The sequence below is a fragment of the Ixodes scapularis genome, unplaced genomic scaffold (genome assembly GCF_016920785.2).
Source record: "Ixodes scapularis isolate PalLabHiFi unplaced genomic scaffold, ASM1692078v2 PGA_scaffold7__128_contigs__length_106722199, whole genome shotgun sequence".
NCBI classification, from domain to species: Eukaryota; Metazoa; Arthropoda; class Arachnida; order Ixodida; family Ixodidae; genus Ixodes; species Ixodes scapularis.
In genome coordinates this window covers 59,352,705-59,423,735 of record NW_024609882.1, presented here as the reverse complement: position 1 = coordinate 59,423,735, position 71,031 = coordinate 59,352,705, and the positions used below count along the sequence as shown (strand labels likewise).

Here is a 71,031-nt window from a genome sequence, read left to right as displayed (position 1 = left end):
AGATGGCTGCAATGATGGCGAGGACCAGCTGAGCATGATCAGTGCAATATAAATGTGATGAAGTTGTCTTCATGTATATTTGTTGTCAATATTCCTTTCTATAAGCCCCCCCCCCCCCCCCCCCCCCCCCCTTCCCGTTTAGAAATTCTCCCGGATTTGGTTTCTCCGAACTTGGCAGGTATGCCTATCTATTCTTATCACAAATGGTAATAAGGAATATGCTCGAGGATCAAACACGAACCCCTGATCACTATGATATATGAACTTTTAGAGATGTTATCACTTTTTTTATTCTCAAGTGATTTGCTAACAGATGTTGGCATCTGCTCCAGAAGGATCAGTGGCTGCTCAAAGCCAATATTTTGCCATGCTACAGATCATTTCATTCATTCATTTATTGATACTGTCAGCCCATTGGGCTATTACAGGAGTGGGTATACAAAAATAAAAGATGAAAGTAACCACTGTACAAAGAGTAATTAAACAAGACAATGGATTGCACATGACCGCTTCATACACTTAAACGCGCACAAAAAAGTTACAAAACTGAAAGCAGCACAGGTATTAACATTTCACAAGAAAGCAGAAACTTGTTCCGTATTTGTACGATTACGGCTTTTCACGACTGTCACATTCGACAATATTACGTATACTTTCTAAAAAGGCATTAAGGGATGTTGACGAGACAGCAGAATCGGGCAGCATATTCCACTCTTTGATGGTTCTAGGGAAAAAACTGAATTTAAAATAATAATTTCGTGCAGATGGATTACGAATGAACATGCTATGGCGATGCCTTGAGGATTCGTTAGTGCTGATTTCGAAGTAATCCGATTTGTTGATCTTTATAAAGTTATGTATAATTTGGAAAAGGAATTTCAATCTTTCGTACTTGGTCCTCGATTCCAAAGTTGGGAGATTTGCGAGTTCACATAGTTTTGTAGGAGAAAATGCTTGGCCGAATTTGTTAGAGATGAACCTGGAAGCAAATCGCTGAATTTTTTTCCAATTAGGGCAATTTGTTACAGTATGTGGATCCCACACAATTTTCACGTACTCAATAATCGGTCTTACCAGAGCTGTATAAGTCAGGCTTCTTAATTATTTCCGGAGTTGCACTAGTAAGGTTTCGCCTGAGGCACCATAGTGCTTTGCTGGCCTTAAGAAAGACTTTATCAATGTTTGTATTCCAACGTAGGTCTGGTGTAAATACTAAACCTAGGTACTTATGTTCTTTTACTCTTTTAAGTCCGACGCCGTCAATGTGATAGTTGTATGCTAAGATATTTTTTTCTAGATACTGACATGAAGACCGATTTTTCAAGATTTAACACCATCTGCCAATTATCACACCATTGTTGAATTTTTTGTAGATTACGATTTAGTTCGTCCTGGTCATCTGGAGTTTCTATTTTATGGTATATCACACTGTCATCTGCAAATTGTCTGATTGGAACGGTTATGTCTTTATGCAGATCATTTATGAATATTAAAAACAAAAGGGGACCCAAAACACTCCCCTGGGGAACCCCTGAAGATACAGGTAAAAGGCTAGACTTATGTCCCTTAACTTCTACAAACTGTTCTCTAGAAGAAAGATACGATGAAAACCACTGTGTGACGGCTGAATTTTTAAAAATGACGTCAATTTTCAGTAATAGCTTAGAGTGCGACACTTTATCAAACGCTTTCGCGAAGTCCAAAAACATTACGTCAGTTTGACCCTGACAATTAATCGTATAAGAAAGGTCATGTACAGTTTTGATAAGTTGGGTTGTGGTGGAAAGTCCCTTCCGAAAGTCATGCTGGGATCGGAACAATAATTCATAATCTTCGAGATAATCGCATTAAATGTTTAGATACGATATGTTCAAGCGGCTTCGAACATGTACAAACAAGCGAAATGGGCCGATATATGTGCTTACGTCAGACACACTGCCACCTTTGTGGATAGGAACCACTTTCGCGCGTTTCCAAGCACTAGGAAAAGAACAATTATTGATGGATGACTGGAAAATCATGGATAGATATTTGGACACCCAAACTGCGTACCTTTTCAAAAACTCATTTGGAATTCCGTCGGGCCCGGGGCTCTTTTTTGTATTGATATTAAGTAAAAGGTTCAAAACTCCTTCCTCGTTTATCTCTATATCTTTAATAGGATGGCTATCTGAAAAGTCAACAAATCTAGGCAAGTTTCCATCGTCATCAATAAAAAAAGACGAAAAGAAAGTGTTTAATTGTTCCGTGCGCTCTTGATCATTGGTTTCATCGCTAGTGCGACGCGATTTGACCGAAGGATTAACGTACCGCCAAAACTTGTGTGGTGCCTCCCTGAGAAATTCTTTAAGTGTTACATTGTAAGATTTCTCTTTAGATTTCTTAGTACTAGCCGTTTTAATTCCTGACTCATGCGGTGAATGCATGATTTATAATTAGAATGCAATTAAATGCAAAGGTGCAAGCGAGCTGCACAAGAATGATGAAAAGAATCCCTGGAGAAGGGGCACAAGAGGAACAAAGGACAAACACAAATCTCCAAACACAGCTAGGTGACTGGTGAGCTCACCAGTCACCTAGCTGTGTTTGGAGATTTATGTTTGTCCTTTGTCCCTCTTGTTACCCTTCTCCAGGGATTACTTTCGTCGTCGGCATGATTTATCTTTGATATTCGAACCATGTAAACGCGTTCGCTTCCGTTTTAGTTTTTTTTTTTTTGCATGTATTATTTCCCTATTAATCCAGGGGTTTTGGTTCCTAATTTTTTTATTATGCTTTGGAATAAACCGCTCAAGGCATTGCTTAGTCATGTTCGTAAAGAAGTTCCATAGCGTTTCAGTACTGGCATTGGATTGGAGAAGAAACGTGAAGTCATCCAATGACGCTTCAAGATAATCGAGCACGCTGACATCATTGTTTCGTTCCCGACGAAACAATAAGATTGTTTCGTAGGGAACGATTTTCTAATGGTGAATTCCGCTCGTAGATCTGGAGCGCTTTCCAAAATCCGCGAGGGAGGCAAAATTCCGCTCCGTTCGACCCGCTCCGAATCGACGAGGGGAAGATAAACTTGCATTTTTGGAGCGACCTCCCCCACACCCCTTCCCACCCCTTCTCCCTCCGCCGTACAAAATGGCCGCTGCTCGAACTTGACCAGCCCACCAACGCCTCAGCCGGCTGATCTTTCCGACGACCAGTGACGACCGTCACTGCTTAGCTGCAGAAGTAACACGCAACACAGGTCGGGCGAAATGATACGTACTGCGGCGCCCATGTCACAAATAACAAAGAAGTCCGCGTTCGGCACCGTCACATACCTTTCGGCCGCCTCGAAGCGGCGGGGCACGGACAGCGATTGCCAGCGTTCTGGTACGACTTTAATAAACACAGAGGTAACAAACCATCACTTGCGCGGTGGTTGCCTAACCACTTCTTGCTTTATTTCACGGGAAAACGCCGCCGGAATGCAGTGCAAAAAAGATAAACAATCACTGGCTGCAGAATGAATAGGCCTAACCTTGCGTCTGCCTCCGGCTTTTCTGTCGTTCCTTTTCTCGTTCTTCCTCTCGCGATCACAGATGTCAGCGCTTACGATTTGCCACGCTCCACATTCCCGGCTTTTTATCTCTGATCTACGCGAAGTAGAAGCATTCGAGCCGTCACAATCCAGAGTAAACAACCGACGCACCCGAACAGATCCAACTCCACGACCCGACCGGCCCGCCGAATTCTCCAACCTCGCCGCGCATGCGCACCGCCGATTTAGACGGAAATCACGTGGGCCGCTCTGTCAACTTCCGGACAGATCCGTGAAAACCCGCAGAGCAAGTTCGGCGGAGTTTGGGGCGCTCCGTGGAGCGGGCGCTGCCAGAGATCTACGAGCGGAAGATGACCAACTTGAGCCAGATCTGCGAGGGGAATATGCGCGCTCCAAATGGAGCGCTTTTGGAGCGCTCGAGATCTGCGAGCGGAATTCACCATAACTCATCAGTTTGCCTGGCGAGTGTTTCAATTTCGGCGTCGCAACCGCCGACAGAGTGTTCGAGCTTTTCAAGTCTAGTCTCAGTTTCATCAACCCTTTGTAGCTTCTTTTTCTACTATCCTGCTACAAAAGGTCAAATTATAATGCAATTAAATGCAAAGGTGCAAGCGAGCTGGACAAGAATGACGAAAGTAATCCCTGGAGAAGGGGAACAAGAGGGACAAAGGACAAACATAAATCTCCAAACACAGCTAGGTGACTGGTGAGCGACCGAAAAAATCCGCCTGGTCCGGGTATCGAACCCGGGACCTCTCCATTTCCAGTGGAGCGCTCTACCAACTGAGCTAACCAGGGGTTAGACGTCAGTAGAATGCCGCTTCCATCGCTGGAAAATGAATCCATAGCTTTTGGTCAATCACGAATCGCGACCACAGCGACGTTTTTATTCGCGCACGTTACTAAGAGACCCTAACAACCCGTGCATTTCGCGTTGCTAACGTTTAACCAATTACCAATTAAAAAAAAAAAAAAAAATTGCGATGTGACGCGCAGGGCGTGAACACGTGCACGTCAGCGTCACACGACACAGTTTATTTTTGGCGCCGGCACCAGTTTTTTTTCGCGCTATGCTGTCAAGGTTACAGCTGTATGCCTGCACGAGGCTTCGTCTAGCACTCGCGTGCACTCCCGGAAGTCGCTTTTTTTTTTCTTTTTTTTCTGCGGAAATTACGTTAGCCGTTTGGCAATTCACGTGCCGCCGAGCGTCATTGCAGTGATTCGCTCCCTGTCTGTCCGAGCGCTGTGCTGGAAAGTGCGTACGGGGGACGCAAAAAGGAGCGCGGTAAGCAGCTTGTGGCAGGCGCCATCTTCGGAGTTTGTGCACGCGGTGCGGGGTGACTTTTCCCGAGCGACGAACGCGTGCGTGCTTTGGCCGTGGATTGGAAAAGAGAGTTGTATGGGTACCGGACATTTCATCGAACGCAGTTTCATCGAACGCAGTTTCATCCAAGGCGGGCGCTCAAAATTTTTTTCAGCGTGGCAGAAGATTTCCCCTCTTTTCTTTTTTTCCTCCTCCCCTTTCCTCCTCCATTTTCCTCTTCGCTTTTTACGGCCTTCTCGCACGAGCGCTAATGGCTTACCGGCCCCCCCGACAAAATCTCTGTAACCCTTCAAGGTTCTCTGCTTCAATCCCAAAAACCAGGGATTAGTTAGGCAGGCTGGAAGGGTTCGGGCTGGCTCGCTTTTCTCCTTTTTTTTTTTTTTTTACCCTTTTTCTGCAGCTCTAAAACATACTCAGATAGTCGAAGCCAAAGCTAGAAGCGTGAGACCAGCGCTTTTTGCGTTTCTCCCCCGCTCGCGCGCTCGAGCAAAGCCTGAACGCACGGAGCTTTCGTGCTCGCGCTTCCTTCGCTCGCACATAAGGTGAAACGAAGTATAGGCCAACAAGTTCTTTTACATTCAGATACTTCCGCATGCGGCCACATACGCTACAACACCGCATATTTATCTCGAGTGAACGGAACTTGAACATCACAGCAGAAGGAAAAAAAATGGGTATTTTTATCCGAACTTTGAGCTCTACCCAGAGAGTTGAAAATTTGTCGTTTTAACAACGGCACACTGAAGAGTGATTGTATCACTATTGTGTTTTTGTTTTTTTTATTTTTTTTTGTACAAACTAATAATCATGAGTAATTACTAGTCAAAGATATTGCAGTCGGAGAGACACAGTCTGACCATTTCTGGGGCATAATATATAGGTTCGTACTACAGGTGTTTTCTAGAGTGACGGCCGCCTCGTTGAAGCTACTAAGAAGAGTAAAAACAAACTTACATTAAAACTGAAACGGTTTATGGTATATTTCATCTATCTTCAGCCTTTGAAAAAAAATTCTTCGTGGCCAAACGAGTGTTTAGTTTCTGTCAACAAATGTAACTGAAAACTTGGCACCCGACAAATATCTTGCGTATCAGCAAAGAGAACGGGAAACACGGAGATTGAACCGCAAAATCACAATTTTCGTCGCGTAAAATAGTGCAACTAGCAATAGTAGCATATTATGCCATTTATTAAAAGACAGCAGGTATTACGAAGTTTTCATTCTCTTCTGTTCGCATTTGTTCGCTGATGAAGAAATGGAATGCCCAGATAGCCTCTGCAGCCCTGACATAATTGTTTGGGGCTTTGTCACGGTGGGCGAAGGCCATCTCCAAAAAAAACCCAGGAGTTCGGAAGGTGTGCTACCGCAAGTTTTGGGGCTGCTTCGCTAATTTAGGCGTCTGGCGTTCCCCGATAATTACAAAAGAAGCGGAATAGCGGTCAGCTCAACGTCGTCACCAAGCAGGAAATCATACCGAAATGTGTCCTTGAACACGTGCGAGATCTTTACCCGAACCCAGCCCGGACTCGCCACAATTCATCTACGAAAAAAACTATAAAAAGGGGTAGGCTTAAACGATTTGGCAGTTTTTGAATATAGTCATGCGGACTAACTGTCCACAAGTACGGAAAGAAATGCAGTAGAAATGCAGAGCTCTATTGTGTTCTTTATGTCCATACTTGTCTTTCGCGCTGTACGCCAATTAAAATGAATTCTGCAATATCTGTAGATTATGCCTGGTTATGTTGTCTTTAAAAGAAAAGTAATCAAGCAAGTTCGGTATCGTGCCACAATTTGTGCATATACAATTTTATGTGGAATTCAAAGTCAAAACAGTACTTCCGCGGGAAGTAATGCATCCGTCGTTCTTCGTCTTCCTGAAGCTATGAACTACCGATCTCGGCTACAGGACTTTTTGGTCCACAAAATATCACGCTCAGTATAAAATTCGCCTTTTCTACCAAAAGTACTGGAAATTATTTATTTTTCAAACAGGTCGGGTGGTGATGCGTGTTTGAGTGTAGGACCGTTGACTGGGCACTGGTTTGCGCCAAGAGTGCAGTGCTTTTATTCATTATACTATTCGATGAGGGAACAACTTGCCGAGGAGGCCGCGCTGTCCGCGTACGCGGCTTGACAGATAAGGTCGCGAATGCTTTTCACGAATCTTTAAAGACGAAGCCACTTTACGCCAATGAAACCAACTTTATGTTTTGGGCAGACGTCTTGCGAGAGTGGCAGTATTTCAATTATGCCTAAGAAATTAAATGTTTAGGACTAAGTACCAAACTTTTTTAGATGTATTAAGAACCAAAATGTCAAATGGAAAGTTCTAGAGCTGCTTGAGAAACACCCGATTAGCTGTTTGCAACGCGATAAGGCTCGCGTGGCTTCCTTCTGACTAGTAATAAAGCTTATGAAACATGACAAAATACCCCGTGATAAAGCGCCCGCCCCATCATAAACTCAATTTCGAATGTCCCGAAATTTGTTTTCATAGGCCGGAAAAAAAAAAAAAAAAGAGATGCATGCAAGACGCGTGCCCCACGCTTTATTTATATCAGAAAAGAACTGCCCTTTGTTTTATATACAACGTTTATGTTGTTTTTTTTTTTTTTTTCACCTACTGGATATTAGAAAAAACGTGGAAATTAACGTTTTGTGGATGCAGGCGAAGATTGGGTTCAAGAAAGAACGCAACAAAAACCGACTGATTACCTAACATTTGTTAATGGACTTTTTGATTATAAAAAACAACGGGTTAGCTGATTTATACAGTTGTTGGGCGTAATCGAAAGCCACGAAATTGTCCAGTGAAAATTAGCGCCATTGCGGTTTGTGTAGGTGAGCTATACGGCCAGGCGAGGATCAGGTTCAATAACGAACGCAACTGAAAAACGACCGATTGCCTAAAATTCGCTAATTAACCTTTTAATTAGAAAAGAAAACGGCATCTTGTATTTAGAAAGTTGTTGGCCATAATCGCAAGCCACCAAACCGTCCATTCTTAAAAAGATGTAACGCGCGTACACTATTATACGGCGTCCTCCTAATTTGGGCGCGAAAATATAGTTCTGGTTTTATGTGGGCTCCATCTCCGCGTGGCACAGCCTAACGCCATGAAGCCAAAGCGACAAATCATGCGCATCGCTGCGACAACGCCACCGTAGAAGGGGCGAGGAGTGCGGTGGCCGAAAAGATTCCGGTAACACGATTCGCGTCCAAATTAGGCTTTTTAGGACGCCGTGAGCCACTTCACGTCCACTACATCTCTTTAAAAATGAATGATTTTGTGTTTTTGATGAGTACAGATAAGGCACAAACCGCGATTGCGTAACTCTGACGTCCTTTTTAGAAAAATGTCTAGTCGTTAAAAAAAAAAAAAAAAATCGCCCTGTATAAGCACGATTGTAAGGCAGTTCTTTACGTCCGGCGACATCATTACGGCATGGAAGGAGACGTTGACCACAGATCATACTCTGTGTATGATCTGTGGTCACTGTTTTGTTTTTTTTCGTACCACAATGAGCAAACATTTGATACCAAATAAAATAGATTGAGCATTCACCAAATTCGGCTTATTTACTTGATTCAAATCGATATTTGATTTGATTACACTTATTTTGTACCCGCACACGCCTACTTTATTCCCTAATAAGTTACAAGTGACAATGACATTTTTTTTTTTTTTTGTCGTGCGAGGTCATTGCAATTTATTATTAACAATCGGAGCTCTGCGATTACGCGGAGGAGGCGCATTTGAAGATATTCAAAATTGTTCTGAATAGACAAACAACTTCAAACGACTTGCTGTTTGGGTCGTTTCCTACACGCGGGACCAATAATAAAGCCAAAACCTTATAGAGGAGACAATCTATCAACTCAACGCACAAACACGATGTGAAGCGTGTCTGCGTACGTTGGAAAAGAGATACCGGCGAGCAAACCATAGCGTCGAATGTCCATGCATCAAAATGTCCGTGCACCGAAGTATCCGCACACCGAAAAGTCCCACACCGAAAAGTCTTTGCAGCAAAACGTCCGTACACTGAAATGTCTGTGCACCAAAAAGTCCGCACTGAAATGCCCTACAGCAAAACCCTCTACACCCAAATGTACTAGACCCACTACGGTTGGGATCCTCCGTCACCTCTGCCGGTTTACGAACGTTTATGATGAATCAGAACTGGTCTATGGAGCACCATCCCTGATATACAGAAAACGCCGCTCGTACTTCCCGTTGTCGCCATGAACACGCCTAAACAACAAACGATGCCAAATCAGATATTTATATTAAAATTGATACTTCAGTGACTACTTTTTTGAGCAGAACAAGGCATTTGTGCTCTCACAACAGCAAAGAATCGTCTTCCGAACCAATGCTAAAAAAGAGCCAATGCAACTCGTCGGGAAGAGCAAGTGCCAAGCTCGCTCAAAACAGCTACTCGGTTGGTTCAGCCCCTTGTGTGCCGGCTGGCTTCTGGATAATCTTTTCAAATCCTTGCAGCTTTCACTTCCTCCACCCCAAACTTGTCAAAAAAAAAAAAAAAAAAAAAAAAAAAGGCAGCTGGCAAAAAAAGAAAATAATCGGAAAACGGCGAGGAGGAAACGAGAGGCGTTTTCCTCCTTTCACAGTGGCGAGAAGGAAAGTGAGGGTCGGGTTCCTTCTCTCTGTTTGCGGGCCGGCCTTTAAAATCATTGTTGCCATGTGTCGCAGGCTTCATCCTAAATCCCGAAGCGGTTTTCCGTCCTCTAAAGCCTAAGGAGTCGGGTTTTCAATCGCCCAAATGGCGGTGCCCGCTACAAGATCGGGAAACGGAGTGGCGATAGCTCTTACTGGCTGGCTCTATCCTGCTGTTCCGACATTGAAGAATGGCGACGTGCACGACCAAAAGAGTCGTCGTGGTCGACTTTCCACGCTCGGGGATTATTAATTCTGCTTTCATCGACGGAAACAAGAGCGGGCTGAGACGGTGAACTTCGACGGTGTAGGTTTGAATCGTCATGACCCCGAGCTTGCACCGTGCTTTTGATTTGCACCATATCTGGTTCGCAACTGGATGGGGAGCGTCTATACAACGTCGCAGTTTTGTCGTGGCGCCTATTGGTATCCACTGCGCTACGAGCGTTTGTTTTTGTTGTGTTGGTTTTGTTTCGCCCAAGTGAGCGCCTAGCTGACAGCACTGGGAGTATTTTAAATTCCGCGCCGGTGTTTTGGTGGCGCGGTACGTGTAATGCTTCTCGCTTTACGTCCACATGTATCGCAAATGTGGCTGAGAGTGTGTCTGTGATGTCGCCGGAAGAGGGAGAAGCATTTTTGCCACCCTCGCATGCGCTCTAACGGTGAAACGAGCGAGTGGATCCACTCAAAAGCGCAACCACGAGTCAAGATTCGTTCTCCGTCGACAGCAGTGTGTTTTTGGCAATTCGCGAAGTTGTGTTTCGCTCCGTTCTCTACAACTGCGATGCGATCGTACGACGAAGAGCCGGGACGTTCACGCTCTGTGGTGTGGCACCGGGAGACAGAAACCCGCGTCGAAATGCATGTAGTGCGCCTTGGTTGGTGAGGTTTCAGCCGTTCATTCCCATCGTCTTCAGCTGACGGTTCCTCGACTGCGATGACCTGTTTAAAGTAAATCGCTCCCCTTTCATTCGATTCGGAATATGGAAGATCGCCGACGTCTAATGGGAGTAGAAATCACGGTGTAAGGACTCCTGCCCATTTTATGCCGCCGCTTTTTTTTAATTTCATTAGATAAACGCTTGGGTATGCAGATTATTTTCCTGAAAGATGGAAACACCGCATTTGGCCACTATGTTTGTTTTGTTTGTTTATTTGTGTCGCAGTGACCGCTGTTTTCAATAAAGGGCCCTCGCAGCTATTTATGTTGTTTTTTTTACGCGTCGGTACTTGGTTGTGATGAAACTCTTAGTGGAATTTTAGAAGTGTTGTACGATTCTGTATGATTTGAGTAGAAATATGCCGCATTCATTTTGTTATCTCCAACCTTAGCATTCTTGACCCCTCACTGGCACTGCCCCAACAATCAAGTTGCATATCTTGTCGATATAATACACCATCCACGAAGGTTGAAGTCAAGCGTCGTCTCCATGTTTTTTAATTCTTTCACCCCGGCTGGAATGAAGAAACGTTGGATGCTTTCAGATAATTATGGCACTTGCTGCGTTCTAATGCCTCCTTTATATCCGTCATTCGGTTTGCTTTTCTTTGATCTTGGGTCTTTAGTGTGGACCCCTAAAGCGTCACCTTTGAGTGAAAGTATGTAGACATGGAGGTGGTTAGATCATGAATTTTGTCTAAACAATTGCTGCAGACACACCAAGCCAAAACGAGTATGGAAGCAAGCAGACTGAGAACAGACATTGTAACCCGAGGCTGTGGGGAGGGACAGCAAACACAAATATTTGAGCAGTCTTCTTCCTGTTAATATGTTCGTGCTGGCTCCCCACTCTCCATGCCATACAATGTCAGTCCATGAGATGAATAATAAGACGCGTAATAATTTCACGTTAATTCATCCAGTGGCTTTGCATCATGTTACTGTCACAATACCTTTGATAGCCAGTAATTGCAGAGAAGACATCTCTGATGGCAAGCTTCGGAATTAGTAAAAAAACAAGGCTCCGGGAGTCACTGGCAGCGGCAGCGGTGGCGGCGCACAGACCTACCGTGTGACCAGTGGTGGCTCCCGCGCGCGCCAACGACAAATTAGTTTCGCGCCTTATTAGTAGTTTGCGCAAATCCCACTTAGAACGGATCCCTGACGTTAATGACCCGTAAAACACGCGTTCGTTTTTCACCCCACGCAATCGAAGTCCCAGAAAAAAATTAAAGAAAAACGAGCAGCGTTCACCCCCTCAACTCGCAGCCGCAACAAGCGGCCACGTGATCTGAAGCCGACTATGTTGGCAAGGCACAGGACACGCGCTGAGTTCCAGACATTGTTATGGATCGGCTATTGTCATTGCAGCGATTGGACACGGGCCACCAGTGATTTCCCTCCCCCCCCCCCCCTCCCCCCTGTTTTTCTGAAGGCGTCCCGTTTCTCTAATTCGCAGCGACTCCTCTATTCTCAATGTACCCCCCCCCCCCCCCCCCCCCCTAATTTCAATTCCTGGGGAGACCCCTGCGGGCCGCTACCCGAATGCTCCTAAGCTGTCGATTATCACGAGCCCAAATCGAGCGCCCACGCAATGCTCGGGTTCAATCTATGAGCCGCATACAAAAATCGTCACTGGGCGGTCCCGGTACCGCCCAGTGACGATTTTTGAATGCGGCTCATCAAGTCATCAAGTTTTGCGAATGAGAGATTGAATGAAAACGCTCGCTTTTGTCCTTGAAATGACACCGCGACAAAGGAGTTTCTTGGCCAGTGGCGTTGCGTGCGAATGTCCTTGAGCCCCGCTAGTGCCAGTAGGCTCTTGTGAGGTATGAAAAACGTTCTAATTGAATATCATTGCACCTCCCCTTTAGATAGAGCTCTAAATTTTTGTTTTCGTTGTAGATTCATTGTGTGGCATCCTTTTGCCGTCCAAACTGTTAAAACATATTTTTTTCTTTTTATATGTCTCTTAAAGGGAAGCTCATTCGGTTTTGTATTTGTAGAAAAACACACCTGAATCGTCTTTATTTGACCTTCAAAATCCCATGCGGTTTTGTATTTGTGGAAACACACCTGAATCGTCTTTATTTGACCTTCAAAATCTCGAATATCGAAATTACGTTCTTAATTTGTTGGATGTATACTGCAGAAAATAGTTTTCAAGGTACCGCCGAAGGCCCTCCTTCCCAGATCGCCACAGAAGGAGTTTTCGGAATCCCCTCTGTCGCGCGTCTTCAGCGCCTATCAAAGCAATGTACTCTTGCTATTTATTGAAAGTCAAGAAAAAGACGTCACGTCTGGTACCAGCAAGCGCTTGGCGGCCAAAAGACCGTCTATGACATAACGAGTGGTCGTAGGTTTTTCATGTTTTCTCGCATTTATAGTTATATTTTCGGGGAAAACGATCGTGATATTCAGATTCACATGGAGAAAACTACGCCAGAATCAACCTCTATTTATCTAATTAAAACAAAAGTGTTTCAGCATGTTTTGTTGAACGCTGCTTGCATGCACAAGTGCCTTTCCTATGGCACTTCTCTTTTCCTTCATATCCATAATAATACAGTGCCCGGCAGAACCCACATCTTCAGGGAAACTGGAATCCTTGATCTCGCTCTTGTAACTTCTGCGACGCTCGCAGTTTTTTTTTTTTTTTTTTTTCTTGCTTTTATTTGTTTGTTTTTTTCGACGAATAACGCTTCTTCGAGCATGCATGTCTCGCCGGCGACGTTCGTCCCTTCGCGAGTGTTGGCGGCTTGTTACGTTCTTGCTGGGAAACCTTGGCGTCGGACCGAGTCAAGCGTGAACTTGTCCCACTCGGGCCGTTTCACGCTACTTTCATGAGCCGGTGCATTGTTCGCCGGGGACACAAAGACCTCTGCATATGCGGGCACCTCTGATGTCTGCGACCTTGAAATTGAGTTTGCCGTAAACACGAGGCCAAATTAAATTTACGTCGCTTTTTGTTGTTGGGGCGCTGTTGCGTGGGACCCCCGCCGCTGCTTATCCTTGGAGGCTTAAAGGGATACTGAACTGTGAAATCGGGTCGACGTTTTTGGTCTTAATCGCAAGAATGGCACGTCATTTAATTTTTACTGGCGCTGGTAAAGCGAAAATACCACGTAAATTTTAATAAACCGGAAAATAAGCATTTTAAGGTGCCCCTGGTGAGCGTCTCCGGAACCTCGCTTCGTGACGTCAAAGACCTCAGAGACCTCGCGCAGCTGCCTCAGGAGACGCGAAAAATCACAACTTTGTTGGTCTGCTGTCACCTGTGACCTGCCGCGTTTACCTCGAGCTCGGTGGCGTGGTCGCGTGGTTATGGCGACACGTGCGTGCGCCAAGAGCGGCAGCAGCAGCAGCAGTAGCTGCAGCGGGAGCGACGCAGTACCGTCGGATGAGGAGCGCGAGCACCTGCCAGCGAAGAGGCGTAAGGTGCTGCCTTACGCCTGCGACCCGTCCGCGACGTCGGACAGTAATGAAACTTCAACGGAGCCAGCAGCGGAGTCCTCGCCAGACGCTCTGCCGCGAAGTGACAGGCGGCGGCTACTCAACACACGCTGGTAAGAACACGCGCACATGGCGCAGCGTATGTCTTGCATAGGCCCGGGAGAGCGATTGTTTTGGGGTTGCGCGAAGTTGACTTGCAGCCTCGAAGAACCGATTGTTTTGGGGTTGCGCGAAGTTGACTTGTAGCCTCGAAGAACCGATGATAAATGGGGTTTTATATATTATGTTATCAGGTGTACTAGTGACTGACATGCTCTTGGTATCGCCGAGCGGCGGCGAGTAAGCTCCAACCTGAACTTATCGGCTCCATCGTTTGGGCTACAGAAAGATGCGCCTCCTTTTGCTAGAAACTGTCAGTGCTAAGGCAGGGGCTACCTGTGCACCTGTCCCGCGAAGGCGCGTTAGAAATTGAAGATGCATCAGCTGCGTGCGGGCTTGAACCTGCACGTAGTGCCGATACACCGTCGAAGTACTCACGTGCGCGCTGTACGTTTTTTTTTTTTTTTTTTTTTTTTTTATTTATTTATTATGCACGTGTTTGCGCAATGCTGGGCCCCAGGTTGGGCACTCAGGCCTTTGTGGCATGGGCAGCACTGCTTTTTTGCGGCCCTCTATGCCTGGGTCAAAGATTCCGGAATATGAATAAAGTATTACTATATTATTATACGCAAAAATGTAGCTGCTGTATAGTGACTGCATCGTGGTTGTGGATACTCCCAAAAGGCATCTGAGGCTTGAGCAGTGTTTGGGTGACACAATTGGATTGAGAAAAGAGGCAAAGTGTGTAGCCACACCAGTGCCCACACAGCATTACAGAAATGTTGACATATGCACTAATTCATGTTTCTACCTTTGGGAAACAGGTGCTGCTGCGAATCCCGGTGTGGCACCATGTCCACACCAGTGGAAAGTGTGTGCTGCAAGGAGCAGTGCAAGGTCAAAGAGAAGGCTGGGAGCCTTCCCTGCATCACGGCACACAGGCTCTTCGAGCTGTACTGCCTGGACAGGGATATCCTGGACCTAGAGTACAGGAAGCTGAGAGTCTGCCGGCCTCTCAGCACAAGAAACATAAAGGAGATAAATGCGTACGTACAGTGAAACTAAATTACTATACTTTTTTACTATCATGTGCACCGCTTTGTAAATAAAGGGAGGATGCAAAGCGAGATTTGCATTAGATAAACCAGAAAAGGCAGTGCCTCAATGTTGGCAATTGAAGTTTCCGACACAGGCAGGTTTTTATTGGTGGCCTGAAAAACATACCCAAAATTTAGAAGCAAACCATTCATTACATGCTTGCTCGCTCGAATATGCATGTTTTAATGAAACTACAGCTTGTGGCGTCTTGCTGCTGGCCATCGAACTAAAAACAATGAATGCCTTCTAGTTCCAAGTGGATACCTGGCAGTGTAACTAAATAACTTTATTATGTTATCATTGCAGTAAGTACAGGTACACGGCATACTGCCAATTTGTTTGGTGGATACACGGAAGGCTCGGAAAGGAGAACCGGGTCACCTTGCCCAGCTGCGTGGTGACCAGGGTCCGCAAAGAGTTCCCCGCCCCGAACCCTGCAGACTACACGGGCTTCAAGCAGTCAAAGTGCTGAGTAAGTTTGCATGCTATCTACCTTCAAACCTCCTAATTATGTATCTTTTCCTACCAAGCACTTGGGAGCAACAGCTTGCACGAGCAGTACATAATTAATGTTAGAATGAAGAGATCAATATTTGACATATAAGAAACTCACTGTTTATTGCAAACTAACCAATTTTTTACTTTACAAACAATGTGTAACAACGATCACAGACTGGAGACGAGGAAATGGGCCAGAGACGTTTTGAAAAGGAGCTCATGGCAAGGAGCTAGTGGCCTGGGAGCGCATGGCCCAGGGCTTGTGCTCGGAACACATGAGATTGACACGTCAGATCGAACTGCTTTGTTGCTTGTGCATAGTGTAAATAAATGTTTGCATCAACGTAACCAACAATGACCACCAGAAGTTCATGCATTTTGTGCGGAAACCCGCTACGTAACGATTCGACGAAGGGAATCTGGTAGACCAAAGCAATACCTATCGAACGACAGAAGCAACGTTCCATCGAGACAAGACTGAAAGATCATGGACATCCTCAAGAAGAAACGGAAGACTCTGAAACACAAGTAACTAAACTCCTCAGCGAGGCAAAAGAATTATTTCAGCTGACTCCAGCAGTCATCGATGACCTAGAGATTTTGATTGAGTGCATAAGCCTCTCTCGGGATCAACTCGGCCACGTAGATGCCGCGATCGAGCCTTTGATTACCGAAAGAGACGTGAAAATGGAGTTCACGCCAATCATAGATTATACTGACAAGATTGTCACATGCCTCACGAAGCTCAGAAAGAAGGCGAAGGGCGTGGAGAACAGCCAACGAGCAAGTGGTCCCTCGAACGATTGGAGAGCAACAGCCGTAGAAAGTCAAGCTTCCAAAATTAGAATTTATCAAGTTCAACGGCAACCGGAAGAATTGGCAAGCATTCTGGGAGTGAAACCACAATCCACGAGAATCCGGAACTGACTCCATCGAAAAAGTTCAATTACCTGAGATCAGCGCTTACCGGAGATGGATCAGCTGCCATCCGAAACTACAGCCAACCGCTCAATGCTATGCGGACGCGATCGACCTTCAACAGCAGCGGTTCGGCAAGCAAGAGACTCTGGTACACAACCACATGGAAAGTCTGATGGACATCCAGAAGGTACCACTACAGGGCAATGCCCGAACCCTGCGTCGTTTGTACGACAGTCTTCAGGCGCACATCTGGGGACTTGGAGCACTGGGTGTGGGCGAGGAATCCTACTGCGCCATGCTCTACTCGCTCCTACTGCGAGCACTACCGAAGGACATGTCCCTGGATTACAACCGGAAGATGTCGTTGGAGGACACCAAGAACGCCACCGCAGTGACGGGCACCAGTCCCGAGTCTCCAACAGAGAATGTTCATCTAAGAGCTCTACAGACTCTACTCAAATTTATTCGAGTTGAAGTCGAGAGCTGGGAAAGGACGTCAGAGGAACAAGAGGACGACTTTGGCGGTAAGCCTGCAATTCGTTTCCCTAAACAAGAACTGCCGAAGAAACTTTCAAACTACACAAACCTTCGAAACTCTACCGCAGCGGCCTTGTATGGCAAGACTGAAGGCTTAGAGTGTTAGTTCTGCAAATCCGAAGAACACGCCACACCTGACTGCAACGCCAATATTGAGCTCACTGAGAAAAAAAAAACAAAGATTACAGGCTGGCAACAGATGCTTTCGTTGCACAAAAGCAAACCACACGGCGAGAATGTGCCGAAGCACGCCGTGTTGCACCAGGTGTCAAGGATGGCATGCGCCTACTATGTGTGACCCGGATTACGTACTGGAACGACTTTTCGCGGTGAATAAAACAGAAAGCGAAGATAAAACACCGGTCAGTCTTCAGATCAATGAAAAGAACTGCAAGCCAGCAGTGTTCTTGCAGACGGTGACCGCATGGGCCGAGAACAAAAACAAAAGAAGACTATCCCGAATTCTTTTTGACAGCAGCAGTCAACGTTCCTTCATTACGGAGGAGCTGTCCCAGAGACTCGGTTGCAAACAACTCGGGATGGAGATCCTCACGTTCGGCGTGTTCAGAGGCGAAAGCACCGAACGTATGTTTCGCAGGGTGCAGCTTACTTTGCGGGACCAACGGTACTACGAAAAATATGAAATCGACATGCTAGAAACACCTACCATCTGCGAACAAAATCTCCCGAGCCCAGATTAATCCATCGTCGCGACATTAAAGGAGCTCGGTTGCTTAGTAGGAGATGCCATGACCGGACTGGAACATCGGGGCATCGATATCCTGCTTGGCCCGGATCACTACTGGGAGTACATCATTGGAAAGATTCACCGACAGAGGAAGCTTGACTGCAGTGCAGCCCGTATTCGGATGGGCGGTTCAGGGACGAAAAGGGTCAAGCTCCCGGGTTATTAGTTGCTCCAGGGTGGTCATGCGGAGAACGGCGGTCCAAGAGCCCGAACCCATGCCAAGCCTCAAGCAATTCTGGGAACTTCAGAGGATGGGTGTCATCGACGCATCGGTGGACGATCCTTCGGACAACGATGTCATGCGAGACTCCGAAACTATGATCGCCAAGACCAATGGGAGGTGCGAAGTCGGCCTTCCATAGAGGGCAGACATCAGGTTGGCAAATGACAAGGTTGCTGGAATGCCACAGAAGAACTGCAATGTGTGACATGGCACCACCTGCCGGGAAAGGAGAACCCCGCCGACCTCATGTCACGAGGTCTGACCACCTTGGATTGGTCTCCACTCCACTCTGTTGTTCGGGGACCAGTTGGTTGCCGCTGCCAGCTAAAGAATGGCCCAAGGAGAAGCGCGAGGAGCCACCTCGATATAAGCTCGAGGAGAGGGGACCGAGAGCTGACATATTGGACATTTCAACACCATCTGCAACGTTGCTTGATGTCACCGCATTCAGCTCAGCTTCAAAACTCAACAGAACAAGAGTGTGGATGTTTCGATTCCTTCACAACGTTAGGTCAACGGGAAAACAATCGGGGCCTCTGACTGCAGAGGAAATCCAAGGAGCGCGGACATATTGGCTAAAAGCTAATATCGGCGTTTGCCGCCAAGCTTCGACGTGCGACCAGCAGAACCGAGACCCCATCCACTTCTCTTCGAGACTTCAGTAGTTTCATCAACCAAGAGGTAGTGCTTCGCATAAGAGGGCGACTCCGATCGAACAACATGACATACGATGAACGAAACCCTATCGTACTACTGAAAGAGCATCGATATTCCACGGTACTTGTGATCGACGCTCACAGGATGGTGTTACACGCAGGAGTAAGACACACTCCAGTCCAGCTCCGCGAGAGGTATTGGATCCTTCGGGGTATGAGAGCTGGTGAAGAAGATGCTGCGCTGTGTGTAACGTGCCAGCGATTTAGTGCTATTCCGGCGAGTGCTCCAGCGGGACCTCTGCTGCGTACGAGAACGATGCAGGCTGAACCTTTCGAGGTAGTTGGTGTAGATTTTGCAGGACTGCTGTACATACAGGCAAAGGACGTCGTACATCACGCTGTTCACTTGTCCAGTGGCGCGGGTGGTCCACTTGGAGCTCGTACCAGACGTTTCAACGAGAAGTTTTCTTGTAGCTGCCCGTAAGTTTGTGTCATGGAGGGGACTTTGCCGCATCATCTACTCAAACAATGCGCTAACCTTCAAGCGAGCCTCCAGAGACCTGGCAGAACTTCGGAAGATCCTACGACACTCAGAAGTGGTGAATCACTTCGCCAATGCAACCATCGAGGGGAGTTTTATTGTTGAGCGTGCTCCTTGGTGGGGAGGATTCTACGAGCGACTGGTTTGATACGTGAAGGTGGGACTAAGAAAAGTGATCAGGAGAAAAACTATGAACGCAGCAGAAGAGTTGTCCACAGTCCTATGCGAAATTGAGGCGATGCTAAATTCTTGTCCCCCAACATTCGTTTACAATGAGCTTGACGAAGGCCAGCCGCTCACACCGACTAGCTTTTTCAGGGGAGGACGACTGACAGCACTTCCAGTGGCTGAAAGAGAAGACTTTGCGTCGTCTCCAGAGATGCTCCGAGAAATATGGAAACAAAGGAAAGCATTCTTTAACAGGCTCTGAGTAACGGGAGGTCAGACTACCCGAGAGAACTTCGATCTGCCCTTGAAACAAAAGGCCAGCAATCGCCACGTCTGGAGGTGGGCGGGCTCGTCCTTCTGAAGGAACAGCTCCCACGTTTACTCCGGAAGATAGGAAGAGTTGAAAAGGTTTTCTGTGGGCGAGACGGCAGGATTTTTGCATGTATAGTGCGCCCGGCCAGGGGCAGTCTTCTGAAAAGACCAACTTCTCTATCCGCTAGAGATAACAAATTTAAAATGGGGTAACACCCATTCGGTGGGGAGTCTGTACCAACAATCGGAGACCTAAGACGAGAAAATGGGCCACAGACGTTTTGAAATGGCGGCCGGGGGCTCGTGCTCGGAACAGATGCGATTGACACGTCAGATCGAACTGCTTTGCTGCTTGTGCATAGTGTAAATAAATGTTTCAAGTTCCTGCACAATGTACTGTCAGGGAAAAATGATATGCAAACAGAGGAGCGCGTGGCTTGCGGTACAGGTTGCGCTGCCTGGAAGTGAGCCTAGGGGCGAAGGTGCGTGGCCTACTCCGATATGTTTATGCTCTCCGCTTGGCGCTCCCTAAGCTTCATCAGTGCGTCTCTTAGGGCACTGAAAGCTACCACCTCTATCTTTGCTCGCTCCGAGAGAGTGCGCGCTTTAGCTGCTACAAGCAGCAAGCTTCCTTGTGCCGCATGCGCCGAGTGAGCAAAGATAGTGGTGATAGCTTTCAGTGCACTAAGAGGCGCACTGCTGAAGCTTGGGGAGTGCCGAGCGAAGGGCGTAAACTCATCGGGTAGGCCATGCACCCTCGCCCCTAGGCTCGCTTCCAGGCGGCGCAGCTTGTACCGCAAGCCACGCGTTCTTCTGTTCGCATTTGATTTTTCCCCGACAGTACATGTTCCTTCAGCTTCAGCTTAGCAGTTGAACCGGGAACGGTGGTTAGAGATGAGCAGGTCCTTGTTGGGGCGTTCATATCCACTGGACAGAGTTGGGGGAGCCTCGACACAGTTGGCCTTTCGTGCAGCTCGGTACGACGGGTAGTGGCAATTGAGGGCGAGGGTTTCCTTCATGAGCTCTTGTACATAGGCTGAAATTAAGACTAGATGTTAGAAGCTGGTAGTTGTACTCGTTTTGACATCTTACCGTATGTGCAGGGCCCTTTCATGGGAGATGCAATTGGCCTCTTTGTTTGTTTAGGCCGCTTGACCAGGAACCTTTTTTTGCCTTCCTTAGTTGTCGCCTGTGGCCTGTCGCTGTTTTCGTTGAAATGCAGCGCTGCCACAAAGACTCTGAAAAGTTAAGACTTTAGCGGGCACATGCAAACAATTGGTTAGCTTGCATACCTTGCCTGCATGCTCTCGTAACCGAAGTGTGTCGACTTCGGTGCGAACTGGTTCACAGTGCTGTGAAAGCACTCAGTTGCGTAGGTTTGCGCTGAGGTTGAGAGCTGCGGGATGTCCTTCAGCAGTGGCTTTGACAGCACGATGCTCTTTAGCTTGTCGTGTGCCTGAAGTCCTGGATAAAGTAGGACACTTGTATTACAGACTGTGTGGTTTCAAATCTGCTATTACAACAATAACACTAAGGCTCATAAGAAAAAGTAGTAGTTTTGTGTAATTAAATTAAAAATATATGATATCCAGAGGTTAATAAAAGGGTTAGAGCTGATGAGAACAGATTAAATTGGGTAAGTTTAATAGGCTGCTACCAGTCCTGCTTACTGCCCGTGTTTATGATGCCTAGATTTTTTTATCGAATAGACCAAGCGATGCCGATTTTAATTTTGCAAAGGCATGATGCACCAAATCGTCATGCTTGGTTGACTCGTGTGCCCGAACATGTAAGCACAGGTCCCAGCGGTCCGTATAAACACCGCGCGGTAACGATGCACGCGGAAGAAAGCTGAAGCTACCACCTATCGGCTCACTCCCCTCTACCAGCAGTCATAGGTTCTTCCCTGGCTGCCACACGGACTAAACAGTATAGAGAGCCAGTAAACTTGCCACATTCATAATCAGACACCTTGAAACTAAGAACCAGTACAACAACTTGGTTGAAATTGTTAAAGAATTCAACCTGAGGCCAATTCAAAAGTTTTATGTGTGAGCAAATTGCGGTTCCACTAGAAAAGGCACACCAGGGCCCGTTTGCTTGAAGCGCTAACTATGGCTACAAGTTGACTGCAGTACCTAGGCGAGGGATTTTGAAATCACGCGACTGGCTCGGTAGAGATGCGGGGAAACATGGCAGTGCCCCGGTGAGTTAGCGCTGCTCGCTTTGGAACTAATATGTCGTTGTAGCTGCAGTATCGGGTGCGTTAATCAGCAACGAATGGTGCAGGAGCCTTCACTTTGCCTTACCTCACTTAAATCGCAAAGCATGAGCAATGACCTTGCCACATTTTTTAGTCTTTCCATTCTGGCCATTTCTAAGCCTAAATGAATGCGATAATTGTCAGCATGGCAACGTCTTTGGAAAACGGATTGCCTTGACTGAATCGGCCGGGTATTCATACCACACAAAAGCAGACAGCGTCGCAGCAGACCTTTTTCTAAATACCCAAGCATTGAGGAGAACGCTGAAAGTGTAATTCTATGGTCCACGAGCGCTGGTCTTCCTCTTATAAACGATTCAAAGTAAATAATCATAAGGCTTTGACAAGCATGCGTGCAAGGCAAAATGTGTTTTGTGGGCAGACCAGCATGTCTGCCCACATCTCATTGCGCAATGTGTGGCACTGCTATCGGCCGGACCTGTTTGTTTGCAAACATGAGTTGGTGTATACTTCACAGCATCACTTGGTATGAAACACTAACATGTCAACACTGTTAATATGCTATGGTCTACTTGCCCTCAGGAAGCCACTTTTTCTTCCCCAGGTCTCCGTGCTGGCACCTTGGATACAGGGGGTCGGCATGTTCGTGCAAGTCAGCCACGTGTCCCACCAGGGAAGTCCACTTAGGAAGGATCTCCTCTGGCGCTCCATCGCTGGATTCCGCACACCAATAGAGGTGCTTGACAGTTGCCTGCACCCAGTCTTGGAGTCCCACAAGGGATTTGAGTTTCCCAGCTGAGACCATGCGTTTCTTGATGCCTGAAAAATGAAGCATTGTATTCATTCTGCTAAGCACCAAGCTTACATTGCCAGAAACAACAGCTTGACAAAATAAAGAGTTCATAATTATGAACACCAAAAACAAGAAAAACCCAATCCTGCCCCATTTTCTCAAGTATAAAAAAAAACATGGCGATACCTCACTCTAGGACACTTTACTTTTTAGACGCTTTCGTCGAGTGTAAAGTTTGTGCCTGCTGTCTTCGATGCTGCGCAAATAGTTACGGGACGGAAGAAACATCAAAACCCAAGCAGTTTGGGCTCCAAGTCGGCATGCGCATGGCCTGGTGAGCGAGATCGTTCCCAACCGCTCTGGGGACGCCACCTCGCCCAACCTTGCCAACCGCGACCGGACCCTGAGGCCGAAAGGCTCTGGCACAGCCAGGAACGGCACCGAGGTTGGAGCTCCTCTTTCTGCCTAGCATGCAGTGCTCAGAGCTATCGGCGTCTGTCCTTGCACTGAAGGCTCTAGGGACTCCTTCGGACACGAAGGTCCTATTTCGCGAGGCCTGGACAAGGGCCGCTTTACCGAGCAGATTTGCTATATGTCGCTCACATAGTTTGACAATAAAAGCTTGCGGTTCTTCTCTGAAGAAAATATTGCGGGCGACCACACGGACTGCTCTCCGCCGCCGCCGAGGGTGGCTGCCGCCATGTTCTCAGCTGTTCGCTTGCTCCCAGAGCGGGTGCCTTCCCATAATCCTCCCCGATCCAAATTGCGATGCAACCTCCATTTACATGTTTTGAATAAATGTGCATTCGCCATCTCAATCCACCTCTGTCTAGCGACTTGAATGCGATGCGCTCTCCTACTGTATTGTTTGTTTACATCACCGCATTGAATGCGACAACTGGATTCGATGCGACTAAGCTGCATTCATGTAAACACGGCTTATGTTTCAGCTTATATTGTACTGCAGCGAAAACTAGAAGCGCAAGCTCATGGCCTTGGCAGCTGCTCCTGCTGCACGAGAGCTTGTGCCGCCGAGCAGTTGCCATACAGCAAGGAGCTCCCGCTTGTAGCCTTTCCTGCAGTACAACATATGCAGAAACAAAGTATAGTGACAGGCAAGGGTAGGAGTGTTCTGCAATTAAATGTTTTTTTTGTTTTTGCATAACCTGGAACCCCGATTACTTATGGCTCACCTTTTGCAACGTGCCAGCAGTCGAACATGTGCCGAATCTGGGGGTACCACTTGGCAAGGAATGACTTGATCATGGAGTGGCGATCAGTGATGATTCCTCCCACAGTCAATCCATTGGCTTCACAAATCAGTAGAGTCCTTTTCAGGCCCTCGAGCTCCATTGCCCAGCTGCCCTTCGTTTCGTTGGACTGAAGTGACAAATAAAACATTGCATTATCACACCGAACATGAAGTATCCAGAACGAAGTCAACTAGAGCTGTTGAATGAGACAACCCATGTCTGAAACAAGTTGTTTTCGCCATTCATTTTCAATTAATTACAGAAAGGTTTCATTCCAGAAGAACAGAAGCATCAGAACATTTATAGCAGGGGAAATTTACCTGCACTGTTTCCACATGGAGAACCTTCTTCGTTGACACGTCGACGACGGTGTATGTTCCATATTTTGCTGAGTGCCCGGGGGAGTCTGACCGCCCATCACCAGCGAGGACCAGTTCTCGTCCACTTGCTTGCTCGAAGAGCTCGTTTTGTTTCCTGTTCCACACCTGGAAGTTTATTTGCAAAGACTTTTGTAAACAAACATAAATCCTGAACATGCTTTTCATTTCACCTATAAGTATACTGCAAGCTTCTTTTCTTTATGTGAACGTCCATGGAAGTTCAGCATTTAAGTTTGAATCCCAGTAAATGCGATCAAAGCATTGACAAATTGTAATTCGTCTTTCTTTCTTTTCAAAATGAGGGGATGAAATGCTCCGAGTCGTGAGTATAAATATTGAAGGCACATATGCACTACTAGGTAGATTGGCAAAACACTTTTTTACTTTCTATTATCTATGCAAGGGCTAGTTGATGAATAGCTTTTGACATTTTCCGTATTGAAACTCAAGAAGCATAGTTTTGCACTTATGTAGGTCGCATACACCCCTGCCTGTTCAGGTCTTGTTCCCCTCGTAGCAATCAACAAGGACAGTTTGGCTGCCGAGGAGCCGCCTTCTCAAGAGCGGGCTCTTTTTTTTAACCTTGAAGAAATGCCACCCCGTATAAAAAATAGAGTACTCGCCGATTAATCTTTACGATCGGCCTGGGAAACATTTATTTTTGATTCTTTTACTTATTCCCCAAATCAAAATCTGCCCTTTACACTGTACACTTATCCAGTAGGTGCAATCAGTCACGAAGCAGGAGAATAAGAATTAATTAAAAACGTTGCCTCCACGTTTAGAAACACATAGGGCGACCATTCACCCACATGGAATGCGGCGAGTCTTCGAGCTTGAAGTATGTGCCATGAACCCTGTATATACTTGCTTTGCCCACACAGTTGGTACCTTTCCACCCCAGGAGTGTGGTAAAAATAGGTGCAGAGGAACAGAGGACATCTCAGCTCTCCCTATTTACAATATTTTCCAGCACATAAGTTGTTTCTTTCCTCAAATTCCTGTCACTGCATCTTACACAGAGGTGCGACTTACACCGCTTTTTTTGCAAGTATAAGCCATAGCTGTGCAAGGCCGTATCAAAGTTACAACAAAGGAGAATCGGCAGAGCCTGTAGTTTGTATGGCATCGCACAGACCTAGATCCATTAGATGTAGCCTCGGGTGCTGCAGTGTATTGAATCGTACAGACCTAGATCCATTAGATGTGGCCTTCGGGTCGGCGGATCAGCTTTTCCTTACAATTGGAACCTTGGCAATATGCCGGCTTCCAGCAGAGCTTACAGCCGGCCATATCAGAACAAATTTCCCACGGTAGTTCGCAAGAACATTGAAGCTGGCTCTTACTTGTGCTTATATTACAATATACATATGACAGCTTATCAATGCAGTTTTGCCTTGCGGCCCGTATAAAGATGTGCCACCTATAGACGTTTGCAAGTACGGCCTCGGGGCGCCGCCACCTTGCCCAGTTGGAGTGCACTTGGGCGCATTAAATTCGATTACGATGCCTCACTAAGGTATCGTAATCAGACTATGGCCGCGCCCAAGCACAACCCAACTCGGCAAGATGGAGGCACCCTGAAGACGCACTTGCAAACATGTATATATCAAGCTTTCTGTAAAAACAGCCGTTTATAGGAGTGTGTGACTTGTAGACAGAAACATATGGTGCTTCCTACGCATGTACTACACCATTCAGGATCCCATAGGAGTGCTGAGCCTGAAATATTGGCACCTAAAATAAACCTCTCACAGGAAAGGAAAGGCTTGAAAACGTGCCATACCTGTCTGATCGCTGGTAGAAGGAAGGCACCCTGAATCTTAAAGTATGTCTCGTACGATAAACAGGGCACGCCCATCTGGTGGAGGAGCCTCAGCACTTTTTTGACGATGCTCCCAGAGAAGAGCGTTGCTGCAGCTAGGAGCACATCGCCCAGGGCCCTCCTATTCACTGATGGTTGGCTGGTCCAGGTGTGTTGGTGGCCATTGTTGCACATTCTGTGCACCCGGAGACATGTCCCTCTGATCTTCTTCTCTGTGATGCGGCACAGTGCAGTGCACTCGGGACAATTACCTAGTAGCTCGTCCAAACAAGACTCGAAAACAATAAACTTTCGTTCCGAGACGTAGTCGATGCTTTTGCTGCTCTCATGCTGACTGGGTGCGCTGTCAGATGCAGTGTTCTGCTGTGCATCCCTGGAATAAAAAAAGAAAAGAAAAAAGCAACCTCTTACACACCCTCTCATACTCGTCACTAAAGATGACATATATCCGACTGATACCAACCTCAGAAAGCCGGTGTCGGACATCATCATGAGGAAGCTAGCGTCGGAGGGGAGGTATAGGCTGTCTGCTTCCACGTGTGGCTCTGGCAGCTCCGTGGGACACTCTTCAACAGACTCTTCCTGGCCTGCACTGGGCAGCTCATTGTTTATTGTTGGCAGCTGTGGTGGGTCCGGTGGTGGAGCTGGTTGTCTGCGCACTGGCGGCTGCGGCGACAGAGTCAGCCCTTCAGGCAACATCCAATCTAATGGAGCCTGGGGGACATGATTTGGTGAGGAGCATCGTGGTGTCACGAGGACAGGATTCGTTTGGGACTTTCGTGATGAAGTCTTCAAGGTGACTTGTATGCCTGTGCCATCATAACGTGTTACAACGATCTGAACAATGCTGCCTTCTGTGAAATTTCTTCTTGCAGATACATACCTCGATTTCTGTAGATGCCCGAGGTCTGCGTAGCAGCGTTCCGAAGGTCAGGTTGAGCCTGTTTGGCATTACTGATGGAGGGGGCTGTTCACAGCAGAGGAAATAAAGTGTCTTTCAAAACAAAATCATCCTTGGCTCATGTAATCAGCAATAGGCTAGATTACCCTAATTTGGCAGAATTCAGTACTAAAATATGTCAGCCGAGTAGTTTCAATTGGCGCACATACCTGAACTCGAACAAGGTTCTTCGATGCCAGCATTTGCATCATGCATCGGTTCATGTCCAGAGTCAGGACCTTGCTCAGTGTCGTCACCAGAAGGGGTTGACGATGTGCTGACTTCTTCAGCGATGAGTGTGGCCTTTGCTTGTGCCGGTGCCTCCAGCAATTCAGCAATTATCTATAAATGATAGGCATAAAAACTTATAACATGCAAACAAACACACTGTCAATATGCTGCTAACACCCAGGTTCTGCTCAAATGAGGGTGACTGGCCCAAGCCCTTATCTTCGTTAGGCTCATGTCACTCTGTGTACCCTCCTCATCTTGACTTTGCTTGAACTGGTAAGCAAATCACACCGTCAAGTGCACAGTCATGAACACTAAGATGAAACGGTCGAATGACGACCGAGGTTAATTAGTGGCCTTGCCTCGAGTCGAGAAATTGAACAACACTTGTAATAACCTCTTGATTGGGGTGCAATTGTCATAAATGGCCAGCTGGTGTTCTTAGTGAACTTTATAAATAAACACCACATTCCGCGAGATTAAGACAGAGTAACTCAGCAAAAGATTTCGCAGTGTTTATTTTTGTTCTAAATTGCCACGCGTTTAGCAGCATCTATTTTTGGCACTAGAATTGATTTTTGCTGCAATTTAATTCCATACACCACCAGGTTTTTAGGCATTCTCGGCACTTGTCGACGTGAAGCATTACTGCGAGCATGTATTCAATGTATGGGAAGAACATAGACGAAACAAGATATTATAAACCGGCACACTGTTTACAAAAAAGCCTGCATTTGCCCACACCAGGTGTGGGGACTGTGCGAACGCAGAAACCGAATTCACGTGAAGTGAAGCCTCTGCGCCTGCGCAGTGCCGTCAAGAGTGCCACCACAGCTGCGTGACGTCAGGGCCGCGTGTTGGTCTATACCTAAGATATCGTCATAGTAATCAGAAATATAAACAAGGGGTGGAAATATGTACCATAACAAGGTTCTCATTAAAAAAAACTGCAGCGCTCTTTTTCATTTATTTTCCGCAGTTGAGAGAAACTGCCTTCCAGGTTAACACTGAACAGATGAAGCGACAGCAGCTTGACCACCTCATCAGGGAGAGCAGACCAGAGAGGAAAATGAGTTTTCCAAAACAGAATGATGTATACAGGCACACTTTTCTAAATGGCGTGGCACTCATACTGTGAGTACCCTATTCCGAAATTCAACAGCATCTCCTTATGCGCCACAATGAAGAATAGCACATGCTCAAGATGCCGCGGAGTTTGCACATCCTGCTCAAGCTCGGAATATACCCGCTGCAAACCAAAAGGAAGTACGTAGATCATCAATTAACCATTCTCCCAGGAATGGTTCAGCTCGGTCCTATGTGCCATTTTCAGGTAGCCCAAATCAAAATTCGATATTTATTGGTTTATGCCAAATTTCTCAAATTAAAATTAGCTGGCATTTATCAGTAGTAATAAAGATAAATACCAGCCTTCACAACTGAGCCAAAGGTGCCGGCGCAAGCTCGTAGCTTCAAAGCAAGTTTCTAGCAAATGAGCCCGAAAACCGAGTGCCGTCGCCGCAGCTACTATACTCCGTTTCACCTTATGTTGTACCGCAACGAAGGCAAGAATCGCGAGCTCACAGCGTAGGCAGCTGCCTACGCTGTGAGCTCGCAGGAAAGGCTACAAGCTCGAGCTTGTAGCCTTTCCTGCGGTACATCATAAGGTGAAACAGAGTACAGCTGCAGTCTCGCCATGTACACGATACCGACAGTGGAGCACCTGCGATTGGCGGCAACCTTTCGTCCGGCTAAGGGCACGATAGCGAACACGGATATAGTACACACTTACCCTGCGCGACGCTGCTAGCGAAAACGCGATCTCGGCGTTTCTCCGCGCTCGTCCTCAAAGGCGAGTTAGCAGGCTTGCGCTAACAGCGTCGCGCAATGTACTACGCTAATCTCACGACCACTCGTATTCGTGCTTTCCTCTCAGAAACAAGCAGAAAAATATTTTAGTAACTGCGCTCACCTCTTTCCGTCGCCGTTTTTCCACGGCGCCGCTGTGCCGCTCTCGCTTGCGTTTTCGCGTGAAGAGCGATGGCACCACGTCAGGCTTCAAATAGGCCTGTTTTACAGGCAAGCCCAGACTTTGCAGTAACTTCGGGCTCGTCTTGTAGTCCTCGTCTTCGAAGTGCTCCGTGCAAAGACAATCGCCTTTGGCGGGCTTCCATGTTGGCTGGGAAGGACGGGCCGCGCGAATCCACAGCTTCCGCAACGTGGGCTCACTCGGAAACTTGTGCGCAGGCCTGCCGCTGTAACATACGCTGTTCGAGCAGTCTTGTGCAGCGCAGTACCGCGGCATAATTATTGAAGAAACTGGCTCAGAATGAGGAACACTCGGCGCGGTTCTCCATTAGGACTGCAGCGGGACAACCGAGTCTGCCAAGGAGCGAGAGGTCTGTGACGTCAGTTCCGCTAGGGCTCCTCCGCGGTGGCGTCAATCGCACCGGCGGCTTCCGGCCGACGGATTGCTCGAACGCGGCTCTTCAATCAAAGAAATATAATAATCCGATCACCATCCCTTGGTATGGTCTTGATTTTTAGGTATAGTAACGTCCCGGGCAGCTCGTCCGGGGCTTATTTTGAAAAGTTCAGATATCGGTTCAGTATTAAGGCGCGTTCACACTCTTGCAACCGAGTACGACCGAGAAAGACTTTTTGGGACCGGATGCACTGAGCGGAGCTGGTCCTAAGAGATCGCAAGAGGCTTAAAAACCGGTTTGGTCTCTCTCGGTCGCACTCGGTTGCAAGAGTGTGAACGGGCCTTTAAAGTGCATTCTCGGGGAAATTTTAGAGTTGCCTAACTCTCGCACGAACGACTTCCATTGGGCTCCCTTTCAGTCAAAAGCGAAGACTGGAATCGAGGATTACTTGGCGGCAAAAAAGAGCTTATATTTTCTAAAAATGCAACTTTTTAGTAATTCCGGAATATTTACTCCAATTAAAAAAAAATGAAATAATAGACCTTGTTCCAGTATAGGCTCGCTCCCCTGACCGTTGCTTCCCGCTTTTGCCATTTTCGGAGGGTACCGTCTCGCACGACGAATACCTATCACTGCGCAAGTTTAATCATCTTCGACAGTATTTTTTTTTTAAACCGATACAGCAGCGCGGTTCTAATGTGTTCTGACGAGTGGAGGAACATTGGGCTGCCTATCATTCGTGGTTCGTAGACAACTCCCCAGACGGCGATCGTTACGTGAAAATGGTAAAAAAAAATGGCAGAGTTGCGTTTCGGCTTTCTATGTCCCTCCGCGCCACTCTTCGCCGAGATCGATCACGGGAGGAGCAACGAATCCTAGCGCCGTGCAGGAAAGTCGCTTCACCGACGTTGCGAGCACCCCGGCGTGTGTTCCCCTGCTTTTGCCTCTTTCTCCGCCTTTCCTGTATTCCATGCACGGAGGCGCTATTTGCCGAATTCAGTCACGTGACCTGCCGCAATCGACGGTACACGGTTCCTACACGCGCGAGTACTGGCTTTCCCTATTAACTTAGGATTTCTAGATATCTGAACGCGCAATTCTCACTCCCGTAGGGAGTCTAGTAGAAACTCTAGAAAATGGTAAAGCCCCTCGATGTGTTTGCGCTTGTCTGGCAAGTGGCGTCAAATGCGCCAGTGCACGAGGCCTCTGTCTGGAGCCAACGTTGTCTGGAGTGGCCTTTAAAAGCGGATGGCGGAGGAACACTGCCGCACTGCGGCTCTTGGAAGCGAATGGCGGCGGAGCACCCGCTCGTGGCACGTGTCTTGCGCGTTTCAACAACAATGGTTGGCGGTAGGCTGTCTTCATGTGCGTTTTGTTTGGGGTGATGACATCTGGCCACTTTGTTTCTAACGCTTATTTTTATTTTTTGTTCTCAAGCGCGCGAAAGAGCGTGTCCCTGCACGCGCTCGTGGCGCTGATTGTGCTACGGCGACATTTTGTTTCGTGCGATTTCTTTATATTTTCCCTGCGAGCGCGTGCTGTCGGCATCGGGTACTACAAACGATGGCATCACCGTAAACAGAAGGACATTGAGGCCCTCTAGTTGGCGGCACTCGTCAAAAAACGCCTTTATGAAGGGGCTTTAGAAAAGTGTTCATTTAAAACGTTTCTATAAGAAAAAAATGTGAGTTCTAGGGGCGCACACTTTTCAAAAGTCCGCGCCCTCCGGTATCTTCTCCGAGGCCTCCATATTTTGGGCACGCATTCATTGGGCTCGAGGTCAGCGTTTGGCGCCTACTCGGATTCAACTCTATTCGACACGAACGCTGCGTCAATACTCTGCTTGAACTCGGATCCAATCTGACGCTTTTCGCAGGATGCGATGCGCCAGTGATGCGATTGCGGCACCATTTACGACAAACTGTGCCGAAGTGCTTATCTTACCACGTCCTGATACGTTTCACCAAAATGTGAGCAGTTTGCGCCACCATTGCGCCAAAAGCTCATTTCACAATGTCAGCACAGAAACGGATAGTTAAGATGAAACTGCCGGAAACATTGCGCCAAAAGCTCATTTCACGATGTCAACACAGGAACAAATAGTTGAGATTAGAGTCACTGTACAGTGACTTTAAGGTGAGACTGCCGGATCCTTACAGTAAGCTTGCGCAATTTTTCGAGGCATTTTACTCCGGCCGTTTTTTAAGCTACCCAAATTGTGTTTTCTGAATGCCCGGACTTTATAGTCTTCTCGGTGTGCGATTTATTGTCTCAAAATTCGAAAAAAGCTTTTGAGAAAACCGTAAATAAAGATGATGCAGAAACCAACACTCAAATTTCCGCCCGCTCTCCGTTGGTGTGAAGTCACAAATGGTACAGACTTTCAGGCCGCGCAGGTATTCTTAAACAGAGTATGTCGAGCGTCTTTTTTCCTGCTTCTCGGTGAATGAGCTTCCAAGCATTCTTTTCCCACCATCAAACGTGTTGTAATCAGTTGGGAACCTGGTTTACTGCCCACTTTGTACCATTTCTGTCGTCACACTTCAGTGTTGCCAGTAGAAGCTCTCTGCTTGAGAAACACGATGAGAACAAAATTAAAAAAATGCAATAACTTCACATACTGTTTTTTTGTTTCCTTTTCATACAATACTTGGGGGACTAGTACTGTCATGTTCATCGGTGTGTTGTGCCAATTTTGATGCAAATCAGCTACCATAAAAAATCGCTCCGGCGTCAATTTGGACGTTTTTAACTAAACATATTTTCTGAAAGTGCCCAAGATACTTAGCTTAAACCAGCCATTATATTAAAAAAAAAATTCAATAATTTTTAATTGCAGAAAAACCAGTGATCTTAATAAAGATCAGTGAGAAATACGATATAGCCGAAACCGAAACTAACCTGTGACTTTACTGGTCCATTATCTTGTTGTGACGTTGGAGGAACCGTGGGCAGCTTGAGCCTGTTTCGCCCAGCGTCTGAACCAGTCAGAAAGCCGTCGGAATCGTCCGTGGGAAATAATGGACTACGGTCCATCGAGCTTGTCTTAGTCAAGCGGTGACCAGCAAAAGATTTTCAGCACGAGGTTTCAGTCGATTCGTTGCTCGCATTCGACCAGGCGGCATCGCTTCTGAAGAGACCTCTCGGGGGGGCTGCCTTCGCGGTCCGCCTACATATCAGGGGGGGAATTTAGAAGGGGGGGGGGGTGACCCCCCCCCCCCCCCTTCCTTAATTCCCCAAGGTCAACATTTAAGATATTAAATCATTGGTATACAACAACCAAAAGTTTACTTTTTCTTGACAGCAAATATTGAGTCAACAAGATAGATCTGGGCAACGTTTCGGCCGTAACGTCATATCTCAGCAGGCCCCCCTCCACCAGCCGAATGCCTATCGCCCCTCCCAGGCCCGACCCATTAATCCACCCCTACTACATAAGGACCCAGATGCTGCTTCGAAGCAGAATGGCATGGAAGGTTTTATTTGCTAGCAATGTGTGAACTGTTTTCTGGCACGACGCGAACACCAGAAGCCGCCAGCGTTCGCGTCGGACTTCTGGGACCCACTTCCGTCGCGGGGACTTCTCGGCCGGGAACCAGCAGGATTTCATTTCTTCGTGGTGTTATTGCGCCCCACAGCCAATCACCAATCCCCCCCCCCCCCCCCCCCCCCTGTCCATCGCATGCCGCCAACAGCCTAAACCAGACGCAATTCGCAAAACCACAGACGCTCGCTATCACTACAGCGCACAACGTCGTGGGGTAGGGAGCGTCGTCTGCTCTCGGATACGTTTGACGTCACGAGTGCCTCTGTTCATGGTTGCCAGTAGAGCGGCAGCAAGTGATTCAAAGGCGGATGGGATGCGTCAACTTCAAAATTAATTTTCTAGAAAGAATGGGAATATTTTTATTAAATATTTTGTAAACATATTCACGAATTCACATATTCATAAACACATCTATGCTTTTGGCATATGTAGGCCTTGATAAGATAACATATTGTCACGAATGAAGTGGTGATGAAACAAATAATACCCGAGGAAACTGAAACGTTTAATGGACGAACTTGTGCCCCAAACAAAAAGGGAACAAAAGATAACAACAGAGCGTCGCGGGCGTCGAAGTCGGCGTAACAGCAGGATCGGACGCTGCGGCGAGACTGACTGCAGATCGCAATGCGGAGTCCCTTATGTACCCTCGTGGGTTTCGGCATAGAACTTTTGGCGCGTAGAAGATTCGGAACTCGATCAGACGAAAATGTTCGCGAACTTACAAGAACACCAAGTTGAAAGAATAAATAAAATGACATTTCGTTGACTGGAATCGAACCCAGACCTTCCGCGCGGCAGTCAAACGCGGTAACCATTCGGCCACGCACGCCCACGCTCGGCGACGCGCGTTATCTAAAATTTACCTACCGTAAAATCCCGTAAGGGCGCCCTCCCCCGAGAGATCGCCCTTCCCGTTTTTCTGGCTAAATATCTGTAACATAAAAATTCCGAAACATCGCCCACTCCCCGATTCCCGTTGGACGTCAAACGATGTTTGACGGGAATCGCGCATCAACGGCGCGATCTGCGGTACCGGTGGGTACCGGTGCGTCCGAGAAGCGAGTTCATAGCGGGTTCCCGCGTTTTTGTCTGCGATCTGCGCGCATGATATCGGCTCCCGTAACACGCGAGTTGTTCCCGCGTGTAAATTGTATCGTGAAATGCGAATCTGCTGCGTTCGCGATTTGCGGTATCCGTTCCCGAGTTCGTGGCGAATTCCCGTGTTTTTGTCCGGAATCCGCGCGCGATATCGATTTTTAGCTGTCAGTAACACGCGCGAGTTGTTGAAATGCGGTTCTGTTGCGTCCGCGTTCTGCGTATTCCCGCGTTTTCCCGCGATCTGTAGCGTATTCCCGCGTTTTTGCCCGCGATCTGCGCGCGCGATATCGGTTTCCGTGACAGGCAAGGTTGTAGCGGGTTCCTGCGTCTCTATTGCACCGTGAAACTTGAATCTGCTGCGTCCGCGATCTGCGATATCCGTTCCCGCGAGATGCGAGTTGTCGTCGGGTTTCCGCGAGTCCTTCGCACCGTGAAACGCGAATCTGCTGCGTCGGCCACTTGCGGTATCCTTTCCCGTGACACAAGAGTTGTACCGAATTCCCGCGTGTTTATCGCATCGTGAAACGCGAATTTGCCGTGTCCGCGATATGCGGTATCAGTTCCCGCGTCACGTGGTTTGTGGCAGGGTGCCCCGGCGCTTATCATCAACTTTTGGTAAAGTTTTGCTGTGGCATCCCCAAAGATAGCCCACCCCCAGTTTTAGAGCGCAGCTCTTAGGCGCCCGTTTCCGGCTTGAGCGGCGTCGGCGTCGCCGTCGCCGTCGGCGTAACCGCGCGGTGCATTATGGGTAAATTTCCCCGCTAAATCTAGCGGAAAAATTTCCCCGCTAAATCTAGCGGAATAATTTTCCCGCTAAATCTAGCGTAAAAATTTCCCCGCTATATCTAGCGGAAAAATTTCCCCGCTAAATCTAGCGAAAAAATTTCCCCGCTAAATCTAGCGGAAAAATGTCCCCGCTAAATCTAGTGGAAAAATTTCCCCGCTAAATCTAGCGGAAAAATTTCCCCGCTAAATCCAGCGGAAAAATTTCCCCGCTAAATCTAGCGGAAACATTTCTCCGCTAAATCTAGCTTAAAAAATTTCCCCGCTAAATTTAGCGGAATAATTTCCCCGCTAAATCGAGCGGAAAAATTTCCCCGCTAAATCCAACGGAAAAATTTCCCCGCTAAATCTAGCGGAAACATTTCCCCGCTAAATCTGGCGGAAAAATTTCCCCGCTAAATCTAGCGGAAAAATTTCCCCGCTAAATCTAGCAGAAAAATTTCTCTTGAGGTCAGGTGACCCCCCCCCCCCCCCCCCCCGAGGTCACGTGACACCCCCTGGTCACGTGACCTTGGCGAGGGGGTCGTGTGACCCCTCCAAGGTCACGTGACCCCCCCCCCCCCCCCCCCCCCCCCCCCCCGATAACACGTGAACCTCAGTACCCTTCCCTCCTCCTCCTCAAGAGCTGCGCTCTAATTCGGCGTTACAGGGAGTTTGTAAACGGCTTTCATTTTTTTCACCATTTATCTCTTCATTTTGGGTGGGCGTCCTTACGGGACTTGACCACTTGACCATACATATACGTCTTAATTGTCAACATAAAGGGGAAAATTAGTAATGCTCCGCGCGGAGCTGGACCTTGTTTTACTATGGTTCTTGAAATAAAAACAAACATAAATAAAACAATTTTTTTTCTAAACATTTCTAAATTTTTTTGTTGAAATCGGGCACCATTATTTCAATATTGAACTTCGTTGAATTTTATTAAAAGTTTGAAGGTTTGCCGAACCAGTTGAACCTTGAAGTTTATTGTCGAGCTTCAGGTTTGACAAACATTAGTGACATCCCGAGTCGTGACATGAGATATTTTAATGACAGCAGACTCGATCCACAGCGCCCAGGCCTTGCTCGTCTTGCTGGGGGCGGCACCACATGCATGACCATCTCTTCCTGTAGGTGTCTGTTGTGAGAGAGAATGTCTGATTTGAGAACTGTGAATAAGTGACATTTCAATCACCAAATTTAATTGGATTGTCCTATCTGTTTTTCAGCAGGCATTTCGGTTTCGGTGGTTGCCGCTTGTTTTTTTTGTTTTTTTAGGCTTTCTTTCGTGAAGTCGTATGTTTGTCTTAAAATTCTGGAAAACACCGAGTGGCATGTCTGGCGTCAAAAAGCGAAGACAGCAGTTTCTAGAAAAACTTCCGATTGCTTTTGATGTCTGTTTGAATAAACACGTTGATGAAAGCTCCTGTTAACTGCAAGCTGGTCGAGATAGTGTCTTTGCCAAGAGAAGAATGCTGCCTTTCTTGTTGAGAGAAGCAGAGATACGAAATGACGGAACTTTTTGTACCGGGACAATGCAATGGAAACTGATAACAGCTCTCTGTTGCATCTAACCACCGCAATTTGCTTCTTGATGATAACGATATTGGCGACGACCTCCCTCTGAAAATAGCGTATTTGTCTATGGTCCTGTCTTGTGATCGTAAGGGACACAGCGCATGCTATATAGGTATTTCTTTTCTCATTTTCATTACTGACGAGATACCAAGGCATCGGTCGATCGTGTCAAGAAGCTAGGCTAAGAAGTGGGGAAAGTGGGACGAGTTTCGCTTGAGTGTGTAAGATTGGCGATGAGCATAACTAGGATATTAGGTTTCAGTTTTCTTTAAAGTGAGTTTGAGGATGCCATAAGTACCTAACAGGTCAGGCACTACGAGGGCTGTACGAATAATACATGAATGTTAAGAACTGGTATCCATGCCGAATTTAATTCTTTGTGTCACTTTTCAAGAGAGCAGGATATACGCAGATTGTCACCGACAGCTAAGACCTGTGATGTTGAAACTTCGTCAATATCCTCATAACTTATGTGACACCGACCCCGGTGCCTCACTTTATGTGATTTTGTAACTCCTAACACTTGGCTTGTATCTAACCATACACTGTTATACATTTTACTTTTACTTCTTTCTCGAATTGGTCTCTTCATTTTTTCGTAGGACCAATTTGATGTTACTGTTACATAATCATTTCCTTTTTCTTCCTTCTTTTGGCTGTTTAGGTTCAGTCTAAAGAGTGAATCACCATTCCAAGCCATCTTCACCATGCCCGGGATCTGTCCAAGGTGTAACACGACGGTGTTCTTCAACGAGGAGAAGATCGCCATCGGAAAGCACTGGCATATCAAGTGTTTTTCATGTGGTGAGTACTGTATTGCTTTTCCGCTTTTCCCGACTAGTGGGATGATTGTTGGTACCCGGCTTCCTTTTTATTCGTTCCACCTTCTCAAGTATGACTAACTGACAGTGGTACCTGCAGTGATATGACTAATACACAAACCATTTGCACCACCAAGCCATGCCAAAGTGCTTATACTTGCTACATTCTTCTACACTTTGCCACAACATGAGGAATCGGTGCCAGCATTGGGTCAATAGTTAATTTAATTCACTTTCTCAGTATTTTATCTAAGGCTCTGCTACGCTGCCGGATGGTTATGATAGGCGTCTGCAAACTCTCAGAAACGTTTGACTATCGCTTCGAGTGATGTACTATTAGATTTGATAATTTTATCAAACACTGATGGTCTGAGAATTTTGGCAATGACTCTAAGTGTTTGTCTGGATGTGCTCTGCTGAGTTTGCTTCTCACTGCACACACTGATGCACTGCGAAGAAGTGGCATTGCAGGCAAGCGCAGTGGCGTGGATAGAGAAAAAGCATTCATTCATGCTCTGTTCACCTTTAAACTGACAAGGCAGTGAAGATGGAAGGCACATTTGAAATTTAGCCTGTACTTCAATCTTGCTTTCAAATATGCCTTTCTAGTGCGAGTGCTCATTCAACGAAAGCATGTTTCAAAGCCGCAGTCTTATGCCTCTAGCCTCATGCAAACCCTCGTGTTGGATATTGGTAAAAAAAAATTGCCAGCTATATTTGATGATCCCTACCCAGAATTTCAATGTATGGGAAATGGTGGGTTTTATTGACACTATTTTTATTGGCATACTCTGATTAATCACATGATGGTATGCAACATGGCCACATGATGTTGGGAGGGTGTCAAGTGACACCATATTTTATGTGCACAGGGTCATGGCACTATGATGCCATGCAACATGGTCATGCAATGTCATCACTGTGTGAAGTAGTGGTGTCTGACGTCATGGCTTCAAGATGTGGTTTCATGTGACATGATGGCATTACGTGACAGTGTTGCGTGACATCAAGTCACGGCACATTGTTGTTTCTTGTCACACTGTGCCATGTGATGGTTGTCACATGAACACTATGTGAAGTCCCGTCTTGCGGCACAGTATCACGTGACATTGTGAGGTAACTCAATTTGACGTCAAATGACATTGGGCATGTGACCTGACATCATGTTGCACCACAACTTGACACTCAGTACTAGATCCAACAACGTTGTTGACACCGTGAAGTGAAATGAGTAATGTGATACCGCGACTGCGAGGTGAATCGTATGACACCATGAAATGAGTGACGTGACATCATGACTTTGCGAGGTGAGTCGCGTGACATTGTAACATCATGTGACTTGAAGTGAAGTCAGGTAGCACAAGTGATGAAAGCTTTCTTTTAGCTGAGTCTAGAATGGCACAGTTTTATTGCAACCTCCTCAATTTGAAGAAACATTGTTAAAAATCTAATTTGGTACGAAAATTACTTTGACATAGTTTCAGTGAAGTACTATTTGGTTAGCCCTTGAATAATCAAAGACAAACCAAATCGTATTCCCCTGAAATTTTTTTATGCCTAAAATAACAATTTATAGATGTTCATATGCTTGATCAGTCAATCCGCATGTGTTTCAAAGGCAGCTGCTGCAGCAATCTGCTTTTCTTGTTTTCCCTCAAAAAGGATAGCTCTTGTAACAACATGCCTGTTGCTGTGTCTGGTGCTTTGAAGCACAACTAAATGGTTGAGTGTTTGAGAGAAACAGATTGTCCGAATTCTGTGCAATGGATGCAATGGGGGGGGGGGGGGGGGGGGGGGGGGAGTGGTGGCACAGGAGTGGTAAGGCATAGAAGGCATTGTTGTTTAGTTGGATAGAATTCACGTTGAAATGAATGAGAGTAAAGTGTATGCCCCTCAAGATTTATTTGCTGCTGCTGCTTCAAAAATAGTTTTGAAGTGACTCGGACCAATCATATGCTACTGCATCAGTGTGAAAGCGAGGCAAATAGTGAGGAGTTTCTAACGCTAACCAAAGGCTGAGCATGGCAAGCCCTGGACATCTTACTCCGCACCCAGTGAGATTGTGCCATTAGCTGTCAGTGATATAGCCCTTTTGTGCCCGTCTTCGCAATATGCAGTTCATTAAATTCCAACACAATATTGTTTTGTGATCTTTTTAGCTGTGGTGCATGTTCGTTTTATAGCGGAGCTGTTAAGGGCTAGTTTCCCCGGGAGATGGCGGTAGCCGTCCAGAGTGTTGTGTTTGCTGGTTGTCTGCTTGCCGCCATTGCTCATGAATGGCGCAACCTTTTGAGCCCTTCCACTCTGGTTTGCCAACTGGCGGCCGGCCATTACTTCATTCCCACCATAGTACAGCTTCGCTGGTTTTCCTTCTTCACCAAAGTGGAAAGGCTAAAAGTTTTTTTCATTATGCTCATTAAGTCGATTTACGATTATACAATTCGGTGGCAGTGCATACCTTAGATAAGGCTCACACGCTTGCCACTGCTTGTGACCGAGTGCCTTGCGATCTCTTAGGAGTATTCACACGAGAAAGAAATCCCGGGGATTTCTCCACGGCACGTGCATCCTGCGACAAAAACGTCAGGCCTTGCGATGTGCAAAAGCGTCGCGTTTTCATCTCGTAATGCGCGCGTGCCGGGGAGAAATCCTCGGGATTTCTCCTTCGTGTGAATATCCCTTTTACGACGATAGGACACACTAGCACCCTCTGTCGGGTAGCAGGGGAACACTTGGCATTTCATTCACTTCCAGTTTTTTTTTCACATCATTTTCTTTCTTTCTTGGCTCGAAAACTTTTTGACAGTCTGATAAACGAGTTTTTCATAGACAGTATATACATTTGATTTCGCAAATACCGCAAAACCTTCTCTCTAGTGACATGCAGTTTCAGGGCCACATCATAGATGGCGTCAGCGTGCCAGTCTGATCTCTCGTAAGAGATCACAAGAAGTCGGTCGTCAGCAGATGCAGGTGTGTGAGCCAGCGTTCAGTGGCCTGGAGAATTCGGCGGTTTCTGCCCTAGTAAATTTTGTCACTACAAGTGATTAACTCATAGAGAAAAAGAAAGGAAAAAAAAAAAACAGTTGAAAAGTTTGGATCATTTTTTAAAAACAAATTATGGTACTTTTTACGTGGCATTTCAGTTATTCCGAAATAATACGACTCCCAGGTCTCAAGTTAATAGATGGTGTTTCCAGTCGCCCATCTTTTCGACGGGTCCATAGGGGGGCTGTTTGTAAAAAAGAGTACTAGACACGTCCGGCGACTTTTTCCTCAGGTGGCTTCTCCAAACCCACGTCCATCCGTTAGGCTCCTTGTGCTATTTGATTGGCTCCTAATGTTAGCAGCATGCCTCTGGCACTTCAGAGGCATGCTGCTGACATGCTCCAGGGAAAACTTTCTCATGGCATATGACCAGAAGCTTCCAGACGAGGTACCTAATGGTGTATTCGCACAACAAATCTTTACATCTAAAGAAAACCGAGGACGTCCTAGATCTGCGAGGAGAAAAGGCCATGAGAAGGAGGAGGCAGTGCAGAAGATCCAAGTGTGCATTCGCACGACGGAGTCACCTAAATAGAGTGTTCCAAGCGGACCTTCCGCAGTAAAACGAGCCAGAAAAATTGGCGCCTGCACATAAAAAGCTCAAACTTTCACCAAAGGTGCACTGAACAGCTCAGTCTTACCGTGTGAAATTTCAAGGTGCAGTTCTCTCCCTGTAAAAAAATGAGAGCAAAAAGACAGAGTTAGCGACGCCATTTACTTGTGGCGCCATCTCCCGATAGGCACAGCGAGCAGACAACAGACACATCATCTGCTCGGTGTACGTATCGTGCAATGAGGCCACAAACTAATAGCGTGGCTAACTCGGTCATCTGCATACGTGCCCAACCTTGACTTTGGTAAGGTTTTTGCTCTATATATGGTCAAAGTTGCACACAAAAGGCAGGGACAGAGAAGGGAAATACGTAAACGACAGACAAGGGCACACTGACAACTCACATGTATTTGAAAGAAGGGGGAAAGAAAGAAGTACGTATAACGGAATCAGCTTGAGTGAAAGCCACACAGGAACAAGGGTACACAAGCTCAGTGGGGGCACTCGGATTCAGCCATACTAATGAAATTGTAGAAAAGCCATTTCCTTCTTTGTTAAAGGGGCACTGACACATCTAAATATTTTTGTTTTTTTATTATCCGAAACGATTGAAAACGATGGCGGGACAATATTCTCAAAATTTGAAATTTGGGAATTCAGTATTTGTGAAGTAAAAAAACAATTTCCAAATAGCCGAATTCAAAGTTCCTGCGCGATCCGCGCCGGTGCGTTGACGTCAAATATTGCGGAGTCCTGAGAGTCCACTTTCTTTCACGACTCCCTGCTGTTGCTGTGGCAACCCAAAGCAAGGAGGAAAGGAGCGAGCTGCGGCGGGCCGGTTTTGAGCGGTGTCGCCTGTTTTCCGTGGGAGGATACAAATCCAGGAGACGGCACCACAACGAACTCCCGATTTTTGGTATTTCAAAAAGAAGGGCCGTAGTGCGTTCGCAATTGCGTTAAAAAACATGTTTTAGGACTGCCGTTATTAAATGTTATAGAGATGTCGCTTACAAAGCTTCTAAATTTCGTGATTCTTGACGTCACGAATCAAAAGAAGCGAGGAGGCGAGAGGCGGGAGAATCAAACGCCAAAAATAAAAAGGCGCGCGCGCAAGGGAAAATTTTTTATCGCAATGCGTTTTTTTTTTGTGTCTATGACTGCAACTTGCATCGTTTTAGACAATAAAAAACCACGACCTTTTGGGTGTCAGTGCCCCTTTAAAGATGCAGACTACTGGCTGACACATCTCTCACCCGTGCTTAGGATGCTAAATGCTTCAAAGAAGTGAAGCGTTTAACATATCCTTAACGTGAGTGAGCGACGCCTGAGTCAGCCATCCGAGTCTCGAACTGAGAAAGAAATGGCTTTTCTACAATCCTATGCATATGGTTGAATCTGAGTGCCCCCTCAAGCTCGTGTGCACTTGTCTGTCATCTACATGTTTCTTTTCTTTGTCCCTGTCCTTTTGTGTGCAACTTTAACCAATATTTAATCAGTACGAACTCGCCCAACTGACGACATTACTAGTTTTTTGCTCTCGTTTGTTACAGCGATTGAACTGTATCTGGAATTTCACAGGGTAAAAGTGACCTGCGCAGCGCACATTCGGAGAGAGCTTGAGCTTTCTATGTGCAGGCAGCCGTATTTTCAACTCATTTTACAACGGAAGGTTTGCTTGAAACACCCTATAGTGGAGTCGGTGGAGTCTTCCTTTTCGGGAACCTGTGCGCGACCTTCGGGAACTCGCCGAACAAAAGGCAGGGAAGAAAAAAAGCACCTCGCAGCTGAATGATGCTCACCGTGACCTTTCCACAAAAAGAAGGGGTCCGGGCACTCCGATGGGACGATGGATATGCTGTGGGCTGGTCTGCTCCACTGCTATCTGTGGACTTGTGGGATTAGCACACATCAATGGCGCAGTGCATATGCGACCTCAAATTTGTTGACGTTTCGTTCTCTCCTCAAAGAAAAACTTATGTCGTGCAAATACATCATGAGGAGCATGGTAGCGACTGGCAGGTGGATGTGTTTGCAATTGAAAAGTGTTTGATGTTCGCTGTTTTTCCGACTCTGCAGCAAATGCGGACTGCCACCGCCGCCTGGACAGTGGCAACCTGACGGAGCACGACGGAAACATCTTTTGCCGCTCTTGCTACGGAAAGCTGTTCGGCCCCAAGGGCTACGGCTACGGCGGAGGGGCTGGCGTACTCTCCATGGATACGGGTGACAGGTACAAGAATGGGCCTCCTACCAGGTGAGATATGAGAGAAACTGCACCCGCCTGCATCTTGAACTTGATTCTGAATCATAATGATACCTTAACCGCATTATTTATCGAATTTGACGTGCACCTAGAGGGGGAACGATACAAATGTATGAATGTGTGCAAATATATGCAGAAATATACATTATATGTAGGATTCTGCGTTTTCGGAGTTAATTTTTGAGGAAATTTAAAGGGTGTTTTTTGGAGTTCATTTTTTTTCTCCGAAATTCAGAGTTTATTAGAGCATTCGTTTATGACACTTGAAATTCAGAGTTTTTAGATGCTTTATCTGAATATCTGGAAAACAAAAAAAGATACCCACATAAAGTATCTAAAGAGCTACATGAGGCACATAGAAGCCAAAGGCACGAGGTGTACAAGTGACAGATCCATAACCTCATAGACAAAAAAATATGAATGTTTTGATAGAGGGCTACACTGCATGGTTGTAGGGGAGGGGAGGGGAGGATGAGTTAAAATAAAAAAAGGCACTTGCACGAACTTGCATTGACGTACATAAATCGAAAATGAACAGTTTCTTTATTTCACGACAAACAACATGAGATACGACATTTCCACGAAAACCTAGAGACTCCTCTCAGTGAGACTTTTGGTGTTGAACTGCGCTCACCAAACTACGAACATCCACATTCAAGCTGCTAACTGCGAGTCGCAAAACATTGTGGAGGTTCTCGTCAGTATTTCGTGAGCGGAAGTTGGATTTTATGCACTTCATTCGTGAAAAAGTCTGCTCGCAGACTTTTTCAACAATTTAGTCAACTTTATTTTTTATTTCTTTTTTGTTTCTTTAGCTGGCTGCGTAGGGGGGAGGGGGGTGGCTGAGGGCCGTTTGATACTACCTCGCGGGCCGGATCCGGCCCGCGGGTTGCTGGTTGCCGACCACTGCTCTAACGCATTTCTACCTGATGGTAGCGGGCCGCTGGTTGCCGACCACTGCTCTAAGGCATTTCTACCTGATGGTATAGCCTTAGCATTGATATAAATATATTTTTACAAAGTTTGACAGTACAAAATAAACCATATGCATACTATTCAGAACAGAAAATGTTTTGTGGGAAAGGGCCTTAACAATTTGTAAGAAATGATCTAGCCAGACATTTTGGGGGAGGGGAGTAAGTTTTTTTCCTAAACCATTCCAAAAAAAAAAAAGTAAGACATATCTTGAAACTATAATTGCATATATGAAAAGAAGAAGAAGAAACAGATATAGGTATGCTTGGTTATTTTCGCTAGAATATGTATTGGCATAAATAAAATAATTGTGCGGATGATCATGTGACGTGATGCGAATAGACAGCGTCAGCTGGTGCAATATCTAATGTGTGGTGAATGAAAGAAAATTGCATTTTGGTGATACTGCATAAGTTCCATCCTAACACCCAGAGTGAGGCCACCGGTGCCTACATGTCGACGGTGTTCTCTCTCACGGGCACGTATACACCGTAGAGCAGTGTCTACTTGCTCCGGTGTATGCTTTAACTGCCCCATCCTCACGCAAAGGGCTTAGAGCGCCGAACAGATATATATTGAACACTAGCTCGCCCACGAGATCCGGCCAGTTGAGGCAGACCGTCTGTCATGGGTAAGTATGCATACCTGTAGCACGTGGCGAGATTCGGAATCTTGCCAGCACGAACACTGCATAGGCATGTAGCACACACCTTGAAAGCAGTCAGGTCATTGTCCGGGGACGACGACTGAAGAACCTCGTGGCAAGCCGCCGGCAAATACACCAGGTCTTGCATAAGCCCCGGTCGATCACACACAGAACAGCTAATGCGTTGCATCCTCCTAACACGCAGGGTGAAACTGAGTGCCGAGCACACGGGCAACCAAAGGCAAGAAAGCTCAGGTGGCACCCTCTCCCAGTGCCGAAACCAACTGCGATAAGGGCGTGCATGCTCTGTTTTTGACAACAAGACACTTGCCCAGTGCAACAAGCTCAATACAGCTGACGTTGTAGAAACTTGTTTTAGGGACCAGTGTCTCCCCCTAAAGCAAGAAACAAGACAGATCAAGACACCATGGCAGTCATAGTCATAATCCTATATTTATTTTGGCTCAGGACTCCCATGGCACAACAGAAAGGCAATGCACCCATACCATTTGAAGGCCTGTGTGCCATGTCCATTCGCATCTTATTTCACCCTCTATGTTCCTCAATCGTGGAATTCAATCAAGAGAAGGAGCCTCATTCTGGAAACTCAATCTCAGTTTTAGTATACCCACACTACTTTTTTCCTTCTTATTAAAAAGGCATTAAGGTGATATTTAAATTTGGACGCTCCGAAATTGATGTTTGTGTGAACCATGGCGTAGAAAGGAGAGGTGCCCGAACGACTCGAAGGCACATCGTAATGGCCGCACAAGGACTGCGTAACTACTGCAAGAGACGCAAACATTGCCTTCTACTCTTGCTCAAGTGCCAGCCTTGATAGAGCTTTCTTTCAGAGACGTTACAAACAACCGTGCTTGCACTGTCGAGGCACAAAATGTCTCCCGAGTTCATAGATCCAACCTCATTGCGAAGCAATACGGAATACGTTTCATGTTAGCATTGCCTTTGCCGCAGTAATGCGGGAAATGGGCCGATGCTTGCGGAAACAGGCATGTAAACAAAAACCGATTCGAGCCCTTCCGTGCCTTGTAAACTTGAAGTGTTTATTCCGACTAATATACAGTCTAGTGAGATGAGGACGTCAGGGAGTTCCTTCAGTTGTCCCGCCTCCCGCACGAGCTTCAACCTTCAGTGATGCTTCAGCGTCTCACGAGCCTCAGGCTTGCACGAGCAGCCAAAGCACGGTGGAAGGCATCAAGTGCATTCTGGAGGCAGGGCGTCTGAAAGATATGGCCACTGCTTATGTTGCTCAGTGACTATGGAATGGCTACAGTGTCTCACACCGTAAAACGAGCCAGAAACATTGACTTGGTTTTAAAAGCGCACAAAAGACGAGGACAGAGTAAGAAACACAAATGACGGACGAGCGCTCGTCCGTCGTTTGTGTTTCTTACTCTGTCCTCGTCTTTTGTGCGCTTTTAAAACCAAGATGAATAACTACCAACTAGCCCAACTTTCCTCCCTACTGCAGAAACATCGATACCTGCATGCACGTGAATAGGTGCAGTGAGCAGATGGCAGAACGTGTCTGTTTGCTAAGCCCATCGAGAGAGCTTTGCCATGCGTTACAAGCTTCGCAAACTCTGCCATTTACGGACCTGTCCGTTGTTGACCCCAACAAGTTTGTTGGTGTCATTTTTTGCAGGAAAAGAGTTATGGCTTAGAATTTCATCCACTAGAGTGCACTATCTTGGTGCACATTCCGTGGAAGTTCGAGCTTTCCATGTGCAAGCATAGATTTTTTCAGCTAGTTTTAGGGCTTAAGGTGCGCCCTAAAGATGTTTGCAAGCAGCCGCGCTTCGAGAGCCAGTCTGGCCTTCGTGTCTGTCAAACGCTTTGTTTGGGCGCCAGTCTGGAAACCGTGGGTACGCCTCGGCAGTGTTTGATTATTGGATGATCTACCCATTCTAGCAGCAAGATGGTGGTGCTCAGGGGCCCTACTTGCAAACGTCTATATATAGTTAGCCAGAGTAAAAAGGTTGCTTTGCTGTCTCTTTCCACATGCACAACAAAATTGTTTTGCAGCAACATCCCGGCAACGGCGCAAGCGCACGTGGCACCGCAGAACGGCACAGTCAAGCCGGTGACTGAGAAGCAGCCGCGCTGGGGAGGCACGGACATCTGCCCACGCTGCGGCAAGGCCGTGTACATGGCCGAGAAGAAGATGGGAGGTGGCGCCGTAAGTGGACCGCTTTCTACGTCCTTGCACTGCCATTGCATAGGATGCGCTCCACAGTTCAAAGCTGATTCACATATTTTTGATTGAGTATTATCGACTGCATTGCAACTGCTCCGCTTACGACGAGAGAACGTGCTGGAGCCATCTGTTGGGTGGCCCTGGAACCCGACCTGTGTGTATTTTATAAATATTTCTTTGACCGTGCTCTCGAAATGATTTTGACAACTTAATTAAGTGGAGCCCTGCGCGGACAACAGTTTCGCCGTCCGATCCGCCGCCGCAGACTTTGTATCCGCACTTGAACCGCATTTGCAATGTTCTTAAATTATTGCATCCTCGTCCAACTTGCATCCGGATACTTTGTATCCGCATCTGGACCACATCCACAAAATTCGGAACCGCATCCACCCACAATCCACATATTTATTTTACGCTATAAAATCGAGCATGAATGAAAAAAAAAAAAGCATGTGGATGATATTTTATTATCTGTTTGCTTATCTTTGTACAAAGAACTATTCAAGTCGGATTACGGCGAAACTAATTTTACCATATCTATATTATAAACAATCATATCATTCCAGAGGCACTTTGCGTTGCTGAGGAGATGATCGCAGTTACGAAATCGTCCTAAGAGTCTGCAACAATCTGCCCTAAACATGCGTGCCACAAAAAAAAAAAAAAGAAACTTTTAATACATATATATTTCTTTCCTTTTGCTTTGTAACACCCATTTCAAGCTATGCATATTTTCTGAGCATGAAAATTAACCAAGGATAGACTAATGACATTATGTCATTTTATTTTGGTTAAACAATAAAAAAGTGGGAAAGGTGGTCATTCATCGCAGCAAAGTACTCACATATATGTGGTAATGCGAGTGCACCACTGGGGAGTTATTACAACATTCAATAATGGCTTTCAGTTTGCTTTCAGGTTTAGTTTGATATTGCTTTCAGTTTTAAAGGGACACTGATACCCCCTAAAATTTAATTTTTACTTTTTGCCAGGTGATTTAATATTGTTTCAGGAGACTACCCAATCAATATTTTGTTGCAGAGTCACATATATTTTTAATAAAGTAAAAAAGCTCTGCTGCTTGAAACCGATACTGAAACACGAGTACGGAAGCAAAGGGCCGGAAATCACTTGGCTACACCCGACCACATTTTTTTTCCCCCTCCGCCTCTTCGGTTTTTGAAGCAGACGACGACGATGACAAATTTGCATGAACCATTTGTCGTGCGACTGTTTGGCACTTATATGCCTTTCGCTCGATGTTCCACGCTTGACGATCGATTGGCCGTTACTACGAACGAGAGTTCCGGAGTTGCGGCCCCACGTCCGTCGCAACAATGGCCCATCGCATGCCACCACCGCGTCGTCTTGACTGCGGTATGTCGCCATATTGAGGATGACGTGTGCATGTACTTCCTGTGATCTGTGGATATATTTTTGTTTGATCAACGTTTTTGCAGCTCCTTGGAGGACACAAAGAATGGGGTTCATATTCTTTTCTATTTTTAATATTGAAAGTGTGTCTTAGGGGACCCATGACCTTAAGTATATTTTGTACAGATAGTTTGAACACCACGTGACCATGGAAACGAGAATGAATGCAACTGAAACTGGTCATCTCCTGATGACCGACTGTTTTCGGGCAGAAAGAAACAAATTTCTAGCCGTAAATTGTGTTATGAGTAGTTGGGCTCTTGAGTCATGTTTAAATAAAAACCTCAGTGAGCATAAATATCCTGTCAATGTCTCTTTAAGGCGATGCAACAATTTTTTTACTTTAAATAAATACAGCTTATAATGATTCCTTACATTTATATAACCTGCGAAACATATGCAAAAAAATTAGAGAAAAACAAATATTGTTTATCCTCTCAACTCGCAGTCATAAAAAGCGGCCACGTGACCTGGAGTCGGATCATATGCCGCAGTGTTTTTAACATAGCCACATATTGTGGTTTCCAGGGCATGCGCTGAGTTTTACGCACTGTTAAGGTTCGGCTGTTCCCATCATCCCAGCGATTGGCCACTAGCCACTACCCGAATGCATGTCGAAGCATCGATTGTCGCGAGCCGAAATCAAATTCCTGCGCAGTCTTCGTGTCCACGGTATGAGCAGCATTTGAATATCGTTGCAGCAGGGATTGCAAAGCTTGATGACGCACTCCTGGGAATAGCATTGTTGGCATTGTCCCCGCAGCTCCGTCATCAAGTTTTGCGAAGGAGAGACCGAAAGAGAAGATACGGTTTTATCCGTTCAATTCCACCGAGACGAAGACGCTGCTTGGTCAGTGGCGTTGTGTTCGAGTATTCTTGGGTTTCACTAGTGCCAGTAAGCTGGTGTAAAGTGAGAAACATTACTACCCAATATCGTTGCACGGCCCCTTTAAGCATGAATCTGCAACTGCGTGCTTCAAACTACATACTTAGCAGCAACTTGCCAGATGTCAAGAACAAAAAATGCATACACGCGTGCACGTTTCACTTGCCGAGGTCTCCGTATAGAAACAGAGTATTGTCAACGATGTGCAGATTCAGACTGATTCGCCTCTCTCAAATTGCAAGGCCTGCTATTAAGAAGCTTCTCTGCACTGTTCCTCTTGATGCTGGAATGGCATGCACAAACTGTGGTACAAGAGTGAAGTGTGCAAACGTACGTTGGTGCAAGTTCCACCACTCGACCCACTTGTAGGCCGGTCTGCCAACTTGGATCACTCGCCGTGTCTGCTATTTTGTCGTCGGCATTCTTCAAATTAGATAGAATACCCCTGTCCTTCGGATGTCTTCCTCTCTTCAAAGAAACTTTTGAAGTGCAAATAACGTTAACATCTTCGACTTGACGTTAGTTTGTCACTCGACGTCTCGGCAGCCGCAATCATTTTCCCGGCATCATTGTGTATGGAATGCCTTTCCGAGTTGTTGTCGAGTAGGGCACAGGCTGCTTAGTTTGGGATGTAGAAACACGACAACCTTGTGCAATCTGTGCAGCTTTTTCTCGGAGCTGTAAGCATATATCTTCGATCACCCAGGAAGGAAAGTCGTTACTTAATGCTCTCTCTAGGTGCATCAGAAGTTGTCTTTGCCATATGAGGGGGGAGAAAGAGGCTTCTTCTACTTTTTTCTGGCCTGTACATCTTGGATTTTTTTTGCTTGAAGAACGTTTTCCACTCTTTCTCTGCCAAACAGAAAAACACGCTTTCTCGGGACAATTGGTACCCCTGCATTCCTTACTTTTTCTAGGGACAGCATCTTTGGTGAGATAGAACGCTCTAAAGCGATCTTTGGTGTGAATTGGGACTTTCAATCTTGGCGTAAAGAACAATTTTCTCCCTGCCAAATACAATTCATTTTTGTTTTCGTCTGCCAGTCGTGTGCGGATATCTGCAGATGATCTATGGGCACTTAGCGGGCGTGCAGCACTCTAGTTATAAGCGTCCATCCCCCGTAGTCAGTGCATAATCTTCATCTCACAAATACTGCAAAACAATTAGTCTATAGTCGGCTAAAGGCACCATAGATGCTCCGTCTCCAGCTGGTGCTTGGTGCCAATTCCGCCAAGCCTAGCTTGGCTGCGCATGTCATATGAAGTGCTACAAAAGGTGGAAAGCTCGCACTGGAGGCAGAGCATCGGTCCTAAAAATGTTACCTTCGGGGGCCTTGAGGGTATTTGTAAATAAAATGAAGAAATAGTAATGCGCAGGTTGGGAGTGTTCCAGGGCTGGTTGATAGATATGGCGCCAATGTTGTCTCGTCGTAAACATTTGCAACGCGGTCGATCCTACAAACACAAAAGTGTGAACCAGACTTCGCTGACACGATGGTGATAATATTTTCTTGAGGAAAAAGAGAGGAACTAAACGTACGCTACTTCAGCACTTTTATGAGAGAGTATACATACCCAGGTGAAGATCAGTCCAGGAGGAGCTGGATTTTTAAATTGGTTTTAGCTGAATCCAGCTGGGATTTGGTTAAAACCAGTTTTAGAATCCAGATCAAGCGGGACTCATTTCGAGAGCACATGCTCAACAAAATTATATGAACCAGCGGAGCTTGTAACCTCACTAATATACAACTACATCAGAGATTCCTGGAGTAACTAAATGGCGGAGCTATTTAATTTCCCTCAAGACCAAATGGAATCAAATAAAAAATCATTTTATTTTCGCCACATACAAGTGTAAGGAGGGGTTTGGAAAAAAAGCTGCAAATGGGCAGCTTGACATGTTCCAACACACCTGGAACATGGTTGCAGCAGAAATGGCATGCAATAAATATTAATATGTACATTCAATATTAATTTTTTTTTTTTTTTAGAATGGATATGGGAGCTGCGTTTATAAATCAGATGCATTTATTATGCAAGTAAATATGGTAATACTGGATATTGGCTAGTCACTGATATTGCCAGGCATTCAAAGTATAATTAAAAAGTATGCAGGTTTCACGAAAGTGCACGTTCAGTATATTTGCAGTGTATCGCTTGTTGTCAAGGGATCATATCTCTGGTAATTGGGGATCTGATCAATCATTTTGCACTTCTGTTATGACTGTTTTTATAGACTAGTGAAATATCTGATGTGATTAACTTTTTGTGGTACAGTGGACTCGCGATAATTCAAATTCTGATATTTCATACTTCCGGCTAATTCACTCGAATTAAGAAGTTTTGGTTGTCCCGCTATGTTTTTAATCCATTTATGAGCTGCTTATTTCAAACAGTGTTTTTGCTTAAATTCATACTATTTGTTCATTGCAACAGGTTAGCCCCCTTGAGTGTGCTTCTCATTGAGCACCTGTGTACTGCAGGAAAGCAATACCCACAAAGTTTGCGGTCATTGCTCTTTTGCAGTATGCAGGTGCTCCGTGATTAGCACACTCGACGGAAACTAACCCACCACGATTATGCAAGCAGAACTATCCTGACAATCTGCTTTCATTATTTATGCTTGTTTTTTTTTAAATATTTTTCTGGGGAGGTTAAATTTGAGATTAAAAAAAGATGCGCATATGGCAATTTATAAATTCCCTCAATCAGGATAGCTAGCGTCTCTTTAGGTTATATTTTATGTCAAGTCTGTCATTTACATGCCACCCCAATGTAAGCATTAGACTTTCTAAGGCCACAATTCACAGATGTAGTTACATTAAATGTAACTGAGCTGGGAAGTGGACAAGTGGAAGGTTGGAAAGAATTTGCATAAGTTCAGCTGAATTTTCGTTTAAGCATGGTACAACGGTTGGAAAAGGCTTAGAGAAACTATTTGATATTCAGTTAAAAAAAATTCAGCCAAAACCTTTATTTGCTTCAAACTTCACCAATGTTTTATGTGCGTGCCTGGTTATATATAGGCAGCTGTGTAGCGGGAGGTGTAAAAATTATGCTTGGAATGTGGAACTATCCCTATAGCAAATCGCTACATTGCCTCATATCATATTTAGATGAATTATCAGAAATTCAAACTTCTGATATTTCCAACTGAAGCCTCTGGCTTCCTGGAGTTTGAATTAATGAGAATCGACTGTAGTAATGTTGACAGTGGCTATTGCTTTAGGGGTCGCATTAATTCCTCTTTCTATCGCTATTGAGGCTGGAATAATTTTGTTCTCTTCAGCCAATTAATGTACACTAATTAGAAATCTTATAGTGAAGAAACAAAGAAATAGGAAGTGTTGGATATGAAACGAAGGTTCACAAAGTAAAGCTTTACAAGTGCTTCATTCATTGATACATATAAAACACAATGTGTCTGAATAAACCTAGTGATCAAGCTAATATAAAGAAAAGTAGCAGTTACTTTTGGAGTAGGATATGGTCATTCTATTGGGGAAGTACTTGGTACATTTGAGCAAATACTGTTTGCTTAGAAGTAGTTGTGACAATCGCTTTTTTGGGGTTACATGCTCAAGGCTCAATGCAAATTCTAGCTGCTCATAAAACAAGGAGTGCATCAGTGCAATTTAGCGATAAATCTGCTTCCTGACAGAACACATGGTCCAGCGGATGTACCCACAATGTCAGTTTTCTCCAAGAATGTCCTGTGAACATCTCTGCGATCATGTGTTCTGTCTGAAATTGCAGGGTAATTATAGTGAGCCTAAGAAAGGGAGTCAGTTGTAATTGAACTTGGGGAATGAGATGTCAGCTTGCAGAATTGTTGAATTTCTTACATGCCTTTCACTCTCAATGCATCTCTTTTCCATACTGGCTTACCAAAAAGCTCGTCTGGATGGTATCGCTGGACGAAATTGTCAAACAGAGAACATATTCCATAGTTAGACATTGAGATTAACTTATAGGGTGATCCTTTAGAATTGGTCATTTGGCCAATCTTGCGTGGCGTGTTACAATATCATTAATATATACACCTCTCAAAAGAGCAAAGTTTCGGACTTGTCCAAGGTGTATTTTGCACTGCACATTTATTGTCTAATGGTTTGTGTAGCAGGATTATCATTTCACTAGCATGGGCGTCATTAAACCTACGTCCACTGTTCCCACCGTAGCTTTTCTACTAGATTACATTAAATACTCTTGCAACTAGCTTATTTCAGTTCTCCAACTAGTTTACAGCTGCTGTACCCATTCGTTTGTTTCTTATTTTACGTCTGCCATTTCCTCTAGGCATGGCATATTTCGTGCTTCAACTGCACAGAGTGCCACAAGAGACTGGAGTCCACCATCTTGTGTGAGAGGGAAGGAGACATCTACTGCAAGAGTGAGTCAGCACCTTTATTTGAATTTCTTGCTCTATGTATGATTCTGTCATTAGCTTTGTATTCTTTAACATTAGGAAGAACTTATTGACTTGAAAACTCCAGGAACCTTAGGCTGAAGGGGAAAAAAAAACAAAGTGTCCTTCCCCTCTCGAGTTTCGGTTTAAACAATGAATGCCCAGTTTTGTATACCGAAAATTCACAAAAACCCTAGAACTTAAAAAAGAACTACGCTATTCGTTTTCACCTCAAGAACCATAGTAAAAGAAGTCCGGCTACTCGCAAAACATGACTAATTTTAACCTTTTAATAGAGAATTAAGATATATGTTGGTGCATTTTTAATTAGATATACGCAAACTTATAAATACATACACATTCAAATGCCAAAAGCATTGCTTCTTCCTTCGACAGCCAGTTCTTCCTAAAACTACTTAGTGCAGCGCATGAACAATGTGCATAACTTCCTTTTTTCTCGACGTAAAAATTAGTAGACAGCACGTAAACTAATGCTTCTAAGGCACTTTAGACGACTTGCAAAAATCAGTCTCTCAACGTATCGTGCCACAATTTACTATACAGGTGCAAGCACGGGGTGCAAGCTACTGACGAAAAAATAAAAAAATAGACTTATTTGGTTCAAAAGAAAAAAAAACAACAAAAAAACAGAAACCTGTGCTGGGCAATCTACGCTGCCACTTTGCAGACAGCGCACACGTAGGGAGCGCCGACCGATTCCGGTTTTTTTGCTGGGTCATCTGCTATCACAATCCGAATCGGCTGGCACTCAATTTGTCAATGCGATGAATGCCATCTGTCGGCAGCACTTCACCCTATGCATGTATCGTCCTCAAAGTGGCGACATGCCCAGGACATTTTTTTTTTTTTTTCTTTGGAACGAGGCTTGTTCATTTCTTGACTTTTTCGTTGTAAACTTCCACCCTCTGCTTCCACCTTTGCAGTAAATTGCGGCACGATACGCTGTATCGTGCCGCAATGCTGTAATTCAAGTTAAGAAAATGGTTGCTCAGCTTTTTGGGAACAGAATTTTAAAACTGTGTTTTTTTTTTAATTTGACTAGAAAAATATTCCTGCATAAACATTTTAGGCACTGGGTTACGCAAGAATGCATAATTTTTCAACTGCAGGTATGGTCTTTTTGTTGCAATGTGGCTATGTATTGTGGTGAAGCAGACAGTTTTCTGGGCTGATTTTGAATGACATTTGGAAGGTCTTATTTGGAGTTCATTTTTTATCTAAAATTCTGCGTTCATCAGAGTTTACTTTAATTCCGTTTCATATTCTTTAAATTTGTCATTTATCGGTGTTTGATTCTGTCATATTCCAATTTTTCTTAATTTATCTGTGAAATAAAATAATCCTGCAAATAATCACCTTGGAGAAACACCAAAACATCTTAATTGCAACAAGTAGTTTTTAAAAAAATTTGCAGGACAATGTTTCTACAGTTACAAAGATCCTGGCTCCTCCTCCCATAAGAGGTTTAAATGGTGAATTCGTGGCTCCAGTGACCTATAGAAGTTGTCACATTGGACACAAGTGGCAGGCAGAAATAGGAATTAGGCTGGAACAGCTGTGTTGAATTTGGCAGATATTTCTTTTTTCTGCCCAGTTTTGTTAATGTTTGGGCCGAAGCAGTTTTAAACACCAATGGTGCCCTTTTATTTACGGGGTAGGGTGGTTTTCTTCCGGTTGTTTCGGGTATTTACTTCAAAATCTTAAATAGCACAAGAGTGGTGATAACATTGGTGATCAGTTCTCATGACGGTGCGGATGTCGCTTTGGTGCCATGGCACATACAGTTTGGTTGAGTCACGCAAACCATGGCCACAGGAATTCACCGTCTGTACATTTGAGAAGAGTCTTCATGAGTCTTTTCAGTTCGTGAAAAATTAGTCCACCAGCTTCAGTTAGAACAACTGCTCTTTGCATGACCCCCTCCCTACCCAGCTCGGACAACAGCGAAATATAACCGAAAACGTGAAACATGACAAATCTTAAGGCCAGTGTGGTTTCAGCTAGAGTTGTAGCTAGCACCCTTCTAAGCAGCAGTGTGATGCCAGTTTCAGTAAGAACCCTGGCATCATTTAAACTAAATACATATTTCAGTTATACTATCAGCCAGTGTAGCTTGCCCATATGGCGGCGATTCGGCCACTGTGTCTCCGCCGTAAATTTTCAGTTTGGCCCAACTTCGTTGGCATATCTCCACTGTGGAGGGACAATTGGCCAGTGGAGGCCGGTACAGTGTCTGTCCATATTGTAAATGATAAAGGCGACTGAGCTCTGTAGTGTTCGGATCTGCGCTGCTAGTTTTTGCCTCATGTGCTTCTGAGCTACTGCACATTAATGTACTTGGTCACAGAATCCTGAATTCATTCTTTAATTTGGCAAAAGGTTAGGGGTATAGCAAACCCATGGTCTGTGTTGGGAATTGCAGACATACTTGTAGACATACTAGCAGGCGTACCAGCTAGAATACTAATAAGCAGCAGCAGCAAAGGCACTACCAGACTTACTACACTTCATTTCACCTTACAATAAACCGCAGAGGATGCTACGAGCCATTGCAGCCAATCCATCGTCGAATGAGTGTCACGTGACCTTCCAGAGGGGTATTGTGACATGCGGGGCATGCACTCCCGCAACATGTACACTGCTGGATTGGCTGGGATGGCTTGTACTTGTAGCATCCGCTGTGGTCCATCACAAGGTGAGACGGAGTATAGCAGACATGTACTAATCCTTTAAAATTTCGCTCTTTAGATTATTAAAATTCTTAGCTTTCTGCAGAAGCAGTATGTGTGACCCTCTAAAACGTTTTGTCTTCTGGCTCCTTGTTTGCAGCTTGCTACGGCAAGCACTTTGGCCCCAAGGGCTACGGCTTTGGAGTTGGCTCCGGGACCCTTCAGATGTCGTAGACGAGACAAGATGCCACGTCCCGGCCAGCCTGTTCATCATTCTGTAGATATGTGAAGACAGATTATCCATGCATTCTGATAGACCATCCATGCGTCAGGCCCAGCCTGTCAGCTAATTAGTGTCAGGCCCAGTGTTACACTTTGTGGTTATCCTACCTGTTAGACACGTGTCACGCCCATTGTAACGATTTTCATTGACCCGCTGGAAAAGTCATTTCTCCTTATCTAGGATTTTTTCTGTATCTACTTAATTACGTTGATATTTTTCCATTTACTTTTTAACCATTTATTAGACTAGCTTCGAATTCTCTACAACTTTTGTGTGAGAATTATTTTTCATACTACGGTTTCATTTTTGCTTTTCTCTTCGTTATATTTGCAGTCTTTTCTTTGTAGGGCAAAACTTAACTTAATTAAGAACTTAAGTTTAGTTTTAAACTTTCAAGTTGAAGCTGAAGAAAAATACCCTATTTTCCGGAGTTACCGCGTCGTCTCAAGTCGGAGTTTTCCATTTTGCTATTGTAATTCATTTATGTCTGATATCAATGTGAAATGCTTCAATCTTTCCACTACGGTATTCATTTTTTTCATCATCTTAACATTTTTCTACCTCCTCAGTTAAGCTGTAGTTTTTTCTTGGGATGATACAGTAGAACCTTCAATTAAGATAAGGTTGTGTCAGTAATGCAGCTTCTTATATTTTACTTATTTATTTTAATAGCTGTAGCGTACCATGCCACCATTGGGCAGCTACTCAGAGATAGCTATTTTTTAATTGCGCTATTTTTCTTGTTTTGTGCTACGAGTTTGAACAAAAATTTCATGCTGTTTTAAGTCGATAATTAAGTATGCTAAAAAAAAGGATGGATTTGCGAGCATACTGCCGTAAGAATAGTTAAGACCACATTTGGATATATTTAATAAAAATGTGTAAATGATAGAAATGTACAAATGTTAAATCTTAACAGGCTTTCATGTAGTCTTGAGTGTGCAATCTAGCGGGAGTCTGAATTACACTATCAGAGTGCTTAGTTGCAAGTTGTTGAATTAGTGCTTATAGGTCACCACATTTGCATTAACGGTCATGCCAGCAGTTTTGGGATCCATACACATGACGAGTGTTTTCAGTGTGTCGCATGTAACTCATGTTGTCTGTCACACATTCCTTGCAAGGAAAGACAGGATGGTCCTTGTGCATGCATTTTGACCAAAAGCCAGATTCTTAACGTTTGTTGGTAGCAATTAATTGGTAGACATATTTATGACGTTGTACACTCTGGACTTACGTGTGAAGGTCCTGCTGGGACTAGTAGGTTTATTTGGCTGTTGGCTGCGTTCACAGTTTTCTATGTGCTTAATGGTATATGTATCCAGACAATTACAATTACCTGTCTCTTGCAATAAGTTTGTGAATGATTTAAACCCTTTGGTTTTTCTTCATTGCACTCTAACAATTCCAAAGCAGCTTGTGACCACGTTGAAACTGGCAGGATTCTTGATGTTGCATTGAAGTTAATCAGCTCTCGTGGTTTCACCAAATTATAGTACTTCAGAACTGTAGTTCCGATACAATTGGTGGACATGATTCGGATATGATTTAGTTTACATTTCCATTTGTGACACATCCTTGCATCATGGTGCTACTGTTACCGAATAAGATTGTGCGAGGTTTCGTCCTTACTTTTTTAATGGTTTTGCATGTGTGCATGCATGCTGTGCCCAGAAAGCTAGTGAATGGTTTTCTTTAAATTTGATTAGATATACTTGCGATGAATCTTCTCAGCCAGAGATTGGTCACTTTTACCTATTGAAAGAAATTTGAGGTTAACAAGTTTGCCTCAAGTGGTACAGAAATTGGAGATCATTGGACTTTCTTGCAGGTTGTATTTAATGTTTTGCTCATAGTTTATAGCACACTTACTAGAGCACTGCTATCGCTAGGAATATTGAGCCGACGGCCTTCGCCTAACGATTCTTTGAGGTCATTTGTTGTGCCCCAGAACTAAACAGGGAAATATCTTTTATAGATACAGCTGAATGTCGCCATATGTACCCTAATTGTTTTTATTAAAATTAAAAAAAAAAAAGAGAGGACATATAGTTTACAAAATTAAATCTAAAGCCTGTGGTTGAGTGTCTTACCGTCTGCTCTAAAATCATTGCCTAATTCTGAGCCTCCCTGTCTAGATAATGACACCAGTTTAGAATTGTTTGACTTTGGTGTTGGCTACCTCCTGAAAATGTTCTCACCATGCTTTAAAAGCCCATAGTTAAATACTTCTCTAACAATTCTGGCTTTGCTCAACCTGACCATAAAGTCCGATTCACACATACATTGCAGCACTAAATCAGCACCATAGAACAGCACTGACTTGAATGTAACGTAGCACTGATGCAGCGCTGTGTCGGCACTGAATCACTGATACAGTGCAAGGTCATCATCAAGTTCAACGCAATTTCCAGGACTGACTAACGCCACTGAGGTAGTGCTATGGCGTATGTTTGAACTGGCCTTTAGATATGGTTACCAAATCTAGATATCGCCAGAATTAATGCAGCTACCTTGGCATGATGCGCCCAATCTGTGTCGACCATTCTTGCACCCTGTAATAAATATATTTTACAACTCTGCCGACTGTGGTGGTACTGATACGTCCACTCTTGCGAGGCGGTGCCCGAAATTTTTCAGAAATCTGCGAGGACAAAGAAGAAAAACAGGATTACGTGAATTAAATGTCAAGATCTTTGTTTATGAACAAGCTTCTTTGCCCGCAGGAGTGTACGTATTGCTTCGATAAAGCATGTTTCGTGTGTATGCGGTTTGGGGGCAACCGAATTCCATGGACAAAAGCACATTCCGTCAACACTGGCGCTTTGTGAAAACTTGTTTCGTAGACACACGCTCCTGCAATGTTTTTTCAAGGACGTACCTATTGTTTTACCAAGTGCGGAATAAAATCTGGGAGCTGCTAAAGGCTAGTGCGTGATTCACAGAGGCATGTCTACCCGAGCCTTGGGCCCCCCTTGTTTCTTTCCCCCGTAAGCCAGGCGACACGTTTGTTGCAAAAACAGCAGAATTATGATCAACGAAACGTCCCAAGATGTGCCGATGAAATGAACCGTTGATGAGAATTGTTCGATGAACTGATCGAAACTGGCCGCAGGTGCCACGGACAAAAAGTGTGTTCTAGATCGTCTTTTGAAAGAACTGGGACCCCCTGTTGGCGACTTAGTTGGAGAATTTCTCGCTTTGAAATTTGAAGAGAGAAAGGGCATAGGGGAGAGGCAATTCTTTTTATCAACTTGGAGACAAAACATGAGCCAGAATGGGCACAAAAGCAATGTTCCTGTAGCTCAACCTATGTCGTAGCTCAATGGAGCCTGAGAGCCTGTATTACAGAGAGTTTCGATCATGGTCACGTGGTTTATGGGCCGCTTTTGCAATATGAGCTATGAGGAGGTGGCAAAAGCGTTGATCGTCTGCAAACGTCTCCGCCTTTCCGCCTGCTTTTCTCCTCGTCCCGCGACAACACGGCGATTAATCTCTGTAGACACCAATCTCCATAGGATGCGTCCACCATTAGATTACAAATGCTCCCCACTGTTTAATTCAGTTAGACCAGGGTGTAAGATAGACAGGTGGGGAAACGGCCCATAGAAGCCTACCGGATTGTGTACTCGTCTGCTTGCGGGTAGTAGCCCTGATTTGCGACAGATGGCGCTGTGGCGAGAGGAAAAAAATTGGAATCGGACTTGCATGGAACTTTATGGGAGAGTGCGCAAAATAAACCGAGAGCACGACAGTCCTCTATTGAAAATTCACGAGAAATCATCTCCGTCAGTTTAGCCGGTCGCCACCGGTTGCCCACTCGGAGTGAGAGTTTGCGGTGCTCCACATAGATGGCGCCACAGAACAAGAGAAAACCGAGGGGGACACAATCCGGTCGCTCATTTGGCTCTCGTTTCCCCACCAGTCTATCTTACACCCCGAGTTACACCTCCCTTCAATCGAGGGTCTCTAATGGAGCGGTCAGGATCTAGCGTCGCCACTCGAAGACTTGTTTCCACTCACTCGTCCCACAATTCTTTGTTTAGACCGATGCACTGTTTACCGACGAGTCGGTGTTTGCTCACATCAGGTGTCGGCACTGCGCATAAACAGAATCCAGATTCGCGAGAAGCAAAGCTTCTGCGCATGATGCCGTGATGATACAGCACCATTACAGTGACGTGATATTGCAGCCACGTATACCTTTTCCTCAAGGTACATGGTGCCATCTTGAATTTTGTCACCTCCAGAATAGACGAAAACATTGTTTTGCTGTTGCCACTCCAATAGAAGACATTTACGATATAAGCGTGACCGTCACACACTCTCGTTTTGCCTCCCCTCTATTTTTTTACTATTTACAGGTTGAAATGTTTTATATTTATTTATTTATTTCATAATACTACTACCTGGCCCATAGAGAGCCGTAGTAGGAGAGGCACCAATGCAAAGAAAATTCAATAGATTTGAACATCGATAAAGACAAAAACGGCACTGAGATATTGCATCAAATAATAAACACCCGTCATATGAGGAAATGACAAAATAACAAATCTGACAATGTTCTGTTTCTCTAAGTAAGCAGTGACTCTATCAATAAATTAGTCAAAAGAATCTGAATCTGCCGAATCAGCAAGCAACCTTTTCCATTCAACAATTGATCTGGGGAAAAAAGAGTCTTTGAACATGTCCAGACCGCGGTGGAAGAAACACATTTAGGTGATGACCGGCCGCTCTTCCCGCGGGGAGCGAGCGACCAGATCGTGTTCGGAGCCAGCCTCGAACCAGGACTGGTTAGTTACGCGCTGCCGTGGAGGGCGCTGCAGTATCAGGTCCCTCCTCAAAGGTCACGGTGGCGGCAGCGTAGCGTGCTCACCTTTTTCACGGTCTGGTGGTGTGGTTGGGGTGTGCGGCCAATGGCTGGCCTCGTGTTCTGCTTTGGTGCTGTGTCGATCACGGGTGCCACCATCAAGCACGAAGGTGAGCCTTAACCCGAAGACAAACAAGAAAAAGGAAGAGAACACAGATACACAGATTCTGGCGACTTGGTGGCAACGTGGCGGCGGTGAGGTACAACAAGATACGGTGAGCGAGGGGATGCGGGACTACCACTGGGAGAGACAACTGGAATGGTCGGTTTGGGAGGAACCTCGTACTTGGGTGCCATCTATCCCCGTGCGAGTGAAGCGCGCTCGGTGCACCGAATATAACGTGAACGCTGCATCGGACAGAAAGTCGTAACCTAAACGTGTTTCTTCCACCGTGGGTACAACAAGAAGCAGTGAGTGAGGGAATGAGGGACCACCGCTGGGAGAAACCACCGGAACAATCGGTTTGGGAGCCATCTATCCCTGTGCGAGCGAAGTGCGCGCTAGGTGCGCTGAACTTAATGTGGCCGCCGCGTCGGACAGAGAGAGAGTCATTAACCTAAATGTGTTTCTTCCACCGTGGTCCAGACAAACTTGATACTTTATTATTGAATGTTCATGAGATGATCTGGTGTTTATTCTGCTCGAAAATTGTATGTAGTTTGTTGTGTCAATGTTTAATTTTCATGAATCATTAAAAATAAAATCCTTAGTTTATCTATTTGTGCCTGTTCACTTAATGTAAGGATAGTTGCCTGTTGCAACATTGCTGAGGGTGACCTTAGTAGGTTATATTTGATGGATATGAACCTTATCGCTTTCATTTGTATGCTTTTAAGCTTATTTATATTAGTTTTAGTGAATGGGTCCCACAACCATATTTGAATATTTTAAGGTTGGTCATAATAAATTTTGTAGACAGTAAGCTTTGTGTTAGGTGAAGAGAACCTCGGGAGACATTTCGAGGACCAGAGCCGCCAGGTCGCCTTTGTCGATATGTAATTGATGTGCTTGTTCCATAATATTTTGTTATTAAAATATAACCCCAAACACTTGGACTCTTTGACAGTTTCAACTATTTGACCATCGATGCGATATAAAATCCCATGGGACGCTTTTCCCACGTTATTGACGGTAATACAGTTTTAGTGCTATACAACCCCGTTTGCCATTCCCAACACCAAGCAAGAATCTTTTCGAAGCAATTGTTCTTGACATCTATATTTTTAGTGATATTGTTTTGTAGAGAAGGAAAAGCAAGGGCCCCAGAACAGAGCCCTGGGGCACACTGGAGTGAACATGGACAGGGTCAGATTCATAGCCCTTAAAATACATATACTGTTCTAGGTCTATAAGTTGCCCATACCAGATATGCCTACCAGGTAGCTGGGGATGCAAGCTTTTTCTTTTGCTCTCGTCCCCAGCCACCTAATAGGCTGATCCGGTATGCACGACGAAAATATAGTAAAACATTTCAACCTGTATAGTAAAAAAATAGAGGGGAGACAAAACGAGAATGTGCGATCGAACGTTACACTTAAAACCCTAAATGTCATCTATAGGCATGGCGATGCAAAACAATAGCTTTGTTTGATTTGTACCTTCTGCACTGGTGCAGAAAAGTGTAGGTCAATGTATATTTCCGGTATGTGTATTGAGATATGACCGGAAGTACATTGCCCTACACTTTTCTGCACCGGTGCACGAGATGCAGGTAAATCAAACGAAGCAATAGTCCAATGCAACTCAAGAAGGTATAGGCAACCTGCAATGCTGTTTGGTTCGGCGCTATCTAGTGACTGGAGCTAGAAATATTGGGTATCCCTGGGAGTGGCTGCTGCATTGTTCAAACGTGAGCATTTACTCTCGTGTGTGAAGCAAGAGATACTGGGTACCCTAGGAAGCCGTGATCGCGTAACATGCCAGTACAGCGGAAGCTACGGCCCTGGCAGGCCAATGGGAACGTGACTGCCTATCATCGGAGCGCGCCTCAACTCCGGAGAAGTATCGGGCTTTTCCCTGCGTCATTCTCCAATATGTGCATGTTGCGCTCATATACGTAGTACATATCAAAGCTGTCAGCACGCAAGTAGGGCTTATCGTTCACAGGGGCGGATCCAGACCTCCATTTTAGGGAGGGCAGTTCCTCTGTGTAAAACGGCGGGGCGGGGGGGCGTGAGTGTTTATATTTTTGTGGAGTTATCGTTTTTACTAAACTCTGATAACATAATATAGATCTTGAGACCTTTTGTATCTGTTTACGTGTCGGGGATGAATTCTTTGAAGCAAAAACCTTTCGGGTGTCCACGCTAGAGGTAAGTATCTAGAAAATTGTGGTGGCACTATCGTTTCTGAACACCATAACACAAGGAATTTTGTAGTTCATAGAAAATGGGATTACTCCATTCGCGTGGCAGCGCGCTAGAAATAGAAAAAGAAGTTTAACTACTGGGGATGAATGTTTGGTGCTATAGCGGCTGTGACAATCGTAGACAGTGTAACTTGATGGCTCAGATGTCCCCGGCGGGGCTGCAACTTTTGGGCTCCTTTTGCTTGAATATTTATATATTCTCGTTACACCCGCAGAGCATGTACGGAGAGCCAACCTTTGCCAACTATACGGAAGAAGCTCACGCAGCTAATGACAATGCGAAAAACGTTTTAATCTGAAACTTGGCTGCTCCTTGAGCTTAAAGGGACCATGAAATGACCTTTTTACTTTTTCCAGATAACTTTTACATTAAACCGTCAATGTTCACTGAATGCCGAACAGGCATCCGTTTTCGTCTCGGTTTATTAACTTTTACACAAAAAATTATTGAAAAATCGACTTTTTCATTCTCTCCAACTGACCGCAAAAGAAGCCGTGACGTAGACCGTTTCCGGAACCGGAAGTTCTCTCGGCAGTAGGAGAATGGGAGTGTTAGCGGCAACGAGTTGGGGTGCGCCGGTAGGTTTTACTGCGCTGATGTCACCGACGTATTTCCTGAATCGGCGCCTCTCATCGCCGCATCGCAGCTGAGCGAAATTCAATGAGATATGTTGCGCTACAGCGACAGCATGGGACTAGTCCCATACGCCGGTATGCCTGTTGGGAAGTGCAGCGAGTCTTGTCACCACCCCGTCATTGTTGGCAGAAGGGCCGGCCCGTGTCAGTCGTTTGCAAAGCGACGTAGATGGCGTTTTTCGCGGCCTCGGAGATGCAGGAGCGAGCCGACGTTAAAAAAGATACGTTTGAACTACGAGTGTCAGCAAGAGCCACGTAAATACCTGCTTACACTCGGAGCGGACGCGCGCGCTTGATGGAAGTCTTGTATTCGCGCTGTTGGTAAGCGCTTCGGGACCGTTCTTTTACGATTGCAACTCGATACTGACGCGACACTCGGCAAAGAAAGGTTGGACCGGGGTCGACAGTGACGTGCAGTCTGTCAGAATAAAAATGGCATACCAATAACAAAGTGTACATACCGTGTTACGAAGGCAATCCATACGGCGTTTATTTCAGCTCTATATCACACAAAACAAGAAGATAGAATCGACGAGAGTCCCTTTTCGACGAGTGTTCGTCAACACTGCCTCGGAAAACAAGGGGAAGAGATTGACCTCCTCACCTCTTGATCTAGAATTGAGGTCAGTGATCAAACTATAATACGGGAAGGGTCCACAAGGGTTGCGCGGGCATATTCCATTTAGCACGCCAGCCGGTCGTAGGCAGACGGTCTTGCGACGAAGCAACGCAGCGCCGAGTCGGAATGCCTGCTAGGCCTATACGCTTCGTCGGAGTCGGTGAATCCAGCGTTCTTGTTCGTCGTGGTCTGTTTTAAGTACTGTTTTCTTGCTGCTTGAAGTCGGCACGCGCGGGAAGAACACGTAGAAAAATAAACGTTCAGTCAGTCAGAGTTTTGAGAGGAAGGAAAACAAAGAAAATAAATGTTCGTCGGTCGCCGTCACCCAAGTAACTGGCGGCCCTGCCTTACTGCGCACGCGCAGTAGTTGCTTCGTTTACCACACGATAGATGGCGCTTGGCTCTCAGCATTATCAAATTTGGCAATTTTCGCCACACATCTCTAATTATGCTACAAAATGTGGATCTGAATATTATTTAACAAAACTTTTAGGAAACATTCGCCGGCTATTTATTGTTTACGATCGCGGTGCTGGTGAGGTAGGCTCTTACCCAATAGGCGATGTGGATTCGGCTGACGTGCACCGATTCTGCGTATGCATCGTAGTGAACAGGCGAAGGAAGGAAGGCGCAAAAGAGTCCAGTTTTCTTTTAAAAGTTCTATAGCAAATAATTTTTTTGGGCTCCCTATTTTTGTGTTTTTGTGTTTCTTTTCACACCTTTTACGACGTGCGGTGGATGAAACTCGATTTTAAAATCATTTCATGGTCCCTTTAAGCTTGGCATAGTAGTTAGAACTTGATATTCAGTGCCAAAGTGCTGAATGTGGTTTTAAAACATACTTTTCATTGTCGTTGGTTGCTTCAATGGAGCGAGTACGTTGCAAAAAAGCGACAAGGATGGCCCGGCGGCTTCGACGCTGCTCGCGGCGTCAAAGCACTATTTTTTAGAGCACCTGAGACTGGGTGGAAGAAACACGACGACGTCTCACGACGACGTCTTTTTCAAAACACTGTTAACGCAGCGAGCGAAATGAACGCTGCCAGGCAAGTTCGTCGGCTGTTCGCCGTATATTTGGAATGTCCAGAGCGCAGCACATGCGGCATTGCCAACCCAAACTCGTGTTTTCACGTGTTCTGGATGCAACTCGAGAGAACGAAAGCGAATAATTGTTTAATATTTTTGAAAGCAGGTTGCAGTTCGGCAACTATAACTTTTAAACATAGACAAGACCTGAAACCAGCAATAGATCCTTGCAAATTATATTCAATTGCACTTCGTCTGGATATTTTCTGTATGAAGGGAACACTTACTTGTTTCTAAGTTAGCTTATTCGTCAGGGTCGAGAGGACAGGCGCCGAGATATGATGGGGCAGAGCGGTTGTCCGGCCGGCAATCTCAACTGGGCTAAAGGCCAATCACGACTGCAGCATGGATGTTTGGGAGTCGGTGTTCACTCGAACGGGCACAGGCACTGTCTATTTAATTTATGTATAGTCGCATCTTTGAAAGGGTTCGTTTTCCCCAAGTCCCTAAGTAGGGAATTCGAAGCCGCAATTGCAAACCAGCATGCCCCCCCCCCCCCGCCTCTGTTCCGTTCGACACACACATATTCGCTCCTGCAATGCCGCGCGAAAGCTCTGCCGTCAATCCACAGAAGCCGCGTATAACTCGAAAAGTAAAGACGGCGCCAAGGGGAGACAAGGGGTAGCGGGCAGCTTTCCTAAAATATGTCCCGCCACCCTAAGTTGAAACGGCATTGTATACAAATAAATGCCTAAGGCGTCGGCTTGAGGACCCCGTGTAAGCAGCCTCCAGCCTTTAGAGTGCTCACACCGTTTATCTTTCTTTTATTAGCTTCCCACCACGAGAAGTCGTACCGCAGCCAGTATGAAGCCCATTAGAGGAAACATCTCCCCCTTCTGGCGCTCGTCAGCTTCTTTCTGTATTCCGCGCTGCGGCGCTGATCCTCGGTGAGGGATGGAGGCGAGGACGAAAGCGGGCTGATGTTTAAGCCAAGGTCGTGGGGAAGTCCGGAGCGTCTTCAGGAGAAGATCAGATCCAGACTACACTGTACCCAGAGCATTTGCTTCCTCTCTCAGTTGAGAAGAAAAGCAATTGGTTACCTGGTTGTACAAGCTGCATCCCCCCCCCCCTCCCCCCTTGGAACGTCTCCTCCTAATACGTCCCCTCCGCACTTCCCTTGGCAATGAGCACACCGTGCCAATAAGGTACCTTTAGTGAGCCCGTGGGCGACAGCATCTCAAAGCAAGCCAAAAAAGACATACCAAAAGACAAGCCCAGAACCATGAAGAAACCATCAAACGAAAAGTGATGAAAAGGCTGCCGTTAGAGACGAAGGACAATCCGGAAGGCTGCTTGGCGTCTGCGTTTGGGAGTTTTCAGGGCACACATTTTTCGCAGACAACCTCCAAAGAGAGAAAGGGAGACAGAGAGAGAGAGAGAGAGAGAGAGAGAGAAAGGGGACTAGATATGTTGAAGGTATTTTCCCTCCGTGCTCGACGTGCTGGCCTTGTTTGGAAGTGTGCCTGCAGTCGAGGGCCCTGATATTTGGTGCGCCTCCCCACTGTCCCTCCACTTCGAAACTCCTGGCGCCGTCCCTGTCGGGAAGACGTACCGTGACCTTGACGGAGATAAACCCCACTTAAGCGCCCAGCAGGCGCGTCCACCCACCGCTGTTTTAATCTTTTGTCCCTCGCGTCGATTGCTTACGTTTTTTCTTCGAGCTGACGAAGAACCCCGGGGGGGGGGGGGGGGGGGGGGGTTGCCTAAAGAGGTGTTTGGGGGGGGCGATCGCCCCCACCGCCCCCCCCCTTGGATCCGCCACTGATCGTTCACCCTTTACCAAGTTACAACGAGACAGGGTATAGACGCTTTCAAGCTGCTGTGAATGGACGCCGCCATAACCGACCTTCAGTTTTTGTTCCCTCTTATTCCGTTCGCTCCACTTCATCATTACCACAGCTGGAGAGGTTATTGCCATTTTAAGTGTTACTGTGTCCTTCCCCCCAGCATAGGCCCTTGTGGAGACCCGTCAACGCCCGCTTCAGTGGTTCGGCATCTCGATAAGACAAGAGAAGGTCGGCTATGGCGGCTCAATGTGGCGCGCGCTGAAAGCGTCTATAACTGTGGGCTAGCTGTCTAAGGCCCGAGCTGTCACTCTGCCGGCGCCGCCAGCGCCGCCTGGCTGTTGCCGGCTGGCTATGGCGAGGGAAAGGAAGGCCGGGAGGAGGAAGCAGACAGAACGCTGGGGAGGAGAGGGGGAAACCTTCTCCTCTCTTTCGCGTTTCGTCTGCTTCCTCCTCCCCGGCTTTCCTTACCCTCGCACTAGCTTCCATACTGGAGGTGACGAAATTCAAGATGGCGGCGCCTTTGTAGATAAGGTCTAACTGGGAATTGGAAAATGGTGCATTGTATCTCCACCTGCATGAACATAAAAAGGAAACTGTTTTCGAAATGGGTGTGGCTATGATTGAGTGACGTAGCATTGTTTGATGTAAAGCATGTAAAGCTACAACCCTAAATCCTGTAGAGGCGTTGGAACACTGAGTAGATTTTTCTATTTACATTCTTTGTTATTATAACATACAACCCAAATAGACCATTTGCAAAGCGTGCAGCGCCGTCCACGGCGCCGAAGTGGTTGCCGAGAGCTCGAGGCTCAACCGGTTGTAGCAGACTACAGAGGCTTCAGAGGCGACCTTGAAGGCGACGGCGGGCGGGCAAGGGTTCTGAATCGAAACTACCCGAAAACGTCGGCTACATTTTCTGAAAATATTTCACCCGAGTTCGCAACACAAAGCTTACAACCGATCTGTTCAGCCTCTAACGTTACTGTCTACGCGTTTTCCTCTGTGTGAATAAATGAGAACTACCAGAAATTCGAAGTATCGGCCTTTCGAAATTCGCTTATAAGTCGCGCTTGACATAAACAAACTTATAGCCAAGATTAATAATGCAGCCTCTGAGATAGGTACTAATATAGCTCAAAATTATGGATATGTTGTTATTTTCCTATTATCCACGCACAACTACGGCTTCAACGGCCCAGAACGACGAACTTTCTGTCGCGTCTAGCAACAGCGTTAACAGCAACAAACAAAGGAAGAAAGAAAAAAAAAAAAACTTCGCAAGGTAAGCGGTATCCAAATCAAGAGCTGACGGCGTGCAAACTCTGGCTTCAAAGAAACTCCAGTTCTTCGGCTATATTTACAGCTGTAGCAGGTATGTAACTCTCTAATTCTCAATTCGATGAATATAGTTGTTTCTCCCTAACGTTTGCGACAGAACCTCGCGAAACCGGGCACACTTTCATGTGTGTTGTCAATCTTTGAACTCACGCGGATGTTTTTTTTTTTGTTTTTTTTCCCTGGATTTCTGCCAGGTTTGTTTCGCTTCGTTTCCGCGGTCAATGGAGCGTTGCATGACCATCGACCTTGCGGCCTTGGGAAGAACGCGAGCATTATTTCCTTGTGCGGCGGATGGCGCAAGGCGGTGAAGCCAACTTCGTGTATGTCTCACTGGAAAAATACGGCTCCAGCACTCGTCGATGATTCGGGGTTACCGGAGAAAAACAAGATAGTATCTCCGCTGATGCGGTTAACAGTTGGCACGAATTCAAATGAACCCCATCGCTCTACGTGCGTTGTTTGCTGGAGCTTTAAGGCGGCGGCCCCACGGCTCCAAACATAATATGGGCGGCAGCTGCGCTAACGCTCCTCTTTGCGGTACAAATGTGTGCGCAAGCCGCGTATTTCATTCTTTTTTTTTTTTTTTTGTGCAAATAAATGGCCCATTTATTATCAGTGATTTAGTGCGGAATGTGACGTGCATTTGTCAAAACTTGCTGAACGAAAAGAAAAAGAAAAATGCAAGTTTTGACATTTTTAAAGACGTTCTTTACGCATTCTAAGTTTGTCATCCAATACGCGTTCTTATTTTTTTTTTAATAGATGGTGGACTCGTGGGGTTCTTTGTACACGTTTTTGTTTTTTTAATTAGCACACTCACATTTTATATTTATTTTAAAAAAGTGAATTTTTTTTTTTTTTTAACAGGATTTTGAAGTGTGGTAACTCAGTTTCGCATCATAATGCAGCAACAACATTCAAGGGCATGCTCCTGGTAGACATAGGAACTCCTAATAAAAAAGAAATTTAGAAGTGCAATGCCAGCAGTTTTTTTGTACACCACTTTATGATGATAAATTTTCAAAGAATTCCCTTCACACATTCTTGATTTTCTCAGATAGCAATCTAGCAACTAATCTAATTTTTTTTTTTTTAATTTGTATATTAGAGGAACTAGGCTGGTTCCCTGTAATAAGGCTGGTTTCGTTGTATTCATATTTGTTTAAAATAATTTTAAATCATGATACATTTTGGAGCTTGACTCTGTATGAAAAAAAAAAAAAGAATGGTTTTAGAGAAAAGGACAGCTGTTTAAACAATTTTTAATTAGAGCTTTTCCCGTCCTAATTAAAATCACTTT

The 71,031-nt window shown here is 45.7% G+C and overlaps 3 protein-coding genes and 1 non-coding gene across 4 annotated transcripts; 2 read left to right on the top strand and 2 right to left on the bottom strand.

Moving 5' to 3' along the window:
• Nucleotides 1–4,263: 4,263 nt before the first annotated feature.
• Nucleotides 4,264–4,336, bottom strand: Trnas-gga. Its single transcript has one exon. It is a non-coding gene; the product is annotated as a tRNA-Ser (tRNA).
• A 9,405-nt stretch (nt 4,337–13,741) lies between these two features.
• On the top strand, nt 13,742–22,887 carry LOC115313452 (P2X purinoceptor 7-like). The gene is made up of 4 exons (XM_029972422.3): nt 13,742–14,050; nt 14,861–15,082; nt 15,441–15,606; nt 22,567–22,887. Exons 1-3 carry the CDS (start codon nt 13,809–13,811, stop codon nt 15,604–15,606), a joined length of 630 nt encoding a protein of 209 aa, XP_029828282.3. The 5' UTR covers nt 13,742–13,808; the 3' UTR covers nt 22,567–22,887.
• Nucleotides 17,623–29,982, bottom strand: LOC115322945. Its single transcript, XM_040212449.3, has 11 exons — nt 29,357–29,982; nt 27,324–27,495; nt 27,097–27,180; nt 26,677–27,022; nt 26,175–26,586; nt 24,329–24,493; nt 23,949–24,135; nt 22,539–22,781; nt 21,031–21,202; nt 20,831–20,976; nt 17,623–20,774 (listed from the first exon to the last, which is right to left on the bottom strand). The coding sequence occupies exons 1-11, from the start codon at nt 29,687–29,689 to the stop codon at nt 20,602–20,604; spliced, it is 2,433 nt and encodes an 810-aa protein (XP_040068383.1). The 5' UTR covers nt 29,690–29,982; the 3' UTR covers nt 17,623–20,601.
• Nucleotides 29,983–36,932: 6,950 nt separating this feature from the next.
• LOC120841468 (cysteine and glycine-rich protein 1) lies at nt 36,933–59,609 on the top strand. Its single transcript, XM_042286547.1, has 5 exons — nt 36,933–37,605; nt 43,300–43,477; nt 47,154–47,307; nt 53,945–54,038; nt 56,904–59,609. Exons 1-5 carry the CDS (start codon nt 37,509–37,511, stop codon nt 56,975–56,977), a joined length of 597 nt encoding a protein of 198 aa, XP_042142481.1. The 5' UTR covers nt 36,933–37,508; the 3' UTR covers nt 56,978–59,609.
• The last annotated feature ends 11,422 nt before the right edge of the window (nt 59,610–71,031 follow it).

What these genes read in the sequence shown, in the direction of transcription:
- LOC115322945 (XM_040212449.3), bottom strand. Translation starts at nt 29,689, where the DNA reads ATGCCGCGGTACTGCGCTGCACAAGACTGCTCGAACAGCGTATGTTAC. An exon ending in AAAAACGGCGACGGAAAGAG is followed by an intron (nt 27,496 to 29,356) that starts GTGAGCGCAGTT and finishes TATCATTTATAG; the next exon opens with ATAATTGCTGAATTGCTGGA. An exon ending in TCCGACACCGGCTTTCTGAG is followed by an intron (nt 26,587 to 26,676) that starts GTTGGTATCAGT and finishes TTTTTATTCCAG; the next exon opens with GGATGCACAGCAGAACACTG.
- LOC115313452 (XM_029972422.3), top strand. Translation starts at nt 13,809, where the DNA reads ATGGCGACACGTGCGTGCGCCAAGAGCGGCAGCAGCAGCAGCAGTAGC. An exon ending in CGGCTACTCAACACACGCTG is followed by an intron (nt 14,051 to 14,860) that starts GTAAGAACACGC and finishes TTTGGGAAACAG; the next exon opens with GTGCTGCTGCGAATCCCGGT. An exon ending in AACATAAAGGAGATAAATGC is followed by an intron (nt 15,083 to 15,440) that starts GTACGTACAGTG and finishes TTATCATTGCAG; the next exon opens with TAAGTACAGGTACACGGCAT.
- LOC120841468 (XM_042286547.1), top strand. Translation starts at nt 37,509, where the DNA reads ATGCCCGGGATCTGTCCAAGGTGTAACACGACGGTGTTCTTCAACGAG. An exon ending in AGAAGATGGGAGGTGGCGCC is followed by an intron (nt 47,308 to 53,944) that starts GTAAGTGGACCG and finishes CATTTCCTCTAG; the next exon opens with GCATGGCATATTTCGTGCTT. An exon ending in AGGAGACATCTACTGCAAGA is followed by an intron (nt 54,039 to 56,903) that starts GTGAGTCAGCAC and finishes CCTTGTTTGCAG; the next exon opens with CTTGCTACGGCAAGCACTTT.